This window comes from Ochlerotatus camptorhynchus, unplaced genomic scaffold (genome assembly GCF_037179485.1).
Source record: "Ochlerotatus camptorhynchus isolate MF236.1 unplaced genomic scaffold, CSIRO-AGI_Acam_v1.1 ptg000624l, whole genome shotgun sequence".
NCBI classification, from domain to species: domain Eukaryota; kingdom Metazoa; phylum Arthropoda; class Insecta; order Diptera; family Culicidae; genus Ochlerotatus; species Ochlerotatus camptorhynchus.
The window spans coordinates 535,941-608,029 of NW_027041103.1; the positions used below are offsets into that span (position 1 = coordinate 535,941).

The following is a 72,089-nucleotide window of genomic DNA, read 5'->3' on the forward strand; positions in this document are numbered from 1 at the left end:
TTGTATCGTTAAAGATCTAAAATTTATTTTTCTATGTTTAAGAACTAAACAATAAATTTTAATGTACTCAAAATTCAACAGTGAAAATCATTGTAATTTCATTGTTTTATTATAATTTTTTTTTTGGGAACTGAACTTGATTTTATCTTTTATAAAACATAAACTTATGTTTTACTAAAATATTACTAATTAACTAAACTTATGTTCAACTATTACTTAATCTGAACTAATCAAATTTTTAATTCTCAATTTTGATTTAACTTTGACTTAATTTTATCTTAACTAGAACTTCCAAGAAGTTACAAAAACTTCCAAGAACTGAAGTTTCCCGGATGTAAGACGAACATAACTACAACTTAGCTTTAACTAAACATTAACTCAAATTTACCTTAACTTAAACTAAACTTAAATCTATGTTTCGAAAGCAAAAAAAAATATCAAATTTAAAAATTTATAAATTTTAAAAATTAAACAACTTAGTAGGACTTCTAGTGAAAGTTTCAAGGAATGTTCTTAAGTAGTTCCAAATTAAATGCTTTTTGAATCTCAAATTCAACTTCACTGTAATTTCGCAATTTTTACTTACTTAATTACACAATTTTACTTACTTTCGTGAGTAAAATGTTGTATGAAAAAAAAAGAAAGTGAGTAAACTTGACTCAGCCTGTGAGTCACTTTTTACGCCTGTGTACCCTCGGTATTGCTAGATAAATTTTGTTAATTTTTCTCTACATAAATATTAATTAAATTTTATGAATTCAATGTCACCGAGCTTATCTTCAAGTCACCGGACAGCGTTAGTTTAGGTTGCACCATCTCGACGGTGGACCTAACGAATCTGGATCATTAACTCAGTCCAACAAGGTACAAATAGGACAAATAAGCATTAACTTCTCCAGAGGATCATCACCCATCGTATCAAACGTATCCTGCACTCTCATTGGTGGAAAAATGACAGCACAGCGAACAAAAAAATCGATTAGTTGTTAATCGAATAATTACAAAAATGGGACATCTCTGATTTTGGTGTGTTTGTTTTGATGAAAGAGAGAGCAAAATTTCATCTCTACCGAGGGGGCAGCAAAACCATAAAATTACTTTGCATACGGTGGGTATTCATTGGATGAAACGTGAAAGAGGACACTAAAATAGAAAGTTTTTCTTCCAGCTGTTTCATCTTAGTATTCTTCTTTGACGACGTATTCTTCTGGTCGTTGTGGAGCAGTTCGTGATGCTTTAACCCACACCCGTTCTTCCCACATAGTTTGGCTTGACATCCTCCATTGTGCTGGTGCAGGCATCTCCGACAGAGGCCGAGGTCTCGTACTGTGGCCCAGCGTGAATCAAGAGTGAACTCTATGAAGCTCTTGCATTTGGCGATCCACTTACAGATCCCCTTGCATACGGGGCAGCTATCGTGAACTGCTTTTACGTTGGATGTTGCTGCGGTGCGATGGTCCGAGGTAGGTTCCTCAGAGTGTGCATGGACAAAGTAATTTGCTTTCTTGTTTCCACGAACTTCGCTTCGTACAGGTTTGTAATCGGAGGCGATATTGGGAATGATCACTGCACTGGTAGCTTCCGCTAGAGAATACAGCCAGTTGCTAAACGACGGAAGGTTGACCGTCGGAAGCGATCGCCTATATTGTGCCCAATTCACCTTGATAGATGGCGGCAGTTTGTTGACGAGTTGATGGAGAAAGGTCACATTGTAGAGGTACTCCTCGAGCCCGCACGCGTCCACTGTCGCACAGAAGTTTTCTACGTTGACGGCGAAGTCAACGAGTGTTTCCAGTTTATCCTCTCTTAGCGCTGGTAGGGAGTTGATCTTTATGATCATCGAGTTGATAATCACCTCAGGCTGCCCGAACAGCAACTTCAGCGTCGACATAACTCCATGGACATTAGAAGGATGCATTAGCCGACATTTTACCTCCTCATATGCTCGTCCCTTCAAACTGCGCTGCAAACGAACTATATTTTCCTCATCGGTGAACCCACAAATTGCTGTAGTGCTGTCGAAGGTAGAGAGGAAGAGAAGCCATTCCTCAGGATTCCCAGAAAACATGGGTAGATCCTTTGAGATAGCTTGTCTTGCAGCTAGTTGCTTTCGAGTAAGCGGACACGGATCGAAATCTTCCTCGTCGCGATCGTGAGGACGACTGAATCTTATAGGAAAAAAATCTGGATAATTCTGCGGAGGATTATGTACTAGAGTTGACGCTGGCGTTGGAGAATCCGGATTGGGATCGAAGCTTGGATGCAAACGAACCGGTTCTGGTTGCGGGTGTCTTTGAGCAGGAACTGATCGTGGATCCCTCGAAGTTGGAACTGGAACTGGTCGTGGTGATTCTCGACGTCGAGGATCAGGATTCGGATCTGGATTTAATTGTGGAAGCCTACGATTCGGAAAAGAAATCGGGAACAGTTGAGGATAATTCGAAATCTGAACAGGCCTCGACGATTCAGGCAATGGAACCGGACGTAGAGGAATGAGATTAAGAACTGGTATTGGATGTTCTGGACTCGGTTGCTGTTGTGGAGATTTCAGAACCGACACAGGCCTCTGCGATTTTGGAATCGGGTCCGGATGCTTTACCGGAAGTGATCTCATTGACGCTGATAGTGGGAATGGTTCTGGAGGGCCTGGCTCCGAATCTCCAGAGAACGTAGAATTATTACTGCTTCGGTTGCTGCCGCTTTGCGATGCTATTGGATGTCCATGTTTGGTTTTGATTGAATGGCCCTTAAGATCGAATTGATTCTCCTCTTCTGGATCCTGTACTGGATCTGAAGGTTCATCCTGTTGTTGCTCTTCCACCCAGTCCTTCATGCGACTTGAAGACACGCTGGAACCCGAGCTATTTTCATTCAAAGCTTCTTCCAGCAGCTGATATTTTTGCTCCAGATACTCCTTTTCCTTCCTTGCTTCTTCCGCTACTAATGCTCGTTGCAGTTCCGCTTCACGCAGCTCAATAGCCCTCAAGTTTTCCAGCTTCTGAAGTTTCAGCTTCGCAATGGCTTGTGAGGAGCGGCTTGATGCGATTGGATTGATGTTGTTTTCAATACGTTCCTCGACGAATTCTTCTTCTTGCCAAACTTCCCACTGTACTGTTGTGACGAATGGAATTAGATCGGTGACAACTTGCACGTTACTGCTATCAGCTGCTGAGGGCAGAGGAAGCTGGTACTGCTACATTCACTGATTGGCTCTTCCAGGATCGGTGATGTTCTTGCTGTTGCTTTGGTAGTGTTGATGGTAGGTCCCTGCTGACACCTGGCTTCAATGATCGCTGCATATTACCACTACTTTCTTGAGGACAGACTGCACCACAAGTTGAACTTGTTGCCTGGACACCTTTTGCGGTTTCGCATTTGGTACAGCTCCAGGGATAATTCTCAACTTGGTGCGTGACTCCAACACACTGGAAGTGATGCTATTTTAGACAATTTTCGCATCTCACCACCTCATCCGTATCTTCTCCTTGGCATACCTGACATGTATGACCGGGATGGGACTCCTCCGGATCTTTCGGATCTTTTGCCAACGACTCGGGAAATTCCGAAATAATAATTCCGGAAATAAAACGACCGGTACTGGGGTGTTACTATCCGGTTGATTATTATTTTCCTGTTAGTATCATTGATTTTAACATGTTGTGATGTTTACATTTGCTTCAGACAAAATGGTCCGTGTTTGTACCTTATGTTATAAATGTTTAGTGTTCAAGTGTGGGGTTTGCTCATCATATTTTCAATCATGCATGAACTTACGTTTAGTCCTTTTTTATGAGTTTCGTGTTCGTCAGCATAGACAGTTCTAGCTCTGGTCCTAATCGTCTACTGTCGACTGTCTGGCAAATTTGTTCGTGCAATAAACAACATTTGCCCGTACTATTCAACCGTACTATAATATATTAAGTTAGGCGTATTTTACATACATTAAGAGGGTTTAACTTACACTCTTTGCAATTTGTAGGCTTAGTTTTAGCTTGAGCTTGAGCTTGAGCTTGAGCTTGATTGACCGCCCACGGTTGCTACTCTGTTACTGCCAGATCAGCTGTAATTACACAGAGAACCAATAGACGATGCTTGGGACTAGTAATCATCCTCAATGTGTAAAAACTGGTGATCTTAAATTAGGCAATACCAGCGCCGGCCGCGCCCGAACACAGGTCAAGAAAGGAATGGGAAGGATTGTGTTGACATGACACTCGCTTTGATGGAAGCCGAGAACACCTCTGCACTTCCACGAGGAATCACTGGGATGTTGGATAAGAGGGTTGGGTTTGCAGCAGGGTTCGTTTTGGTAAACGATAAGCTGAATTGATGTCCTAACGATCATATAACGCGAAGGAGCTTGGGACTAAACCCACGGTCTTCTGCTCAGTAAGCAAAAACGTTTGCCACTAGGCAGATGAGCACCTTTTTAATCACCGAGTTGCTGTTATTACCATGTAGTCATATTAACAAATAAAACGATTGACGAATCTTGAATGTGGATGGGCCTGAGATTAGACTCATGATGTTCTGCTCAGTAAGCAAAAACGGTTGCTCTAAGGCCACCGAGCCCCTCATATCACATAATACCGTTGCTCAAATTTGTGTATCCATTCAAACCCGGAACCAACGACAACAACGAGTTTCGCAAAATACACGATACACAAGTGATTTTAATAAATCTCTTTGATATGTAAGGACCTGGGACCGCGTTTTTCTGCTCAGTAAGCAGGCCACTGTAACCGACGATCTTTCAAATCCGAAAACTAAAAACTACGAAAAAGTACTTAGGCCTTCATTAAGTTCCACTTTCACGCGACGTTCAATGACTATCCAGGATTACATCTGAAAAATCCAAATCTGGCCAACGCCCACCTAAACCTGTTCTAATCCACCTGAAATGACTAACGAATGGAAGAATTTGACTACCCAGCCATGCAATAGTCTCATTCCATGCCTTATGGCAACTTGATGATTCTAGTGCGCTCATCTTTTGGCACCACCCAGGGGAGACTTGGTCCTGTACCCAATGCTTAACTTATCTCCATTCCACTCAGCTACTCGCAATTTCTTGTGATATAGTGGGCGGAATATTATTATATGAGACAATTCAATGCAGACGTCTATCCAAATTTGGCAGATCGACAGGTAATCAGTGAGTTACCACGATAGTTGCTATTCAACAACTCGACAACGTCCCATCGTCAACGCCTGCTATGATAATTTCCCATTGCAGACGCCAACGAAATGACGTCATCGAGCTATCGATCAACTACCCTGGTTATCGCCTGGTACCTTATAGCACGATGCTAGGAGGCGAACCGGAAGAATCGATGAGCTACCTCTCCCCTTGTAGGCTTAGTTTTAGCACAGACAAACAGACATCATACTCGCAAGTTGTTCATCGAACAGGCATTTAACGGTAAATTTAAAAGTATCGTAGCTGGTAGTACCGCCATCCGTGGTGCGCATAGTCAATTCCCTTGCGTTTGACGTTTACACACTACCGCCATCTGTTCAGCGTACTTCCCACCACAGTATACTCAACAGATGGAGGTAATGTTTTAGCGACAATGTTTTACAGTGAGAAATATTCAATGTGTTATGTCTGTTTGTCTGTGGTTTTAGGTTAGGAATCACGGGGAATTCACTGTGTAGGCATTAATCACTAAGTAAATAAAGTTATTTTAAGTATAATTCAATCTCAATCCATGTATGTTTTAACTAATAAATTCAATAGTATCAATAATCAACTAGTAGCTCTTTTATTTTAATTGTTTGAACTTGAAAACTGTTATTGAAAACTACTTTTTCTCTACCTTGTTTGTTTACTCTGTTTATCTTTAGTTTTCTACCCAGTCACCACTACTGGCATAAAGATGTTCAGACCGGTGCGCATTGGGTTGGTTGCACGATGGTCGAAACCGAGCTGCAGTCGATCAACAGTAGCCGGCGTGGACTCGCCAACCTCGTCGCCAACAGCCAGTCCATGCCGGGCGGACAAGGCGAAAAGGTACCACAGGGAGCTATGACGAACCACGGGTGAGTAGGTCCCATCATAGTCCACCCCCTCTCGCTGCGTGAAGCCTTTTACGACTAGGCGCGCTTTGTGTCTGTCCACGTTGCCATTTGCGTCGTGCTTGGTCTTAAAGTTCCATTTGCATTTGATCCGCTTCCGACCAGCAGGCAGTTTGGTCGAATATCTCTCTATGAGTTGAAGCAAGCCTCTAAATAATGGAATGATCGTTTCAACGTCTTCGCTGCCAGGATTGGATTTCGCCGTTGTGAGGAAGATACGTGAATGTACGTACGCTACGGAAAAACGGGACCGGTATACCTGTTGCTGTACGTTGATGACGTATTAATAATCGCCAAGGATGGCCGGGAAATCGAAACTGTCAAACGGATGCTGCAGCAAGAGTTTAAGATGCAAGATTTTGGGGAAGTGCACATGTTCCTCGGTCTTCGCATATAACGTGACACGGTGCCCGTTCCTTTGAATCTCAGTCAGCAGGGATACGTTGAAGCAGTAATGAAGCGATTCGGGTTGGAAGCGTGTAAACCGGCGTCTACTCCGATGGAAACTGGTCTGCAACTGAAGAAGGGAAGTGAAAGCAGCCATTTGGATAAGCCCTACAGAGAATTGATTGGTTGCTTAACGTACTTAATGTCAACCTCACGTCCCGATCTGAGTGCTGCTATATCGTATTTTAGCCAGTTCCACTGTAACCCTACCGAAGAACACTGGGTTTACACCAAGCGGATTCTTCGTTATTTGAGCGGCACACCGTCACGTGGTTTGGTGTACAGGAGAAGTGAAGTTATCGATCGGCAGATTCTACGATTCGCTGATGCAAATTGGGCAACGGAGGTGAACGATCGTCGTTCTGTGTCTGGGTACTGTTTCCGGATTTACGACGCTACAACTTCGTGGACTACCAGAAAGCAGCGAACGATTGCTCTGTCATCGACCGAGGCCGAATTCTCGGCACTTGCGGACTTTTGGATATGCAAGCTGTTCGATGAGTTGAATATACGTGACCAGAAGCCTGTTGAGATCTACGAGGATAATCAATCGGCTATTGCCATAGCCGAATCCGAGGCACCTTCGAAGAAGCTGAAGCACACAGCAGTGAAGTTGAAATTCATTCAAGAATGCGTTGAAGAGCAAAAAGTGAGTGTAAAGTACATCCCAACAGGGGATCAGCCAGCGGACATGCTCACAAAAGGCTTGTTACCGATTACCTTCAAGAAGCATTGCATTAATTTGGGAATACTAGAGTGATTAGCTTAAAGAGGGGTTTTGGGTATTATCTCGAATAATCTAACCATTTTGTATTTTGTGTGTATGCCAAACTAAAATACTCTTGAACATTGAATAAAGGCCATTCTGTAGTTGAACGTCAAGTAAGCTGATCGTTGTTTTCTATTTCTCTCACCGATTTCGTTTTGAGGAATACGTCCACATCTTCCGAGGCTTATAATTTTGGAGGAAGACGATGTAATATCTGCTTCCTCCAAGAGATTTCAACTCCGGCAAATGTCGGTGTGCACCTCATCGAGCATTTCTGCTGCACAAGAACCTTCCTTACTAAAGGGATGCCGACAATGTTTACCCATTGAACATACCTTGCAGCCTCCCGCGTCTGTGCTGTTGATTGTTATTCCATCTACACGAAACAAAAATCAATTATTTAATTCATGTGTTTCACTTATACATTTTTGCCAAAGCATCAGCCTTATACATTCAATAAAACAAACCACATAGGTCCTATTAGAATGCATAAAAGATATGTGTGACCGCTTATACATTTTATTTGACACATGATCTTTATTAACTTTTTGCAAGGCGTCTGCTTATTAGTTGACTTATACATTTTATGAATAATCAGCAATGGAAATTTGCCAAAAGGTATAAGGAGATTTCTATCCGTGTACCAATCGGTTGGGTAGCTTTCGAACGCTCTTTAGGTTCAAATGTCCCAGTCGTTGGTGCCAAACCGTCACACTGGTTGCTGGAAAGCAAGCCAAAGCATTATTTGTGTCCTGCTGCTCAAGCGGAAGCAATCCGTTTTCGTGCCTGCCTGTGGCCACTGTTTTCCCGTCGCTGTTCACAATTTTACATCCAGCGTTGGTAAACACAACCGTATATCCCTTGCGGACGATCTGGTTCACGGAGAGAAGATTCACCGAAAGATCCGGGATCAGTTGGACATCGTGAACCGGAATATTGTTCTCCTGACAAGCCGGGTTCAACGTGGCCGAGTCACTTGCCGTTACCTTCATCCCGTTTCCATTAGCAGCGACAACGGACCCGGTCGATGGCTGCAAATTTTCCAGAAACTTCGGGTTATTCGTCATGTGCACACTTGCACCTGAATCGATGAACCACTCTGATGCCTTCGTGGATAAAAAGGTTGACAGCACCGCGCAGGAAGCATCCTGCAATCACGAGCAATGTGTCCAAACTTGTGGCACTTTCGGCATTTTGATCCTTTGGGGGGATCACTCTTATGCTCGTTCTGCTGCTTGTATTTCCCGCTGCGTCCAGCTGCTCTCATCCGTCGACTAGCAGCCAGTGCCGCATCTTCTGGCGAAAATTTTACCTCCTGCAGCAGCTTTGTTTTTATTGCGTCCCCGGTAATCGGCCTTCCCGAGTTCTCCAGAGCCATGATCATCGGGCGATATTCGTCTGGGAGACCAGCCAGCAGCAACGTTCCTATCCATTCATCGGAGACCGGCAAATTTATCCTGTTCAGTTGATGAGCAGTGATCACATTTCGGTTGACGTAATTGTCCATTCATGAGCACCCGCATAAGCGTGAACCATAAATTTACCTTACCTAAAATGGTTAAAATTGTTTATAATCCCTGCTAAACTTCAACTGAAATGGTTATGGAACTTTACATGAACGTTTAATGATAAAGTTTTATTATAGTTTTTTGGAAGCGGTTGTTAAGAACCATTACCATTCAAAATTCTTGTTTTCTCCATACATTTTCGGAAAGAAAACTATACTAAAACCTTTTAACTTATGGTTTGAGAACATATAATGGTAATGGTTATGGTAACCAGTAAGGTCCATGGTTTTGTAACATCGATCAACTTTATGTGGAATATATCGCGAATTGGTTGCATGTAAATTACTGATTACCAATTCACGATATATTTCACGTAAAGTTGAGTGATAATACAAAACCATTAATGGACCTTACTGACTACCATAACCATAACCATTAATGTTCTCAAACCATAAGTAAAAATGTTCTAATATAGTTCTCTTTCCGAAAATGTATGGAGAAAACAAGAATTTGGAATGGTAATGGTTCTTAACAACCCATTATTTGTAAGGTCCGCTTCCAAAAAACCATAATACATAAGGTTAAAACTTTATCACACAAACGTTCATGTAAAGTTCCATAACCATTTCAGTTGAAGTTTAGCAGGGATTATAAACAATTTATAACCATTATCGGTAAGGTCATGTGATGGTTCGCGTTTATGCGGGCAAGCAGACAGCTCTGTTTTTACCAACTTGTGCACCAATCCGACTCATCGCGTTAGGCCTGTGTCGTCGAATGGACTTCCCTAATAAAAATTGTATGGTTAATTTGCTTAACGACGTGTTCTGGGTATCATCCAAACCATTTGTGGAATAGTTCAATGATTTGGGTTATCGTTCATTTATGGTTATTTTTTATTAGGGTTTCCAGTTTGGCCCAAACTTCCTTCGCCGATTTCGCTTCCTTCACGTGGACATAGTTAACGGGGTCGAGAAGCAAAATGAGTTTTGCTCTCGCACGGCGATTGCAAGCAGCGTCAACAGCTTCGTCGGTTCCGTCCAAATATGTCTGCACTGCAAACTTCCACGTGGGTCAGTTATCACGTCCGGTGAGCCGCTCGATTCCCGGAAGGCTAGAGATGTTGTGGACTACTGATCCAGCGCCACTACCCGATACTCCAGGTGAGTTTGCGAATCCGCTTCCAGGTATTGTACCATAGAAAAAAAAACTTTTTCGCACTACGAATAAACTTCCGTGAATAGGCCCATAACCTATTAAAGAGAGAACACGCGCAGACACGTCCGTATTGCAAATCGTTTATTTTAGAATTGAAGGGAAAAGTACAGTACAGGCAGAGAATAAATAGTTCTACACGGTGAGCGTGAACTACACAGAAGTTGGATAAATTCTACTCTATCACAGATATAAAGAACAGATAAAGCAAAGCTTCCCTAATAAAAAATAACCATAAACGAACGATAACCTAAATCATTGAACTATTCCACAAATGGTTTGGATGATACCCAGAACACGTCGTTAAGCAAATTAACCATACAATTTTTATTAGGGTTACACTACTATCTCAACAGTTTTGATTCGCTTTGAAAATTTGACAGATAAAATGAGGGGTTCGTGGATTTTCCTGTTTCGAGAGGTGCATCGATTAGCTTGGGACCGAAGAGAGTACCAGAGCTGATCCAAAAAGTTGAGCACGTTTCTTCGGAACCTACTAGTCTTAGAGTTACCTCTATGGTTGAACATTGTACACAACGAAAGGCTACCCACAAGCAGCGAACTGCAGCCCACATTAGCGTCCATTCACCGAAGAAGGGAGAAGGAAGACTCACAGCTACTGATCGGGATCCATCCTCGTGAGTCTCTGTGGGTCATCTATGCCAAACGCGTCACCCTCGTTCCAAACAACATGCAGCTCGCCAGCCTTATCCGTGTTGAACACCATAATAGCTCAGCATTACTCAACCATTACGAAAAAACGGTCCTTTTTAGGATCACCATAAATTATTGTTGTTTAAGAGTTAATTTTCATTGAACGTTCGCTCGCCTTACTGCCAGCCCCAAAGCTCTTTGATAATGTATCCAGCAAACAAACATTTGCCGCCAAATGCGTAACAGTATTGAAGTGGTGCATACAAATTCTCGCATTGACCGAATACCACATGACCATGTCAATTAACGAGACACTTCGTAAGGTTTTCTCCAGGACGCTAGAAAAAGCAAAAAATCTCGAATTTATATTATCGATCGCGATTGAAAAAAATTGAGCAAGATATTCCTCCAATCAATATTCGCCTTTTATTTATTTTTTACTGAATAAACCAAAAATTCCGTGCGTTTTGTGCACTAAATGCGTAATTTTGTCATCAAAAAACGATGATAAGAAAAGTGCCAACAAACAATTTGAGTTGATCAACAGCTTAATAAGCTATTTTTTAGTTGAAGAAGCTTGGTTTTGCCTGAATAAGCTCTTATTCAACATTTAATGTTTGTTGGGTGGTTTTCCTAAAACTGTCGCCGAATATTGAGTATGCCAGACGGTACTGATTTTTATGCCTTTTGTTGCAAATTTTAAGCTATTTGCTATTTGCTATTTGCCGAAATTTGAAAACTTTGCCGAATTCTCTTAATAGAAGGAGCTTAAAATTTGTATCAAAAAGTATAAACGTAGGTACCGTCCGGTAGGCTCAGATTCTGTGAATGATGTGTTTTCCCTAATACATATTATATTTCCGCACCGCTATCATCTCCAAGAACATCGAGGAAAAAATTCCACAGCATTGTTCTAAACTAGCTTCCAAGCCAGCGGTCCTTTTCAGGACCACAAATGACTGATAAGAGCTTTTATTGTTTAATATAGAGTTAACTAAAGAGTAAGACCTTAAATCCCAGACATATCGTCCAGGAATGACTTGTACTACATGGCCATCGACTTCTTCTTCTTCTTCTTCTTCTTCTTCTTCGCATTTCAAGCTTATTGCATATCGCATATTAGCTTATTGCGTGCTCTCAACTTAGTGTTCTAGATGCACTTCCACAGTTATTAATTGAGAGCTTTCGATGCCTGTACCATTTTGCATTGGTATGATTGTGTGGCAAGTTCAATCATACTTCTATGCCCAGGGAAGTCGAGAAATTTTCCAACCCGAAAAATTCCTAGACCGGACCGGGAATTGAACCCAGCCACCTCCAGCATGGTCTTGCTTTGTAGCTGCGCCTTTACCGACTGAGCTAAGGGAGGCCCATCGACAGAGCACCTCAAAAACAGAACTATCAAATTGCTTCTGAATTTCAACCTATCGAAATTTTTCACCGATAACGAATTAAGAAATCAATTAAATATTTACTCTACTTTTGATGTGACATCATAACTACCTTTCGTAATCCTATGTCAAATCTACGGTCGTGTCTTGGATACAACCTCTAATTTTTTATATAATTATTGTACAAGGGAAGAAAACGATGATTTAAAAAAAAATCTAGTTTGGCTAAAATAGATTTACGCCTAGGAATGAATTGTATTTGTTGATTGCAATAGAGCATTTTACGGTCTCTGATCAGCTGATTCTTCACTTTATGAATAAACTTTGACAGGAGACAGTAACCTGTGAAAGCAGCATCAATAACATCCAGTTCTGTTAGATAAACTGGCTCCTGTCATGTAACATAGACTATAATTTTGATATTGTGAAATAGACAAGACAAAGAAGACACCAGAGCAATGTGTTGATTAGTATATTTTATGAAGGCAGACCTAAAGTTTTTCTTACAATTCGTTTTGCTATTTTATTGAATTCCTCTCTATTCTCGCGCCACATGATTGCTGCATCGACATTTGCTCCTGATTCGTCATTGGGTTCTGATGATGAAACAGACAGTGAAGGATCAACATTTTTAATTAATTCGTTTATAAGCTTACCAGCTAGCATACTGACGACACTAAGCAGAATTTTTTCCACGCTCTGTACTGGGCTCCAACGTTCAGCAGAAAGTTCATATCCTGAAAGGAAATAGTTTCCAGTAACTTTATTTTTTTTTTAATTTTATCATTTTTCTATCAATGCTACCTAATGGATCATCCCCAGGAGCGTGCAGTATAGAGATGCAAACTCTGCCGTCTGAAAAAACTAAAATCAAAGTTAAATTTTTAATAATGCGAGCCTTGTTAGTACGATCCATCAAGACTTACTATTTGGGTGGAACATTTCACAAGTGAATCGCATTTTTGGAGGACTCAAAGGATAGTCGGGGGGAAATACTAGCTTTGCTGTAAATACACCGCCTTCAAAACAAGTTCCTTCCGGACCACTGAAATAATACGATTGCGCTCAAATATACAGTATTATAATTAATTGATAGTAGAAATTATCTTACGTTATCAAAGCTTCCCATTCGAAGAAATTTTCTTCACTTACGGGTCCTGCTATAATACCTTCTGGTGGATTCAGTGTCAACTCTGCAAGAGAAAGTATGAAAACAGTATGCAATTTTGACCTTCATTTCGAAGTCAAGATAATTTGATAAATTCTTATGCTTACGGCGGTATTCTGCCATTAGGCGTCTCAGTGCTGACCCAGCCATTATAGAATAATCGATCTGAAACTATCTTTGACGGGAATATTATGAAAGTTTTCCAAATTTTGAACCTCTGAAAACTTTAATGTTGATCTGTTCAATATCTGTCAAAACCTGAATGTTTCTATTGCTTGCATTGGTGTAGAGTTTTTTGACGTATTGAGCCAATGAGGTACAGAGAGAGGTGGCGCAGATCGTGAAATAGGGTTGATTAGTAAATCAAAAAATCAACGTAAACGCAAGTAGTGACGTCACTACTTGCGTGTACTTGCGTGTATCGTACAGTGGTTGTGTGAGTGATTGCTTCACCTCGGTAATTCAGCTCATTGGTATTGAGCCTCGCGATACGTATTGAGCTTTCTGACGTTTATACACGCACACTTCGTAATCCCATTTTCTCGAGTCGGTGTATTTATAATGAGCATAATGAGTCACGCCTACACGGTAACCAGCGTAAACACATAAATGAGTAAAAAAATACACATTTTTCATATTTATATGCAGCTGTAAAAAAATGTGTATATTTGGAGATCCTAAAATGTGTAAAAAATAACAGTACCAGTCAAAAAATGTGTATTTTTATACTCATTAATGGGTAAAAAAAAACTTCAAACTTTGCTGCATCCTGCTTTGTTTACGCATGCCATTTGCTAAATAGTGAAGAACAACAGGAAAGTGGAGGAACTACGGTCCAAACTGGACAGTGCGCAACGATGGACATGCTAGAGGGTAGGTGATTTATACTTTTTTCATAGTTTTTACTTTTAGTTTAGTTTATATACTTCATATACTGATTTTTGTTTTTCTTCCCTTGATTTGTTTTCCGTGCTGAGCACCAATGCTACCGACGCTAAGGAGGAAGCTCCCATACCTGGACCCTACCTATCGACCCGTCAACTCATGAACCGGGGACCAATGACTTCACTTCCCTTCCGAAGGAAGGCGTGATCCTCGGCGTGATCAGAGATGTTATGCCTCAGAACATCCCGGCAGCGTCAACTGGGATTAAACCCCTTTCCTGCTGGGGTGAGAGGTAATCACGTGCCGCTACTTATTTTTGTTGATGGCATTTCTTTTTTTAATAAAATATTTTTGTATTCGGCAGTCTTTATTTTACCATTGACACAAACAAGAAAATTCTGATGTTAATAAAAAACCTAGTAAAAAACCATAATCTAGAAATGATTATTTTTTACACATTTTGCTGTAAAAACCGTCCTTGAAAAATGTGTAAAAAATACACATCTTTTGACGTTTGCTGGGTTTACACATAAATGTGTAAACGCAGTTTACACATTTTATGAGTAGGCCCCTTTTTTCACGAAATGTGTGAAATTTTACACATTAATGTGTTTACGCTGGTTACCGTGTAGAGTCGGTGTATAATACACCGACTCTAGTCACGCCAAGAGTGAAGCCAAGTCTACCTATAGTCCATTTTATGAAATGACAGGAGCTGGTTTGCCTGCCAGAATTTGATGATATTGATATTGCTTCTCACAGCCGTTAGGTAACCGCCTCCTTTCAAAGTTCATTCATGAGTTGAACCAGAAACGTCTCATAAAATCAATGCCAACATGAATGTCTCCTCTACCAGCTAGCATTGCTATTTTGGATAGGTAAGATTTCATTCACGAGAAATTGACGGCTAAAGTCATTGTTTACAAAAACAATTACGCCCCTTTGAAATGTTGGCACTGAAATGCTCTATTGAGCTATCAAACCGGCTACATAATTATCGTGCAAAGTAAACAAGCATTACGATGCTATGCAAGGTCCACGAAAGGTATTGCAAATCAATATAAAATATAATCGAAGAAATGGTCATATAGGGTTACGGTATGTAATGTGGGTCTAGTCCTTTCATTCGGCCTATCACGCAAATAAATAATTAATTAAGGAATATTACACAAAAAATAAGGAAAATATTGATCACTGATGATTGATAAATGTGTACCACACACAAATCAATTTATATCACAACATTTCAATACATTTTCAGCTCTCGTAAGTAATAAAACTGGTTGAGAATATCACTCTGTTCGGAGTTTTTAGCCGCCATGACTTCTAAGGTTAAGATGGGAAGGTTGCACTGACGATCATCAAATGGCCTGATTATGGCATTTATTGAATGGAATTACCTGATAATACACACTAGACGTAAAACTCACAGTTACTGTTTGAATATTTTATGTTTATTTTAATTGTTTAACAACGTTTTCACAAGTAAATCATGGACCCAACTTTAGGGACACATTTCTTTTCTATGTTCCTAACTTTGGCCCATGAAATTCATTTGACAGCATATAGCAATAAGAGTAACGTCAACAATGTGGTTTGCATTTGGATGATAAGGAACGAACAGGAAGGGAGATTTTTTCTGCCAAATCTGTATAATGAACATCACAATGTTTTGATTTAGATATTCTGCGGTCGAAAGACGATAAGCGAAATTTTTAATTTTTAATTTTTAACTTGAGTGATTTAATGTAGTTTTCGTAAAATTTTCTCTAAGAAATGTTTTGAGGAATGAAGAGTATTAAGTTAACAGTGATAGTGATAAAAAAAAATACATAAGAAAACGTTACCAAGAGCGTTTTTTTTGAGAATCAAACAGGATAGGACGAAGTTGCATCCATAAATAGACCCAATTTGGGGACAATAGACCGATATTACATACATTTCCCTGGTGAGTTTTTGTCTTAAAAAAAGTAAGTTTTTCAACTTTTTGCGGTTCCTGATAGCAAACGACATGATAAGCATATCTAAGCATACCATTTAGCAGTAGAATATCGTTTGCAGGTAAATTAATTGATGAGTTATGATTAAAAACGTAATCTATGGCTGCATATTAGACCGAGGTTAGGGACGTATACCCTACACGTCATGTCATGCGATACGTTTTGTAATCATCAGTAATGACAATTTCTACTTTTTTTATTTAAGATAATTCGACAAAATCATTGATATAATGATTTACTACAGCCGTTAATTTTTTTCCTCGCTAAAAGTCATTTGAAGTTGATGCAGAAGTCCTCTGTTGCCAAGTTAAAAGAAAGAGAATCTTTCGAAACCGTGATGCGAGTTCATCTGTTTCTCTCTTGGCGTGACTCATTATACACCGCCCTAATAAAAAATAACCATAAACGAACGATAACCCAAATCATTGAACTATTCCACAAATGGTTTGGATGATACCCAGAACACGTCGTTAAGCAAATTAACCATACAATTTTTATTAGGGCGACAGCGCGAACAGCAGGCGCGTACACAGAAAAAAAAGTTGCTGCAACCAGGTCAACCCGCATAAACGCGAACCATCACATGCCCTTACCGATAATGGTTATAAATTGTTTATAATCCCTGCTAAACTTCAACTGAAATGGTTATGGAACTTTACATGAACGTTTGTGTGATATAGTTTTAACCTTATGTGTTATGGTTTTTTGGAAGCGGACCTTACAAATAATGGGTTGTTAAGAACCATTACCATTCCAAATTCTTGTTTTCTTTTTTGGAAAGAGAACTATATTAGAACATTTTTACTTATGGTTTGAGAACATTAATGGTTATGGTTATGGAAGTCAGTAAGGTCCATTAATGGTTTTGTATTATCACTCAACTTTACGTGAAATATATCGTGAATTGGTAATCAGTAATTTACAGGCAACCAATTCGCGATATATTCCACATAAAGTTGATCGATGTTACAAAACCATTCATGGACCTTACTGGTTACCATAACCATTACCATTAATGTTCTCAAACCATAAGTTAAAAGGTTTTAGTATAGTTTTCTTTCCGAAGATGTATGGAGAAAACAAGAATTTTGAATGGTAATGGTTCTTAACAACCCATTATTTGTAAGGTCCACTTCCAAAAAACTATAATACTTAAAGTTAAAACTTTATCATTAAACGTTCATGTAAAGTTCCATAACCATTTCAGGTGAAGTTTAGCAGGGATTATAAACAATTTATAACCATTATCGGTAAGGTCAATTTATGGTTCGCGCTTATGCGGGAATCCATCGGTTGTGTAATATAACGTTGTACCACAAACGAAGTGACAGACGACTTTCTCCGAAGAAATTAATTAAAATAATGTGGTTCTCTGTAATAGAATTTTAGTCCACCTTCCGCCCCTCACCGCCAGGTTCGCTAGTATTTTTGCTTTGAATTAATTCAAGTTGGTTTTGTGTGCAATGATCTGGCAACCCTCGTTCTTGCTCGCGTTGACGTGGTGCTGTTTTCTCACTCATCGAAGGAAATTTTGATTAGAGTGAGAAAGTAAGAAACAATCAGCGCGGGAACCGTGTGCGTTACTGTAGGTGCGGCAGAAGGAATGTTGACAACTCTTTCGTTCTCACGGTGTTCTTACGCATGATCCAACGTTACGTCACACTAGATTATGCAAAGAACGTCGTGATAATGAAAGTGCTAACTTGTTTCCTTCTGCCTCACCACAGCACTTGCGATTCTCCGTCGGTTTCAGGTGCATTCTTTGTGTCATAGAGATTGCTGACGTTTATCTTACGCACACTACGTCACACTACGTATACGCAAAATGTTTTCATCGGGATCATACTTTAGCAATCTCCACCAGTCCAAACACTAGAAGTTTTGGAAGGTTCTCCCTCAGTACCTGAAAGCAGCAGAAATCCGGAACATCTCACTTTTGAGCATCAACGTCAACCCGGTTTTGAATCGCATTCCCACTTGAGGTGGCACCGTTGGCAGTAATCCACTGCGCCGTGGGAAAGACCTGACTAGTGCTGGAAAATTCACCGTCCAAGGAACGTCACCATTAAAATTAAATCAACCTAATTTTCTTCGCTGTAACGTACTCCGGATCAGACGCTGGTGGACCGTTTTCGTGGGACGGTTTTCGACCCGAAAAGCTACAATTTGAACAGTTTTTCAAAAGAATTCTGCCAGGCGTCTTGGGACGCACGATCTCCTGTCCCACCGAGGCATCCGTTAGCGTGTCCGTGTCGGAACGGATGAACTCTTTGGTCGACTGCAATTCTACCATCGATTTTCGGCACTGCTTTTTGGTTAAATTCACACGATAGTTGAAATCGAACACGGTCGACGATCCGGCGGAGGATGCTTCGTCTTCATTGTCCGAAGAAGTCAACAATTTGATACGACCGGTTTGGCTCGAAGCAATTTTTCGACGGAAGTTCCTCGTGGCAGTGGAATCTTCTTGATCGTTCCTCCAGACTGATTTCTTCGCCATTCGAAGAAACGAACGAGGAAGAACTAGACGAAGACGTGGACAGCCGTCGCTTCGACGTTGGTTTCTTTCGTTTAGAAACCAGATCGGAATCATTGTCGTCACTGTCTTTTGTGGTTCGTCTTTTCTGAGATTTGCGTTTGGTCGTCGATGCAACTGACTCTTCAGAATCTGAATCATCCGATTTAATATGACGGCTGCCACGAGATCAGCCCCTAGAACTCCCCTCTCTGCTACTGGCTTCCGCACGTCAAGCTGCTTCCGCTCTTCGGGAAGCCTCGGCTAGCTTCAAACAATCGGAAGACAAAAGGTGCAAACATTGTTCTTCGAGGGAACCTCCATGCACTGATCGTAGCGGCAAGTCGAACCGCACGTTGCACACAGGATCATATCCCAACGCTTGCAATCGTAATCTCGCCCATACCGACAGCGACACGGTTCAGCGTCACACTCCGAAGGGCGTTCCAACTGATCGTTGAATGCATTCGGTTCAGGCTCCCACGAGGCATCCCTGGAACAAATAAAATAAAATATTCAGTATTCAAATACCCACCTCTGCTTCACTTACTTTTCCGGAATATAAATGCCACGCTGCTGCATCTGCTGACTAAAGTCGTCCTTGTTGTTGCACAAAGGGCACTTGAAAAAGTACCCCGCCGATTGGGCAAACTGTGCCATGCAGCTCCGATGGAACCAGACATTCTGACAGCACGAATCGATTCCAGCTTCCTGTACGGTCCCATCTCATCGTAGCAAATCCCACAGGCTTCGGTCCCGAGTTATTTCACCTTACCCACCAGCGCTACGTGCTTATTGCACCACGACTAGAACGTATCCACGTAATGCGACGGGCAATCATTCTGCATCCCACAAAGCGTCTGAAATGAACGGAAGCACTTCTTCGTGCAACACAAAACGTATATATACGTGACATAATATATGCATCAACCCTTGCAGATGTACCACTTTTGTCCTCGCATACGAGCTTCCTCATTTCTGATGTCCTCCTCCATGAATCCGAAGATTCCCTCCTCGTCTTCAGGTAACAAGGTACACGTAGCAGGTATAATGACTAGTTTTGCCACGTATAGTAGACCAGTCCAGAATAGTGCATCGTACCGCAATCATGCTCAAACGCTTGACATACAGCATCTCTAGCCGTAATAAATTTAAAAAAATCGGTTTCATCCGATCCTCCTTCATTCTCACCTCCAGCACGTCGATCGCCTCTTTGATTCGATGGATCTCGGCATGATTTGGAGTAAATTTTCCTCCTTTAGATCGCCCTCGTCGAGAGCTTCCGGTTCCGCTACGGAGTAACGAATGCATACCGAGGATGGCCGCAAAAAAATTATAATAAAATAACGAAATTACAATGAATTTTACGGTTGAATTTTGGGCACATTAAAAATTTATTATTAAATTATTGGAAAGGAGAAATAATAAATTTCGTTTTCAACGATACAATTATCAATGAAAATTAATTTGATGAGATCAAATTTGTTCGACAAAAATCAATTTTTTTATTGTTAAGATGCTTAGCTTAACAAGCCCTCTTTTTTATTGTACATTTCTCATATACCATGATTTTCGTTGTGATTTTATGGTAGGGGTAAGAGGGGCATAGTGAACAAGTGGGGCATAGTGAGCATCCCATGCCTCAGCTTGGTCTTCCGGCCGTTCGGAACAAATTGGTTGGTGGTAGGCTTATACATTTTATGAATAATCAGCAATGGAAATTTGCCAAAATGTATAAGGGGATTTTTATCAGTGCTGGCATCGGTAGCATTGGTGCTCAGTACGGAAAACCAGATCGACGAAAAACAAATCAAAGGAAAAAAAAGAAAAGAAATGAGATTAACAGAACTTTATCTGTACAAGTTCAGAAAAAGTTTCATATTTTTGAATTTCCTGCAGAGTTTTAAACTTTTTTCGAATAGTCCGCAATTGAAAAACCCAGTAAAACATTACTGACTGGATTAATGTGTATATGTTATGTGCAGCTTATCTGCTGTAATATTCAACAACTTTTTTTTTACTGTTTCCCTAATAAAAAACTACCATACATGAACGAAAACCCAAATAATAAAACTATTCAACAAATGGTTTGGATGATACCCCGAACACAATTTTATTAGGGTTGGTTTTCAATTTCAGATTGAATTCCAATTTCCCATTTGCATCGACGTAAAAGCTTGCCGCAGCTTTTTAACCGAGCTTGTGCTGCATAGGTGGAAAAGATTACTCCGTTGAAAACTTCATCTGCATGATAACTGGAAAGTTTGATAACTGGTACTTGTCGATGACGATGATCTCGTCTAATCAACCAATTCGACCGGGACATCCACTACCCGCACCCGTACCGGAAAATGTTTTGAATGATGAATAAGAAGAGGCTGAGCAGTCGAGGCAGCAAGAGACAAAAGCGTGACATCAAATCCTATGTCCCGATCGATTCGTACAGAAGTTTCAATGCGCCGCCTGTTCGGAAAGGATTCCCCGTGACATGAGCGAGCGTCACTACGCGAAACAGCCATCCAGTGATCGATCTGTATGACGAAACTACTGCCACGGCGATTGTAATCCGCTCCATGAAAGTGCAGCGGCAAGTGACGATCTACTGCGACAAATGCAACGTGCCTAAGAAATCGGCTTTCAGATTAGTATTCTACCGGTTGGTTTGGCAAACACGCCCAGTACTCGCACTGTCTGGTTCTGCAGAATAATAAGAAGAAGCTGGAGTAGACAGCAGCTTGGGTGGATCCTTCCAGTTCCGCTACGGAGGAGTGAATGTATACCAGCATACCGAGTATGGCCGGGTTCTGTTTGGCGTCCAACAACGATGTCTATGTCTTCTCGGTCGCGAATGACTGTGACTTAGGCTTCTAGCACGGACTGAAGAAATCTGTAGCAACAATTGCAACAAGCGCGAGTCATTGACAGCTCAACATCGTTTACTTGTAAGCAAATGTTAACCCGATGTGTTCATCCCTAATCATTTTGGCCTATGGTCTTTCATTATACAAAAGAAGCGATATAATGACATGCTGTTTGACAACAGGCTCTCCCTTTCAATTTTCGTTAGAGAAAAAGAGATAACAGGCGGTACCCCCTAGTTAAATCTAGTACATATGAGTAGATAGTGTTGCCGTGAGGTACACTCGAAAATTGTAAATGTAAGTGCGTCAAATCAAATTTCGAGCCGCTCCGTCTGTCACTTCGTTTGTGGTTGTACGATGTACATCGATTTTGCGAACAAAATTACATCCATTGATGTAATATTGTATCTGCTTTTTGCTATTACATCATTATTTCATACATCAGCTTGAATTACATTGATCGATATTACATTTTTTTTTTTGCTGTGTAGGCAACATACACACCAAAATCTCAAATATTTTTCGGTACTTTTTTTGCTGGATACGTTCTGTAAAATATCATTTTCACCAAAAGTTTTGTAAAACATATGATTTTACCAATTCTCCGCAATCAAAACTGCTGAATTTCCGTAAATTGCATAAATTTACCGAAAACTGTAAATGAAAATTACTGACTGTAACGGGTTGTAAGTCAGCGATACTGTAAAAAGTGTGGCAAATGTACTGTAAAAATAATCTTTTACAAAAGCAAACCGTAGTAAAGTAACAGATTTTTGTAAACATTACCGAACCGGATTGTAAATTTCATATTGTCAATCTCAATATTTGCCACCATTTAAAAGTTGAATTTTCTTCGGTTCTCCGGTGTGAAAAGTGAGTAATTTACTATTTTTGGCTATTTACAATCCGTTAAACCTATGCCGAAAGGTTAATTTTTCAGTGAACTTCTATACCAATTGCTTTCAGTCACCATGGATTGGCGGCCCAGTTTCCTTATCAAACGCAAAAAACCAATTTTTGTATGGTTTGTTACGGAGTCAGAAACATCGTCCTTCTCTGTTGAATATTATTTTTGTACGAACGTACGATGATAATATACAAAAAATTACGTTTAATAAGTCAAACGAATCGTTTGTTTTGTAATCATTTCAATTTTAAGAAAACACATCACACTTAGAAATTATCGCCGACTTCGGTAATTTTTACCGAAATCCGAACAGCTGAGCTGTTCGGTAAAATGTATGCAATTCAATTCAATTGCTTTTCAGCATCTTTGAAACTAAATCTCCACTAAAATGACAAGATTTGATCATTTAAACAAGGTTGAACATATTTTGAAACTATTTTCAAATTCAATTGCCTTTAAAATGAAGGTCAAAGTTTTACCGAGCGTTCAGCTGTTCTGATTTCGGTAATATTTACCGAACACGGAACAAAATCTTAGTGTGATGGAAGCAATAATCAATAAATCAATAAAAATCACAATTTTGGTACATTCAGGAAAATAATGAATTACAGTTATTTCGGTAAAAATGATACCGAACGCCATTGTGAACTTTACCAATCATTCTGAAAAATTTGCAATCCATTTCAGTAAATTTCGACAGCTCAAGAGTGAAGAAAATTTACTGAACGGATTGTAAATAATAAAATTACCGAATAGATTACCGAATGTTCAGCAAAATTACAGTATACTGTAAAAAAATCTTAGTTCATCTACTAAAAAAATTCTTTGATGATCTTGCTGGCCACCACCATCAAAATCCGCTCCTTGTTCTAAAAAATTCGGCATTATTTGTTAGCTGATCTCAGTGCAAATAATCGGTCGCACTTCTGTCCCAGAAAATAGTCATTAATTTCCACGAATTCTTCATCGTCTGCGAACCAATGTGCTGTCCTCCGATGGAACGGGATTCAACTGACTACGCCTCCCTTGTAAACGGAGTCCCAGAGTGATGGTTCCGTAGTCGTATTACACTCGATTTGCCATGAGCCTGCAACTGGCAAAATTTGCTGCTGGGGGAACGTCCAGTACCGTTTTTATCATGAAAAGTCGAAGTCGAAATCGATCAGAGCTATCGAAAACGAAAATCTAGGCAAAAATGAAAGCTGCAGTAAACATAAACAACAACGGTGAAACTTCATTGAGTGTATGCGTTAAAGTTACACTGTTATATTTTTTTTACTTTGAAGCTGTCCGCTTGACAGTTAATATCATTAATATTTATACTAAAAATTATAATAATTACCAATTTGAGCTATTTTTACACCAAATATTACTGCAGATCAAGTTGTACTTCCCCTAGAATAAAGCTGAGTTTAGACTAGGCAAGTCAAATGATCAACTCAGTTGAATTCAACTGACTTGAACTTGAATTGAACGTGTAAACCATGTCATTCAACTGAATTGATCAACTCACTTGAATTGAAAAAAGTTGAACCAGGCCCAACTTTTCAAGCCAATTGAATTCAACTGAGTTGATCACTTGACTTGCCTAATCTAAACCCAGCTTAAAGGAATGAATCAAGTGGCTGCAGAGGTAGATAAGGATTCGTTTCGTAAATTGGAAAGGTAAGAGAAATGAAGTATTTAAAAATAAAAGCACCTTATTCAATCCTATAAAAAAAAAACAATAGGACTATCTAGGAAATGTTGATGTGGGATGTTACAGCGTTTTCTGAAGGACATTGGGATCCCTGTGCTCACTCATATTGCCATGATAATGCCATGCAACATTTTTAGACATAGCTGAAGAGCGTCGGTCACCAGCCTCGTCGTTGCATTTAGAGAAGCCACATAAGACACCGAAAACATTGTTTTAGTTTTTAATAAAATTGTTTCTTCTATCGTTTTAATTTTTCACATTTTATCAATATAAAATGAATTAATTACTCATTTCGCAAAACGCTTCATTTTATAAGAACTGAGTAACATTTACTCAGATATGCTTTTTTTTTTTTTTTTTTTTTTTTTTTTTTTTTTTTTTTTTTTTTTTTTTTTACCGCAAATCAGAACTGAGTACAAGTTACTCTTATTCATTCCTAGTTGAACACTCAGTCGGTTAACAACGTCCCGGTCTCAGTCACGCGGCATCTAGTTTTTTTCGGAGTTTTTTCCGCCCGAGCGGTTTTTTTACCCCCCCATTGGGTGCCCCAAGTGACCAGTGTGCAACAGAGGAAGTGGAATTCCATGGGCCGAGCCCCTTGGAGTTGCCATCCAGCTTTAATCCACCCCGGTAATCCATCCGGTCGTCAAGCCATTTTTTCATCATCGTGCCGACCCACCAACACCAATCATCACCACCAGCAGCAGCAAACGGACCATCTAGCTGCAACGGCTGATAGGTTGTTTACAACCGGCATAAGTATTAGACAATACATTTTGCAAGTCCATTGCCTCCCTATTGTAGTTAAATTTTGCCTCGTGGCGCGTGACTCTGTCTCTCACCCCTGGTAGGGGAGTATGGGTCATAGTGAGACAACTTTTTGCAAGTAGATATAAGTTTTTTTGTTTTTTTTTTGTTTCGATTTTTTTTTTTCTTTTTGATTTGTTCGTACGTCGGGCAAAAAATTTAATTACTAGTAATTAAAATTAATTAATTAGTGAAGGTTTTAATTTTTTTTCCTTCTTAAGTGGTTGCGCACCGCTTTTGCGCAACACTTATGGCATCTTCCGATGCCTACGTTACGCGAACCAGATACTATGAACCGTCTTCGAAAGGACCATGGGTTGTCTTTTTTCGGCCCAAAAATAAACCTTTGAAAACTCTCGACATAACGAGAGATTTGCTGCGTAAGTATCCGGGAATCTTGGTACACAAAGAAAGATTCAACAAACTGCGTGTAGAAGCACCGACTTATGATGTGGCAAATAAAATTGCTGATCACGAGCTTTTTAGTGTTGAGTATAACATCTACATCCCTTCTCGAGATGTGGAGATAGAAGGCGTGGTCTCCGACGCGAGTCTGACTGTCGAGGACTTGAAACATGCCTCGGGAACTTTTAAAAACTCGACATTTGCTACCGCGCTAGTGAAGATACTGGATGTAAGGCAACTGCATTCAGCATCTTTGCTAGACGGTAAAAAAGTTTATAAACATTCAGACTCGTTCCGGGTGACTTTCGCAGGTTCAGTTCTCCCAAACTTTGTTAAAATTGATGGTGCTTTTTTTCCGGTGCGGTTGTTTGTACAGAGGGTATATAATTGTACCAACTGCAAAAGGCTGGGACACTCGGCCAGCCATTGCGGCAACAAAACTCGTTGTGGCAAATGTGGTGAAAACCACAAAGAGGATTCTTGCCACAAAGAATCAGTAAAATGCGCTTACTGTGGCGAGAATCCTCACCCCTTGCAGGAGTGCCCGATGTACAAACAGCACTCCGATAAAGTGCAGCGTTCAATCTCTGGACGCTCCAAGCAGACATATGCTCAAATGTTGAAGGCTGCATCAGCCGTCCAAGATGCAAACCAATTTTCGGTTTTGTCAGTTGAAGAATCGGACTCTGACTCATCCGATGAAGGTGATTCTACGGTGGTACACGCACCTTCAAAAATGGACGGTTCCTCAAAAAGAAAATGCCCCTCCCCGAAAGTGCGCCGTAAGAAAACTAAAGTCACCTCCAGACGATTGCCAAATTCCCAGGGTAATGGGGATGAAAAAACAAAACCGAAGGCTCCTGTTGATCCAATCCCTGGATGCAGCAAGAATTTTCCGCCATTGCCCAACAAAGATAAAAAAAATAAAAAAGCTGCTCCTCAAACTTCTCAAAAGAAATCCAAGTCCGAACGAGGTTTGCTAGCTTTTTCGGACATTGTGGAATTCATATTAAACATGTTCAACATACAAGACCCTCTAAGAAGCTTAGTTTCTGCCTTGCTTCCAACATTAGAATCATATCTTAAGCAATTGACTGTTTCATGGCCCCTCCTTGCATCAATCATATCTTTCGATGGATAATTCGTCGAACGAGGTCGAAGATATGATCACTGTGCTACAGTGGAACTGCCGTAGTCTAGTGCCTAAACTAGACTCGTTCAAATTTTTACTTCACAATTCTGACTGTGATATATTTGCTCTCTGTGAAACATGGCTTTCTTCCGATAAAGAACTCAACTTCCACGATTTTAACATTATACGCCTGGATAGAGACGATTCTTATGGAGGAGTACTTTTAGGGATCAAAAAGTGCTACCCTTTCTACAAAATTTCCCTTCCTGCTCTATCCGGCGTCGAAATCGTTGCTTGCCAAATAAATGTGAAGAACAAAGATCTTTGCATAGCTTCAGTATACGTTCCACCAAGAACCTCCATTAGCCGTAGTCAACTCTGGAATCTAGTTTCGATTCTTCCATCCCCAGTATTAATTCTGGGTGATATGAACTCCCATGGTACTGGGTGGGGCGATCTATATGACGACAATAGAGCGGCTATTTTTTACGATTTATGTGACGATTTCAATTTGACTATTTTGAACACTGGTGAAGCGACACGTATAGCAAAACCTCCGGCTCGAGAAAGCCGACTCGACCTATCTTTGTGTTCAAGATCGCTATCGTTGGATTGTCAGTGGAAGGTTATCAATGATCCCCATGGTAGCGATCATTTGCCAATCATCATTTCAATAAAGTGTGGCCCTCACTCTGCAGAACCATCTCGGGTTCCATTTGATCTTACAAGGAACATCGACTGGCAGAAATATGCAACGGCGGTGACAATCGGTGTCGAATCAATAGATGCGCTTCCACCATTGGAAGAATATCGATTCCTAGCCGATTTGATTTACAAAAGCTCAATGGAAGCACAAAAAAGAAAAGTTCCAAGTGCACCCTTTAAAAGGAGACCAGCCACACCTGGTTGGGACGAAGAATGCACAAAATTGTATGTAGAAAAATCTGATGCTTTCAAAGCTTTTCGTAGACACAAAACCTCCACATACTTCGAGGAATATTCAAAGCTTGAGACAAAGCTGAAACAATTAATCAAAGCAAAAAAACGCGGTTATTGGCGCAATTTCGTCGAGGGACTCTCACGAGAAACCTCAATGAACACCTTGTGGAGGGTGGCTCGCAACATGCGTAACCGCTCATCTTTCAATGAGAGTGAAGAATACTCCAACCGATGGATATTCGATTTCGCTAAAAAGGTCTGTCCGGACTCAGTTCCAGCACAAAATATTCTTCGAGAAGCGTCTCCTAGCGGCGGCTCTCTGGATAGACCATTCTCAATGCTGGATTTCTCTATGGCTCTTCTTTCATCGAACAACTCCTCACCGGGAAGCGATATGATTAAATTCAATCTTCTGAAAAATCTCCCAGATATCGCTAAAAGACGCTTGCTAGATTTATTCAATTCCTTGCTAGAAAACAACATTGTACCGCCTGAATGGAGACAGGTCAAAGTAATAGCCATTAAAAAACCTGGCAAATCAGCGTCTGACCATAACTCATACCGTCCGATTGCTATGCTTTCGTGCATTAGGAAATTGTTGGAGAAAATGATCCTTCGGAGACTCGATCACTGGGTCGAATCAAATAACTTGCTATCAAATACACAATTTGGGTTCCGCAAGAGCAAAGGAACAAACGATTGTCTAGCGCTGCTTTCCACAGATATTCAACTAGCCTTTGCGCACAAGGAGCAATTGGCTTCAGTATTCTTGGACATTAAGGGGGCTTTTGATTCAGTTTCCATTGAAATTTTGTCAGACAATCTGCACAGATGTGGACTTTCCGGAATTTTAAATAATTTCTTGTACAATTTGTTGTCAGAAAAGCAAATGAACTTTTCCCTTGGACAACTGACAACTTCCAGAATTAGCTACATGGGCCTGCCCCAAGGCTCATGTCTCAGCCCTCTTCTTTATAACTTTTATGTCAAAGATATCGACAACTGTTTGGCAGAACAATGCACGCTAAGACAACTTGCAGATGACGGTGTGGTTTCCGTAAGAGGTCCACATGCCGTGGACTTGCAAGGACCATTGCAAAGTTCCTTAGATAACTTGTCTTCTTGGGCTAGGAATCTAGGGATCGAATTCTCGCCGCAGAAAACTGAACTGGTAGTGTTTACTCGAAAGCGGTACCCAGCCCAAATGCATCTTAATCTTTTGGGCAGAAACATTACTCAATCATTGTCTTTCAAGTACCTTGGGGTCTGGTTTGATTCAAAGTGCACTTGGAATGCCCATATTACGTATTTGAAGCAAAAATGTCAGCAGAGGATCAACTTTCTCCGTTCAATTTGCGGCACATGGTGGGGTGCTCATCCGGGAGACCTCATAACGCTTTATAAAACAACTATTCTCTCTGTTCTAGAGTACGGCTCTTTCTGCTTTCTCTCGGCAAGAAAAAGTCACCTAATAAAATTGGAACGAATTCAATATCGTTGTCTGCGTATTGCTCTAGGCTGTATGCACTCAACGCATAACATGAGTCTCGAGGTTCTGGCAGGAGTAACACCCCTCCAGAACCGTTTCTGGGAGCTCTCTCTCAGAATACTAATCAAATGCGGAGTGACGAACACACTTATAATTGCTAATTTTGAAGAAATTCTTGGGCTGAACACACAATCTCGATTTATGAGAATCTACCACCACTACATATCATCAGATATGTGTCTTCCTTGTTATACTCCAGACCGTGTTCACTTCACCAATCACAGTTCCTCAATTGAATATGATCTGACCATGAAACAAGCAACTCATGGGATTTCCGATCAACTTCGACCTATTATTATTCCGCGTATTTTTACTGAAAAGTACCAACAAGTCAATTGCATGAAAAGATATTTTACAGACGGGTCCCGTCTCAATGGATCCACTGGCTTCGGTGTCTTCAATGAAAACTCTAGCGCCTTCCGCAAACTTCAGGAACCTTGTTCCGTTTTTGTTGCTGAGCTGGCAGCAATCAACTTCGCATTGGGGATGATTTCCAACATGCCCGCAGACCATTACTTCATCTTCTCGGATAGTCTCAGTTCCATTGAGGCTATTCGGTCGATGAAACCAAGTAGGCACTCATCTTATTTCCTTTCAAAGGTAAGGGAGCAGATGTGTGTGCTGGTCGAAAGATCATATATGATTACCTTTGTATGGGTCCCCTCACATTGCTCAATCCCAGGCAATGAGAAGGCGGACTCTCTCGCAAAGGTGGGCGCGCAGGAAGGCGAATTGTATGACAGGCAAATTTCACACGATGAATTTTACCATTTAGTGCGTCAGAGTACCTTTTCGAGTTGGCAAACCGATTGGGACACTGGAAATCTTGGACGGTGGTTACATTCAATTATTCCTAATGTTTCTTCGAGAGCGTGGTTTAAAGGCTTGGGCTTAAGTCGTGACTTCATTCGCGTGATGAGTAGACTTATGTCCAACCACTACTCGCTAGATGCTCATCTCAATAGAATAAACCTCGTGGACAGCAACATCTGTCGGTGTGGAAACGGTTACGAAGACATCGAACACGCAGTTTGGCAATGTACGGATAATGACGCCGCCAGAGAGCGACTTTTGAATACCCTCGAGGCCCAAGGAAGACAACCCTATGTTCCTATCAGAGACGTGTTGGCAACCCGTGATCTCTGCTATATGCAGTCCGTTTATGTTTTTCTTCAAATGTCTAGTATAAGAATTTAATTCCTTTTGTCTTTTGTCTCTCTTTATTATTTTTTGGTTGTCTTGTCCCCCCGTCTCGATGAGTCTCATCGTCGCCCACTGGTCACCCACCATAGCCGGTCGAACTCCGGACGAAGCTAGAACAGCACTACCGTTCATACTGGCGACAACGCTCTGATGAGACAACGAAACCCTACCCCAAGCTCCTCCCCTGATCCTATCCTTCGAAAATGTACCCTTCTAACCTCGAGTAAGCCGCGAGTAATCGGCCCAACTCCTACTAGACATAGAATTAAGTGAATCTTGTTACACACAGTGAACAATGAATTATCGGCTCCGTAAAGCTAACGCGATTGAGCCTTCCAAATAAACGAACTAGATAAAAAAAAAAAAAAAGTTACTCTTATTTTGACAAATGCTAGCATTACTCAAAAGTGAGTAACTATAGGTTACCTCACTTTAGAGTAGTTCCACTTTTACCGAAAGAGAGCAGATTTTTACTCACTTTTCAGTAAAATTGAAGGAGCGTGAATAGCATTCAAGAGCAAATTTTCATTATGTCGTAAGTAACATTCGCACCAATCCGAGAAAAATAAAGTTTTGTTTTGATGACCGAAAAGTTATTCCTATTTCAAATTAAACACATATAATCTCATAGTGATAGCAATGTTTAACATATTTACCAGGGTTTTAATCATACAAATGCAAATCGCTAGCTTTCATGCTAAAAAATACTGGTTTTTGAGTCAAAAGTTATTATACGTCGTTTGGTGGCCCCTATTGTTACTTAAGTCAAAGTGTATTTACCAGGATATTCGGGACATTCATCATTTTAGGACCACCGAAATCATCTTAGCATCAAACAGTTCGATTTATTCACTTTAATAATAAGAAAGCGAAACGACGAACGTACACTTTTCACGGGTTTCCCAGTGCTGTTACTTAAGTCAAACGGCATCTCCATAGAAATCGGGTGACTTAAGTAACATCGAAAAATATTCTGATCGGAAGGTGATTACGTCAAAAAGCAATTTGACTGGTAAAAAATTTTAAAAATGGGATGTGATCCTATATTCGGACAGTATATAGTGTAATAGCAGGAGAATCGATTGACACTGATAGCTCGACTTTGTTTACCTTTGTTACTTTCGACGTAATGAAAATTTGCTATTGATATAGTAGTTTCCATTTAACACCAGCAAAAAATTACCTACTATTATTACCTAAGTATATTCTACCCAAAATTAAGATTAATTCAAGTAAATTTCAGAATATGCAATTTTCTCAAGAGTAACTTATTGGGCTGAACTACATCGTTGAGTCGAATCGCTCGTTCCTTTTTTGACAACAATAACAAGTGCAAGTCAGAGGCTGAAGTCAATATTAAGTAAAAAGAAGTTAAATTTTGGGTATTATTTTTTCTCCGTGAAGGTGACTACACGGAACTTAAGTTTGCCCTACACTCATAAAATAAATCACATAACCAGTGGAAAATATCCATGTGAATTTCACATAACTTTCATGTGATCCCATAATTGGAAATTGCACCACTAAATCACATGAACGTTATGTGTCCAATGAAATCTATATGATTTCTCATATAGAATTTCTAATGCTATGTGATATTAAGGTAAGAATCATTGTTTTTGTTTTTGGAAAAATACTATGTGCGTTCCTAATAGAAACTAAGTGAAAACTTTTTTCAGTGTACAGTACTGTAGGACTTTACACGGAACCATATCCCACACACACGGACAGAAAATTGTGTGCATTTCAAAAGCAAGTTTTCATTATGTCGTAAGTAACATTCGCACCGATCCGAGAAAAATAAAGTTTTGTTTTGATGACCGAAAAGTTATTCCTATTTCCAATTAAACACATATAATCTCATAGTGATGGCAATGTTTAACATATTTAGCCGGGTTTTAATCATACAAAGGCAAATCGCTAGCTTTCATGCTAAGAAATACTGGTTTTTGAGTCAAAAGTTATTAAACGTCGTTTGGTGGCCCCTATTGTTACTTAAGTCAAAGTGTATTTACCAGGATATTCGGGAGAATTATCAATTACGTCTCCTTACGTGCAGCTCATTCATCATTTTAGGACCACCAAAATCATCTTAGCAACAAACGGCTCGATTTATTCACTTTAATAATGAGAAAGCGAAACGACGAAAGTACACTTTTCACGGGTTTCTCAGTGCTGTTACTTAAGGCAAACGGCATCTCCATAGAAATCGGGTGACTTAAGTAACATCGAAAACTATTTTGATCGGAAGGTGATTACGTCAAAAAGCAATTTGACTGGTAAATAAATTTAAAAATGGGATGTGATCCTATATTCAGACAGTATTATAGTGTAATAGCAGGAGCATCGATTGACACTGATAGCTCGACTTTGTTTACCTTTGTTACATTCGACGTAATGAAAATTTGCTCTTGATTTAACCAAAACAAAAAACTTTAGTTGTATTTAAACAAACAATTCCGGTTGAAATTATATTGCATTTTGTTGTTTCAATAATACTTATTCATTTAAATTCAAAATAGGATTCTTTTTGTTTTAATAAGCCACTTTTCAACTGCAACTATTGTAAAAATAACAATATTCTAATAACAATAGTTAATTTTAATTTATCATTTATTTGCTGTGTCCATTCCCCGGGCCATGAATGCAAAAATAACTACCAACCATTCCCTCGTTTTCACCCGGACAAAAATGTAAACAATAACAAAACTGTTCTCGTTTGATTCAGCTCTTTTCCGCATTCCACGTAAGTATTGTTTTTAATTGTGAATTTAGGGAAATAAGTGCAAAATTTCCGAAAATCTTGAGACTTGAGGTAAGTACACAGCAAAAAAAAAATATAATATCGATCAATGTAATTCAAGCTGATGTATAAAATAATGATGTAATAGCAAAAAACAGATACAATATTACATCAATGGATGTAATTTTGTTCGCATAATCGATGTACATCGTACAACGTTATATTACACAACCGATGGATTGACCTGGTTGCAGCATTTTTGATGTAATATCCAACAATTTTTTTTTCTGTGTAAGTATGCTGCAGTTCGAGGTGCAGTTGCTAAATATAATCAATTTTATCTGTTTTTTCCTTGATTTTTTTTTTCTGTCGATCTGGTTTTCCGTACTGAGTACCAATGCTCCCGACGCCAGGAAGGCAGCTCCCACACCTGGGACCCTACATATCGACTAATGAACCGAGGACCAACTACTTCGAAGGAAGGCGTGATCAGTGAAAAAGAAAACAAAACATAAAAAAATTGGCCATATTATTTTTGAATCAATAAACATATTTTTTATTTCAACTGCGTGAATTGTCAGACTTAGCGGCGCCGGTGGTGTAGTGGTAAGCGTGATTACCTCTCATCATTATAGAATAACCCTTAAATTTGCTCCCATTGTAAAATTTGATATACAGGAATACCTCGATACAATGTAACTGTCACTTTTGACTTCCATCTTCAATATCTCCCTAATAACAAATTAAATCATACAAATTAATATTAACAATAATATGCGGGATTATCTCATCTGTCCGATGATGTTATTACTTTGCTCGTTAGAATGATCGTTTACGAAAAATCAGCAATTGAAGTCAAAAGTGAAAGTTACGTTATAACTTAAGTCAGCTCCGAAAAAATCCCTGAGGACAACCATCTTGTCCCGTAAATGCCAATCAAGGATCAACTAAGATTCTGGCCACCTCCACGTACCACCCGGAACATGTCTAGAGATTTTATAAACAATATAAATTTATAAACATTATGGACCGTGGAAAATCACCAACATCCTACCTCCTCCCCTCATCATTCTCCACGTGGTATATGAACAAGGGTAAAACAAAGTAGACGGATTTCTTTCAAAGTGAATACGTTGGTTAGTTTTAATAATTGAGTTTATTTCCTGGTATTGATACTGATGAGAAGTGTTGTGACTGTTGCCTATTGAAATTCACAAAACCGCTATGATATTGCCTCCTCAAGCACTGTTTTAAAAAGAGAAATGAAGAAAGGAAACAATTAATACCTTACAAAAATAAAAAGAGAATTCATTCATCAGAGAGAGAGAGCGAGAATCTAATAAGCCTAAACACACAGTGAACAGACGTTGAGGCTCGAACTAAATTGCTGTAAAAACTTGTATAAAGATTCCTATTCGACTTAATCGCCACCAACGCCGACTTCCGCACTTAAAAACCCTCTTTGACAACATGATGGCGCTGGCGTTGCACAACTTACACTAGACACTAAGTGCCGGTAGCACCGAGTGGTAATTTTCAACCGAAAATTTATCGATACTAGCGCCAAATTTTTCGAAAGAGGATAATTTATAGAGGAAACCAGAAGATGCTAGCGCTACGTAACAGCGACGTTCCCACTTATCTTTACACAAGTTTCTGGTGGATGTTGGACGTCTGTTCTCTGTGCTAAACGTTAACACATGCTAGAATGTATACGGCTTTTCAATAGAAACTAAGCGCCCCGTAACGTGGGTAGATCACCTTTTAGTGGTACGTTACGGGATGTAAGATCTACCACCGATTCCTAGTCCTGACTACTTCAAACTAGGGGAACATGATTTTTCAGTAATCAAAGGAACACATCTTAGTCCTTGTTACTTTTTATGCCTTGTTGATAGTGATAAGTCCTCGGGTTGCCTGGACCGAGGATGATCTTGAAACAAGGAAAAATGAGTTAGTTAGTCTTCACCTATGTGATTCCTAATCTTTTATTCGTTGTTCCCTAGTTTGCAGTGGTTAAGACTAGGGTTCTAATGCATGGTCACTATCCGTGTCATTGTTTGTTTTTGTTACTAACTAATCCAGTTTTGATTGACAAAGGGGCGCGCCTTTGGAGGGTGTTCCAACACTCCGAAGGGTATAAATAGCGGGACCTTTCAATTAGAATCGATTCCTTGCGATGAAGGCAAGAATGACAACTGCATGAAAAACGAAAACTTCATCATTTCTCAATAGTGATGGAGTAATACGACATGCACTAAACTACCCGAGCAAAGTCCAGCATCAAAATGACAGCAAATTGAAATCAAGTTTTGATATCAACATCAAACTGAAATCATTATTTGATTTCAGTTTACGCAATGGACAAATTTGATACCAAATTTTGTTTTCATTTTGCTGTACATATGCTCTTCAAAAATATGTTGTTGCGGGTTTGTTTTCATTGCCTTAGCATAACATCAAATTGAATACTTGTTTTGTTATCAACCGGAAAAATTGATAACAAATTTAATTTTCAGTTTGCTTTCACTGATAGCAGAAATAGTTTTCAATGTGATGTCACAGGAAGATTTGTTTGCTCTCAATTTTGATATTTTAACCTTTTTTTTTTGCGTTTATTTATAAGGCCCCCTCGCCTATTAGGCATTGCTTGGGCCGATGAGCATTATTAACAATTTGAACCCTTCCCGCTTTTATTTTTCAAATAAAACGTATTATTCCCTATTTATCTGTTTGCTGACCAGTCTTCTGGGTGCACTGATCAGCACGAACTTTCTTTTTTTCGTTCTCCTTGTGTTTCGACAGCCGGCGTTTGTTGATATTTTCAATTTGATCCTTTGTTGCGTTTGATGAGCTGGTGCTAGAATTTTCGTCGTTGCTTTCAACGTTTGAAGTGTGATGATCCTCGGTGTTTCGCTGTTGTTCTTCTGCTGAGAACCCGGTGAAAGCAGGAGATGATTGACCCGATGTCGTTGGCTGCTTTTGTTCGATATCAATCGACGGGAAATCAGCGAGACTGAATACCCCCTCGGTTGGTGGAGCTGCTGGAGCGGTGCTATTGTTCGATGTGGCTACATCCAAACATTTCTGTTTGGGATGTGCTGCTCGACCACAATGGCGGCACGTTTTTGGTTGCTTGTCGTACGTTACCAACGTTGTTTCGTTGTCGACCGTGATGTATGATGGAATGGTGCTTTCGAGTCGCATTCGCAAAACTCGAACACCGCTCAGGAATCCTGGGAAGTAGTGCTTCCATTTCTCTTGTCGACTGGAAATCACTGTCCCGTACTTTGTCATGTGGTTTATAATAGTGGCTTGTGGCCATGCCAGAGGAAGGTCATGCACTCGAACGGTCACTGCTTCACAATCCACATATATCGGGATTTTGAACTCACTCTTCGCACAGAGAATCGCGTGTTTATAGTTGTGCGCCTTTTCATAGCGCAAGGCCACTTCATTGTCTATCATCTCAATAAAAACACAATTTCGGACGTTATGAAACTGAATGCATCTAACGTCCGAATATTGAAGCCTTATATTGTTCTCGAAGAATTTTTGCACTTTTCCCGCATTGGGACGAACTGGAAGGACACTGAAGTCAACAACAAGTGTGTTTTTACGAACTACACTCATTTTCGCTACAATATTTCACCAAGTTAAGCAGAGCAGAAAGAGCACACGTCCGATGAATACGAGTAATGGCTGTCGAATGAATGTTACTGATATTTTAACCGTAAAAACGGTCAAAACGACAGCAACTTGAGCAATCATTATCAGCGAAATCACAACATCAAATTTAGATTTCAATTTGATCTCAGATTTTGCTCGGGTAAGGACACGGGATATACTACAATAGATCAAATTACTGGTTGCAGTAGTGTTATGTCCCAAACAGAGGAAATTTCAGTGCTAACATTTGAAAACGGCACAAAAGCCATTTGTAAACAAATGGTTTGTGGGCCCTTTACTCACTACTTGAAGTACACCCACGCGACACAACAGCAACATCGGGTAGGGGAAATTTTCCCCTTCCTGACGATGCTGTTGGTTTGCGTGGGCGTTCTTCGGGTAGCGAGTAAAGGGCCCACAAACCGTTTGTTTACAAATGGCTTTTGCGCCGTTTTCAAATGTTAGTAATTTCAAACAGAATATGTATCGATACTAGCGCCAAATCGGTCGAAAGTGGAAATTTTTTAGAGGAAATCAGGAGATGCTAGCGCCACGTAACGGCGGCGTTCCCACTTATCTTTACACAAGTTTCTGGTGCAAGTTGGACGTCTGTTCTCTGTGCTAGTAGGCTCAAACTGCCCCACTAATTTCAGATACATTAAATTGATGAATTGCAACTTTGCGATCGCTCTCCACCTACATTTCGAAGCGATAACTATGAAAATGATGATGTTTGGATAATTTCGACAGTGAGCATGCATAAGGGCCTATACGCGATGATCGATTCTCTTCGTCGATTTTCTCTTTTGTTAATAACTCGCTAGATTTAACATTTCTCGGTGCGTTTGCTGTTGCTTTTGATAGCCAATACAACCTGTTACTACTCTACATTGAACAAATTCTAGAAAATTGTTCCGCTTAGCTGTAGCAATGCAAAGAGAAAATCGATGAAGAGAATCGATCATCGCGTATTCGCCCTTATGCATGCTCACTGTCGATTTTCTTTTAATACGTCTTTTTAATGCACCACCAACGTAGAGTGCGCCACGCGAGTACGAGGAAACGTCAACCAAACCGTTTGTTTACATCAGAATAACTATTTTTCACAACGCAAATTAAAGCATTTTTAATTCAATATCTTGCCAATTTCCATCAGTAATTGTCTTATTGTACGATTTTCCACAGATCTGAACTGATTTGTACCTTAACTTCACACACAAGAAATCCGGAAGATCATAACCACTAAGGCACTTTTCTAATTTTCCATTTTTCTCAACAAAAATATTCCTGAACACCAGCAGGCTCTTTGCAAAAACGTTACAGGATTAAATTTTTCAACTGTAAATCAAGTTTTGGAGCATCTCTAATAAATCAATTTATCAGGAAAAGTAAAAAAGTGTTCCGTTTCCTGTCTCACGGTAGAAATTTCTGCTCACAACACACTTTTTGACGTTTTCCTATTCACACCTGCGTCTGCGTAGGATATCGCACCTAAAGAGCCTGAATTTATACAGAGGCTTTTCAGGCTCTTTAATCGCACCCATTCAACACACATGGGCCGGGACCAACGGCTTTACTTCCCTTCGGAAGGAAGACGTGACCAGAGATTTTTATGCCTCAGAAAAATCCCACCGACCTAGGCTGGGGAACTTCTTTAGCTAAATTAAACTGAATTTATTGAAAATTTCATTTGCTCATGGTGTTGTGTACATGATTTATAGTGACCCCCTCTCACGTAAATGACAACTCGACAGTGAGCATGCATAAGGGCCTATACGCGATGATCGATTCTCTTCGTCGATTTTCTCTTTTGTTAATAACTCGCTAGATTTAACGTTTCTCGGTGCGTTTGATGTTGCTTTTGATAGCCAATACAACCTGTTAATACTCTGCATTGAACAAATTCTAGAAAATTGTTTCGCTTAGCTGTAGCAATGCAAAGAGAAAATCGATGAAGAGAATCGATCATCGCGTATTGGCCCTTATGCATGCTCACTGTCGAACTGTTCTTTAAAGTACGACTATACAAAATTTAATTGGACAAATTGCAATAAAAACCATAAATCTAAGTTGTGGAAATGCTACCTCGCAAACGGGTCTTGTAATTTCAAATTTAACAACACGTAGGAACAGCTTAACGTATAATTTCTACATACATACGTGCTGGAATCAATACTCAAGAGTCAGAAATATTCATCTTTAGAACACTTATTCCTTGGTTCATACCGAAAAAAAGCGAAAAAGACTCCAAGATACATCGTCGAAGCGCACTTTTTTTTTATTATTATTATTATTATTTTATTAAAGAGATTTGTTGAAACGCACTTTTGAGGAGTCCAGTTTCAACTGCAAAATTCAATAATAATTTTGGGAGATTTTTTTTCTTCTTCTTTTAAAAATGAGTAGTTCTTTAGATCTTTGGCATCAAAAGAAACCTAGAAAATAAATCAGATCTAGCGTTCAGAATTATAACGGCCTAACTGCGATGATCGATTCTCTCCATCGATGATTTTCTTTTTTGTTAATAACTCAACTAGATTAACATTTCTCGATACGTTTGATGTTGCTTTTGCTAGCTAATACAACCTTTCACTAGACTGTATTGGGATAATTTCAGTTAAAATTGGTTCACTAAACTGTGATAATGCGAAGAGAAAATCGATGATCGCAGTTAGGCCCTTGATTCTGAACGCTAGAGACATAAAAAACATTCGGTGAAAGGGGATATTCCGCTACAATCAAACTGAATGAATAAAGAATGATTTTCCTTGGATACTGCCTAAGCGTCATCTGCACGGTGTGATGTAGAACTAAAATAATCATGTCAAAAGATAGGTCTTATCCATCTGTACAAGTTTGATGCTGAGGACACCAAACCTCTCTTCCCTTCGAGAATGGATGAGCGCCAACATGTATGCAACAAATTATACTTACATAGTTCTGATGAATGCTTGTGAATTTTAATCTGTTGTTGGATTAAACTTGTGTTGATCTCATAATTTGTTTTTTTTTTTCGGCTAAATTAAACATTCTATTTCCATCTCCATTCACACTTTAACACCCGATGTAGACTTATTAGGCAGAAACTACCGGCGACGACAGATTCGAGGTTGCTGAAGCCTGATCATTTACATGTTTCTCAACCTGAAACGTACCAAAATATAGTTTTTAAAGTCTGGAACCAAGACATGCTTTTTTAAACCGTCTTACTATTTTCTTCACGTAGGTTAATTGCCTGGACTCGGGCGATCCATTCACATTATCTACTTTGTAGGGGGGCGTTATGGTTACATCTTGAAACACAACTATATTAGGTCCAGCCCACGAAACCTAGAATGATAAACATTCAATAAGGGGTCGTCCATTAATTATGTCATACATTTTGGGGGGGTTTGAAAACTGTGACGAGCCATACAAAAAAATAAAGGTTCATACAAAAAATGTGACAAAGGAGGAGAGAGGGGGGGGGTTGAAAATGGGCCAAATTTGCGTGACATAATTAATGGACCATCCCTAACTCATGTAGATAATCCGAAAAAAAAAATAGTTACCTGGTTAATGGTTCTCGCAATTGCAAGAAAAAGATTCTGTCCTTCCTGACTGACCCCAGCAGCCAACGCGGACACCAATCGTTTTTTCTGTTCCACCTGATTCCGGACTCGTGTGCTTAACTGGAATGAATGACGAAATTGATAGTTCGATTTTCATGCGCAAACACGACTAATAAACCAAAGCGATACTTACGCGTTGCAGGTTCAGCGACTGCGGTGGGTCGGGTAGCGAATTCACTTCTTTCTTTACCTGGACATCACTGCAGAGCGCCAAATTAAGAATGTAGACATCATTAAGCTTCGAAGAGTTGCTGGCTGATGAACATTCTTAATGATTGACAAGTTTTGGTTAAGGAAAATTGTGGAATTGAAGATAAATGCAAAGCAATGTAAGCTTTCGATTCTTCCGAAACACTTATTCAGATGTTTAGCGGGATTGCAGGATGCAGGATTAGGGAAAACAAAACAGAACAATGTTAGAAATTTTCGGTAACATTGAATGTACATCATTGAAAAGGATACTTAAAATTAACATTTTTGTTTGCTGGTCAAATGCTAACACCTCGCCTTCGATATTTTGATTGTAACATGTAGTACAGGCCACGGTGCTTCCAATAGAAAAACAATCCTGAACCAAACCAGCCATTTTAACTCCGAAAAACTGCACTTTTCTTCACTGATCTCACTGCGAGTTTCTCTGCCATCCAGCCAGTGACAGCAATGCAAATTACACACTATTTTGAATCAGCCCACACGGTGTTTCGTAGAAACCCATTAATGGGTAAAAAATAACCAATTATCCCGCATTTAAGATACTATACACGGTTAGAAAAAAGTCCCCAAAATAAAGTTCATTTCACTCATCTCGGCACTATACACGGATAGAAATCTCCTTATACCTTTTGGCAAATTTCTATTGCTGAGTATTCATAAAATGTATAAGTCAACTAATAAGCAGACGCCTTGCAAAAAGTTAATGAAGCTCATGTGTCAAATGAAATGTATAAGCGGTTACACATACCTTTTATGCATTCTTGTAGGACCTATGTGGTTTGTCTTATGGAATGTATAAGGCTGATGCTTTGGCAAAAATGTATAAGTGAGACACATGAATAAAATAATTGATTTTCGTTTCGTGTAGTACAGGAACCCAAAAGTAGGCAAAGCGGGTCAAAGTAATTTTCATTTACTTGTGTGCAGTTCGTATGGAATTTTCCACTAGCTTTTTAATCAAAAGTAAGTTAGTTGTACCCAACAGTAGGTAAATATTATCATACCCAACGTTGGGTTCCCACACTTTAGTCCCCTGTTGGGTGGTTTTGCTCCTTCTTTTTTGACAACATTAGAAGGAGAAAATGAGACAAACTAGTCAAAAGTAGGTAAAATTGAACTGGCCGTTGGGTACATTTTTCTTACCGTGTAGATTCCATGCGGAGGCACAAAAAGTTGTTTTGGCAACCATGAATAATAAATGATCTCTTACTGGCATCCGCGAAAAAAGTTCATGCCATCATACACGCTTAGTTCAGGTAACCCATAAATAGGTAATTGATTAACCCATATTTGGGTTTCTGATACATTACCTATAATATGGGTCAATTATACTAAGAAAAATCCGTATAATTCACTTACATTGTGATTAAAGCGACTTTATCCTAAATATGGGTTATTGCACTTTACTCATATTTGGATGAAAAAATAATCATTTTCCAATCCGTCCAACATTCAGTTCGTGAGTGATCAGTTTATGTATCGAGTAGATCCGAGTTTCCGTTGTCTTCTTTCGGGATTTCCCCTTGAAATCCATCAATAAAAATTCAATTCGAAGTCAGTGTAGTGCACCGGGGGAACTGAAACGTGAAGTATTTAATCTAATACTAAGTAAAATTTCTGCCGTGCATTATGTTTTGTTAGACGGAGGAGGAAACTATGGGAAAAATTCAACCTCGCTGCGCTACTCCGTGTCGTCATCTGTCGTAGGTATTTTTTCTTGTTGCTGCTGCCCTGATCCGTTGCCTACAAAACTCCGTAACCCAGCTCAGATTCTCTTGACTGGTAAGTAGTTTTGGAAATTGCTTGACCGGTATAGTTGATTTTTTCTCTTTATTTTTGCCGCATGCTCTCCGACTTAGAGCTTCCCAACCGGCGCGTCCACCTTCTCAAATTTTATCCACTCAAACCTAGACCCTTCGATATGTGTAGCAGACAGCCAGGAAATTCAGCATAATTTATTTTAATAAGCTATTCATTATTCTTCGTTTTTCTTTTTTCTAATATTTCCTTCTACAATTTTAGAATTTGGAAATATTTACAAATGAGGTTACCCGTTACAGTTTCAAATCGAGAGTAAATTCGTTAGTCAAGTTTTTGAAAGGAATGGAAGATGAAGATGAGGAGATCACCAGTATTGTGGAAAGCCAAGATTGAGGCTGTGTTCCGTTTGGAAAATTTTCACTTATGTCGTTTTCGTTTTTACTACACTACACCGGTGTAGTGTAAGCAGCAATAAGTGCAAATCATTGACAGTTCATCATCAATTGTTTGTAAACAAAGGTGCAACCGATAGCTACACCCTAAATTTTTTCGGTGTTCGGCAGTGTAGCACCGGTGTAGCTACACCGCAAAAACGAAAACGACATTAGATTTGACACTTCGAAAATAAATTAAGATGTTCGAAAATCCCTCTGTTGTTGATCGGCCGATTTTCAAGAAAGCGTCTGTCAAAATTTATTCCTTGTCTGTCAGAAATAAGTCTGCTGGAATAGCAGGTTTATTTGAAAATTTTCCATCTGTCAAATTTAAGTATTGTCGGTCGCGTTTGGCACCGGAAAACCCCACACCCGACTTTCGATTTTACTCTCGTTCTGTACAACAACAAAGCGTCGGACATTTGTTTATTTGTTATGGTTGCATCAACAGACTAGAAATCAAGAGCAATTTTTCATTATGTCGTAAGTAACATTCGCACCAATCCGAGAAAAATAAAGTTTTGTTTTGATGACCGAAAAGTTATTCCTATTTTCAATTAAACTCATATAATCTCATAGTAATAGCAATGTTTAATATATTTAGCAGGGTTTTAATCATACAAATACAAATCGCTAGCTTTCATGCTAAAAAATACTGGTTTTTAAGTCAATAGTTATTATACGTCGTTTGGTGGCCCCTATTGTTACTTAAGTCAAAGTGTATTTACCAGGATATTCGGGAGGATTATCAATTACGTCTCCTTACGTGCAGTCCATTCATCATTTTAGGACCACCGAAATCATCTTAGCAACAAACTGTTCGATTTATTCACTTTAATAACGAGAAAGTGAAACGACGAACATACACTTTTCACGGGTTTCTCAGCGCTGTTACTTAAGACAAACGGCATCTCCATAGAAATCAGGTGACTTAAGTAACATCGAAAACTTTTTTGATCGGAAGGTGATTACGTCAAAAAGCAATTTGACTGGTAAATAAATTTAAAAATGGGATGTGATCCTATATTCGGACAGTATATAGTGTAATAGCAGGAGCATCGATTGACACTGATAGCTCGACTTTGTTTACCTTTGTTACTTTCGACGTAATGAAAATTTGCTCTTGAAATAGTCCCAATGATGTGTTGTAAAAAAGTACAGATTATACAGACGACATACATATACTACAGTTACTACAGTTACAAACGAAAATAACTTGGAAAGCATTGTCAAGTTACTAAAAATTTATAAGTCTTAAATTTTACACTTAGCTGTTGGGTATCAAGCGCCTTCGGTCAGCAAAAAAGGCAGAGAATCTTCGGCGAAGCATATTCCGTGTCAAGTGGAAATCGAACATCGACGCTACTCGGTTGAACACTAGCTGCAAGCCGTAAATAGCGCTCCCTATGCTATAATTAGTTCGAAGAAGTGGAAGTCTCAGCATAAGACTGTTGCGTAGTGATCGAGGTTGAACATTAATGTTCACTTGTTGCAGAATTGCTTCGCAGTCAATTCTTCCTTGCAGAGTATCGGCGACGGTTAAGGCTCTGAAAACATCTCTTCGGATACGTAAGGGCTCGATATTGATCAATTGGCAGCGATTCTCGTAGCTTGGAAGACGAAGTGGGTATCTCCAAGGCAGCTTACGGAGCGCGAAGCGAAGAAAACGTCGTTGAACAGATTCAATTCGCTCGGCCCCATTATTGTAGTTCGGGCTCCAGACAGCAGAGCAGTATTCCAACGTAGATCGTACGAGAGAGCAATAGAGCGATTTCAAGCAGTAAATGTCCGTGAAGTTCTTAGTAATCTTGAAGACAAATCCAAGCGTTCTGGACGCTTTGTCGACGACATACGATATATGGTGTGAGTATGTCAGCTTTGAGTCTAGAAAAACGCCTAAGTCTTTCACGCAGTGCACCCATTCGATAGTCGTGCCTAGTAGTTTGTAGTTGAAAATAATCGGTTGTTTCTTGCGTGAGAAAGTAATAACTGTACACTTAGCTGGGTTGACCACCAGTCGGTTTAGACTACACCAGTCAGCAAAGATGTCAATCTGATTTTGGAGAGAACGGCAGTCGGCGAGTGAGCGGATGCGCAGAAAAACTTTCAGATCGTCTGCAAACGATAATCGTGGCTCTGTGATAACATGGTGAACGTCGTCGAAGTAGAGGAGAAATACCAATGGTCCCAGATGGCTGCCCTGAGGTATACCGGACTTTGCGCAGAAGCATTATGGTGTGCATTATGGCGCATCATTGTACAAATACAGCGCACTATGTCCGACGTTATGTTTTATGCACAGATTGAGAGTAAAATCGATTGGCGCGTGTCGAAATTTCCGGTTTTCTACTGTATCAATAATAAAAATTCACCATCATTCACACAGCCTGAGTATTTGAATTAAATAAAAGTTGAAGCATTTAATTTTAATTTTTTTTAATCACAAATTAAATTCATTCGCCCAAAAATGTGTTAAAATCACCCAAAATAAATTACCCATAAATAGGTTAACATTACCTACACGCTAAGATGCACATACCTTAAAGTCGGTAAAGAATACCTTAATATCGGTAGAAATTACCGATAATCGAAGAAAGTGCACATACCTCATGTATTACCAATAATTACCGTTAAAAATTACCTAATTTATAGTAAAAAATAGCCTATTTAAAGTAAAAAGTAACGATTTTTATCGGTAAAAAATACCGTTAACTTTTTACCGATAATTTTAAGTAATCTTAGCTAAGAGTGGTTATTCGTATATTGTATGTACTCAAATATGGGTAAATCGACTTTACTCATAATATGGGTATGTGTACTTTTTTTGCGATTATGGGTATTCTAAACCCATATTTGGGTGCACTGAACTAAGCGTGTAGATTGTTTTTTTTTTAATTCTTTATTAAAGAGATTTTCAGCCTTAGGCGTTCATCTCTAACTAAGCGTGTAGAGCTCTTCGTTGTGTAGTTTTTTGTTTCGTGCGCAAAATTTCAAAATGAAGTGCAAAGCAAATCAAATCGAGGAATGGTTTGCTTTATCTTTAGTTCTTCCGCCACGAAATAACTCGGAATGTGGAAAGCGTTTTGTGCTCAAAATATTACAATACTTTTCCCTCAAACAAAACCATGATGACGTCATGCTCGTTTGGCTACACTAACTGACAGTTATGGTGGTAAGCTCCAACCGGTATTATCCTCGGATTAAATCCCGATCAAGAATGTCCGGCTGGTTTGATGTCGACATCAGAGTTAATCAACATAATTCTGAGCAAACATTTTTCAGATCATACAAACAGGGACGGTATTAAAAGTTAATCCGAGTTGGAGCTTACCGCCATTAGTGTGGCTACATTATACACGGTTAGAAAAAAGTACCCAAAATTAAGTTATTTTCACTCATCTCGGCACTATTGACGAGTGCACGGATGGATTTGAGTTCACTCACTCGACAAAAAGTGACACAACAGCGGGGCCCTGTTTACTATAAATGAACACATATGTGTTCATTATTAGTAAACAGGGCCCCGCTGTTGTGTCACTTTTTGTCGAGTGAGTGAACTCAAATCCATCCTTGCACTCGTCTATTAGGTTTTGCACCGTCGGGGTTAACCTCAATCTGATGACAGTTCAGTGGTACTGTTTACGTGGACTTAGTCGATTTTTTCTTGGGTGGATTTTCTCGATAATTTTTCAGACTGCAGTGAGATGTAAACAGCATTTCTGTAATGTTCACGAGCAACATCCTTGCAACGCGCTGTTCCTCGACAATTTTCAAGTTAAAATTCAAAAAAATTAGAATTTTTTTTTCGAAAAAACGACTAAGTGCTTGTAAACAGTACCACTGAACTGTCAAAAAGGTTCAGCCGATTAACACTGAGTTCATTTATGACGTCACGCTGCAGTACCTAATTAGGTTCTGCAGCGTGACGTCACAAATGAACTCAGTGTTAAACGGCTGAACCTTTTTGACAGTTCAGTGGTACTGTTTACAAGCACTTAGTCGTTTTTTCGAAAAAAAAAATTCTAAAATTTCCGAATTTTAACTTGAAAATTGTCGAGGAACAGCGCATTGCAAGGATGTTGCTCGTGAACATTGCAGAAATGTGATTTACATCTCACTGCAGTCTGAAAAATTATCGAGAAAATCCACCCAAGAAAAAATTGGCTAAGTCCACGTAAACAGTACCACTAAACTGTCATCAGATTGAGGTTAACCCGCATAAACGCGAACCATCACATGACCTTACCGATAATGGTTATAAATTGTTTATAATCCCTGCTAAACTTCAACTGAAATGGTTATGGAACTTTACATGAACGTTTGTGTGATAAAGTTTTAACCTTATGTATTATGGTTTTTTGGAAGCGGACCTTACAAATAATGGGTTGTTAAGAACCATTACCATTCCAAATTCTTGTTTTCTCCATACATTTTCGCAAAGAGAACTATATTAGAACGTTTTTACTTATGGTTTGAGAACATTAATGGTTATGGTTATGGTAGTCAGTAAGGTCCATTAATGGTTTTGTATTATCGCTCAACTTTACGTGAAATATATCGTGAATTGGTAATCAGTAATTTACAGGCAACCAATTCGCGATATATTCCACATAAAGTTGATCGATGTTACAAAACCATTCATGGACCTTACTGGTTACCATAACCATTACCATTAATGTTCTCAAACCATAAGTTAAAAGGTTTTAGTATAGTTTTCTTTCCGAAAATGTATGGAGAAAACAAGAATTTTGAATGGTAATGGTTCTTAACAACCCATTATTTGTAAGGTCCACTTCCAAAAAACTATAATACTTAAGGTTAAAACTTTATCATTAAACGTTCATGTAAAGTTCCATAACCATTTCAGTTGAAGTTTAGCAGGGATTATAAACAATTTATAACCATTTTAGGTAAGGTCAATTTATGGTTCGTGCTTATGCGGGAACCCCGACGGTGCAAAACCTAATTGCGTCATGTGTTCATTTTTAGTAAACACGGCACCGCTCATAAGTAAAATTTTTTCGTGAGTTCATTCCGTGCATTAGGTTTTGCACCGTCGCGACGGTGAACACATGACGCAATTAGGTTTTGCACCGTCGGGGTTAACCTCAATCTGATGACAGTTCAGTGGTACTGTCTACGTGGACTTAGTCGATTTTTTCTTCGGTAGATTTTCTGGATATTTTTTCAGATTGCAGTGAGATGTAAACCACACTTTTGCATTGTCCACGAGCAACATCCTTTCACCACGCATTTCCTCGATAATTTTCAAGTTAAAATTCGGAAATTTTAAAATATATTTTTTTCGAAAAAACGACTAAGGCTCTGAACCATTTGGTGGATTATTTTAACTTTTGGTTAAAATTTGACAGATGGAAAGTTATCGATTAACCCTGCTATCCGAGCGTGGTTATTTCTGACAGACAAGAAGTTAAATTTTGACGACCGTAGCTCGAAAACCGGTCGATCGACAGCACGGGGATTTTCGAACATAGAAAATAACTTTCGAAATGTCACTTTTAACCACGAGTTAAATTTAACTCAGCAAATGGTTCACAGCCTAAGGCTGTGTTCCATTTGGTGAATTTTTACTTAAATTTGACAGATGGAAAATTTTCAAATAAACCTGCTATTCCTGCAGACTTATTTCTGACAGACAAGGAATAAATTTTGACAGACGCTTTCTCGAAAATCGGCCGATCAACAACAGAGGGATTTTCGAACATCTTAATTTATTTTCGAAGTGTCAAATATAAGTGAAAATTTTCCAAATGGAACACAGCCTAAGTGTCTGTAAACAGTACCACTGAACTGTCAAAAAGGTTCAGCCGATTAACACTGAGTTCATTTGTGACGTCACGCTGCAGTACCTAATGCTCGCGTAACTTTTGAAAAGGTCCTATCAACTTTTATAAACAACTTGATAGGCCCTTTTCTCGCGAACCGAAGAACACTCACGCAAATCAGACCACTATCGGGAAGGGGAGAATTTACCCTACCCGATGGTGTTGTTGGTTTGCATGGGCGTACTTCGGTTCGCGGGAAAAATGCCTAACAAGTTTTGTGTACATAAGTTGATAGGCCATTTTAAAATGTTACGCGAGTATTATTCATGTGCTCATTTTTAGTAAACACGGCACCGCTCAAACGTCAAATTTGTTCATGCAGTTCATTCCGTGCATTAGGTTTTGCACCGTCGGGGTTAACCTCAATCTGATGACAGTTTAGTGGTACCAACCGGTGAACACTCGTGTTTATTTCAGTTACCATGGAGACGTAATTTGTGATTAGCCCCGGTCCCTTTCAAATTGTATCATTATTTATGAACGGCCTTATATTTGAAATGACGTTTCACATTCATCTAGTGATGTCCGATTTTCATTCGAATAATCGTTTAATCGATTAACGAACCGAAAAGTAAACTATTTATAATCGGTTAGATCATGCCGATATAAGCATTAACATCTCCACAGGATCATCACCGATCGTTTCAAACATGTGCTGCACTCTCATTGGTGGAAAAATGGCAGCACAGCGAACAAAAAATAATCGATTAGTTGTTAATCGAGTAATTAAAAAATGGGACATCTCTGATTTTGGTGTGATTGTTTTGATAAAAATGAGCGCAAAATTTCATCTCTTCCGAGGGGGCAGCAAAACCACAAAATTACCTTGAATACGGGGGGTTCTCATTGGATGAAAGGGACCGTGAAAGAAGACACTAAAATAGAAAGTTTTTCTTCCGACAGTTTCATCTTAGTATTCATCTTTGGTGGTACTGTTTACGTGGACTTAGCCGATTTTTTCTTGAGTGGATTTTCTCGATAATTTTTCAGACTGCAGTGAGATGTAAACCACATTTCTGCAATGTTCACGAGCAACATCCTTGCAATGCGCTGCTCCTCGACAATTTTCAAGTTAAAATTAGGAAATTTTAGATTTTTTTTTTTTTCGAAAAAACGACTAAGTGCTTGTAAACAGTACCACTGAACTGTCATCAGATTGAGGTTAACCCCGACGGTGCAAAACCTACACGGTAAGAAAAAAGTACCCAACGGCCAGTTCACTTTTACCTACTTTTGACTAGTTTGTCTCCTTTTCTCCTACTAATGTTGTCAAAAACGAAGGAGCAAAACCACCCAACAGGGGTAGTAAAGTGTGGGAACCCAACGTTGGGTATAATCATATTTACCTACTGCCCGCATAAACGCGAACCATCACATGACCTTACCGATAATGGTTATAAATTGTTTATAATCCCTGCTAAACTTCAACTGAAATGGTTATGGAACCTTACATGAACGTTTGTGTGATAAAGTTTTAACCTTATGTGTTATGGTTTTTTGGAAGCGGACCTTACAAATAATGGGTTGTTAAGAACCATTACCATTCCAAATTCTTGTTTTCTCCATACATTTTCGGAAAGAGAACTATATTAGAACGTTTTTACTTATGGTTTGAGAACATTAATGGTTATGGTTATGGTAGTCAGTAAGGTCCATTAATGGTTTTGTATTATCACTCAACTTTACGTGAAATATATCGTGAATTGGTAATCAGTAATTTACAGGCAACCAATTCGCGATATATTCCACATAAAGTTGATCGATGTTACAAAACCATTCATGAACCTTACTGGTTACCATAACCATTACCATTAATGTTCTTAAACCATAAGTTAAAAGGTTTTAGTAAAGTTTTCTTTCCGAAAATGTATGGAGAAAACAAGAATTTGGAATGGTAATGGTTCTTAACAACCCATTATTTGTAAGGTCCACTTCCAAAAAACTATAATACTTAAGGTTAAAACTTTATCATTAAACGTTCATGTAAAGTTCCATAACCATTTCAGTTGAAGTTTAGCAGGGATTATAAAAAATTTATAACCATTATCGGTAAGGTCAATTTATGGTTCGCGCTTATGCGGGTGTTGGGTACAACTAACTTACTTTTGATTAAGGCTCTGAACCATTTGGTGGATTATTTTAACTTTTGGTTAAAATTTGACAGATGAAAAGTTATCGATTAACCCTGCTATCCGAGCGTGGTTACTTCTGACAGACAAGAAGTTAAATTTTGACGACCGTGGCTCGGAAACCGGTCGATCGACAGCACGGGGATTTTCGAACATAAGAAATAACTTTCGAAATGTCACTTTTAACCACGAGTTAAATTTAACTCGGCAAATGGTTCACAGCCTAAAAAGCCAGTGGAAAATTCCATACGAACTGCACACAAGTAAATGAAAATTACTTTGACCCACTTTACCTACTTTTGGGTTCCTGCACTATCGTGCCGAGATGAGTGAAAAGAACTTAATTTTGGGTACTTTTTTCTAACCGTGTAATTGGTCTGCAGGTTCTGCAGCGTGACGTCACAAATGAACTCAGTGTTAAACGGCTGAACCTTTTTGACAGTTCAGTGGTACTATGTTCTGCAGCGTGACGTCACAAATGAACTCAGTGTTAAACGGCTGAACCTTTTTGACAGTTCAGTGGTACTGTTTACAAGCACTTAGTCGTTTTTTCGAAAAAAAATTTCTAAAGTTTCTAAATTTTAACTTGAAAATTGTCGAGGAACAGCGCGTTGAAAGGATGTTGCTCGTGGACATTGCAGAAGTGTGGTTTACATCTCACTGCAGTCTGAAAAATTATCGAGAAAATCCACCCAAGAAAAAATCGACTAAGTCCACGTAAACAGTACCACCACAGACAAACAGACATAACACTCTCAAGTTGTTCATCGAATAAGCATTTAACGGTCAATTTAAAAGTATCGTAGTTGGTAGTACCGCCACCTGCGGCGCGCATAGTCATTTTCCTTGCATTTGACGTTTACACACTACCGCCATCTGTTCAGCGTACTACCCACCACAGTGTGCTCAACAGATGGCGCTAATGTTTCAGCGACGATGTTTTACAGTGAGAAATATTCAATCTGTTATGTCTGTTTGTCTGTGGTACCACTAAAGTGTCATCAGATTGAGGTTAACCCCGACGGTGCAAAACCTAACTGTTTACAAGCACTTAGGCTCTGAACCATTTGGTGGATTATTTTAACTTTTGGTTAAAATTTGACAGATGGAAAGTTATCGATTAACCTAGAGTCGGTGTATAATGAGTCACGCCAAGAGTGAAGCCAAGTCTACCTATTGAACTGTCAAACCGGCTACCTATCGTGCAAAGTAAACAAACATAACGATGCTATGCAAGGTCCACGAAAGGTATTGCAATAAAATATAAAATAAAATCGAAGAAATGATCATAAACACGCAGTGAGCATTAAATTGTCATGGGGTACGTTTGGTAATGATGAGTAATGGAAATTTCTATTATTTTTTGATAAAATAATTTGACATAATCACTGATATAATGATTAACTACAGACGCTATTTTTTGTTCTCGCTAGAAGTCATTTGAAATTGATGTAGAAGTCCTCTGTTGCCAAGTGAAAAGAAAGGAAATATTTCGAAAACCGTGATGCGAGTTCAACTGTTTTTCTCTTGGCGTGACTCATTATACACCGACTCTAGATTAACCCTGCTATCCGAGCGTGGTTATTTCTGACAGACAAGAAGTTAAATTTTGACGATCGTGGCTCGAAAACCGGTCAATCGATAGCACGGGGATTTTCGAACATAAGAAATAACTTTCGAAATGTCACTTTTAACTACGAGTTAAATTTAACCCGGCAAATGGTTCACAGCCTTAGTCGTTTTTTCGAAAAAAAAAATCTAAAATTTCTGAATTTTAACTTGAAAATTGTCGAGAAACAGCGCATTGCAAGGATGTTGCTCGTGAACATTGCAGAAATGTGGTTTACATCTTACTGCAGTCTGAAAAATTATCGAGAAAATCCACCCGAGAAAAAATCGGCTAAGTCCAGCGTGACGTCACAAATGAACTCAGTGTTAAACGGCTAAACCTTTTTGACAGTTCAGTGGTACCACAGACAAACAGACATAACACATTGAATATTTCTCACTGTAAAACATCGTCGCTAAAACATTGACGCCATCTGTTGAATACACTGTGATGGGTAGTACGCTGAACAGATGGCGGTAGTGTGCAAACGTCAAACGCAAGGGAATTGACTATGCGCGCCACAGGTGGCGGTGCTACCAACTACGTTACTTTTAAATGGACCGTTTAATGCTTGTTCGATGAACAACTTGCGAGTGTTATGTCTGTTTGTCTGTGGTGGTCTAGGGGAAGTACAACTTGATCTGAAGTAATATTTGATGTAAAAATTTCTCAAATTGGTAGATATTATAATTTTTAGTATAAATATTAATGATATTAACTGTCAAGCGGAAAGCTTCAAAGTAAAAAAAAAATAACAGTGTAACTTAAACGCATACACTCAATGACGTTGCACCGTTGTTGTTTATGTTTACTGCAGCCTGCAGCTTTCTGTTTGTCATAATTTTTGCCTAGATTTTCGTTTTCGATAGCTCTGATCGATTTCGACTTCGGCTTTTCATGATAAAAACGGTACTAGACGTTCCCCCAGCAACAAATCTCTCCAAGTTGCATTCTCATGGAAAATCGAGCGTAATACGACCACGGGACCATCACTCTGGGCTTCCGTTAACAGGGGCGGCGTTGTCAATCGATTCCTGTTCAATAGGAGAACAGCACATTGGTTCACAGACGATGAAGAATTCGTGGAAATTAATTCCTGGGAATGGAAGTGCGGCCGATTATGTGCACTGAGAACAGCTACCAAAAATGCCGAATTTATGAGAACAAGGAGCGGATTTTGGTGGCGGCGGTGGCCAGCAAGATCACAAAGGAATGACTTGCCTCTCGTGTGAAATGCATTTTTGATTAAACGAATGTCAAATGTACACTTAAAACAAAAATAGTCAAAAACAAACAAAAAACAACTGTCATACTAAGTATAAGATTTGCAAATATCACACATATTAAAATATTTAATATTTCCACCATCGGTATTGATACTGATACTTGGAGCTGTCCTTCCCCTAGGTGGTGGTACTGTTTACAAGCACTTAGGCTGTGAACCATTTGCTGAGTTAAATTTAACTCGTGGTTAAAAGTGACATTTCGAAAGTTATTTTCTATGTTCGAAAATCCCCGTGCTGTCGATCGACCGGTTTTCGAGCTACGGTCGTCAAAATTTAACTTCTTGTCTGTCAGAAATAACCACGCTCGGATAGCAGGGTTAATCGATAACTTTCCATCTGTCAAATTTTAACCAAAAGTTAAAATAATCCACCAAATGGTTCAGAGCCTTAGTCGTTTTTTCGAAAAAAAATTTCTAAAGTTTCTGAATTTTAACTTGAAAATTGTCGAGGAAGAGCGCGTTGCAAGGATGTTGCTCGTGAACATTGCAGAAATGCTATGTACATCTCACTGCAGTCAGAAAAATTATCGAGAAAATCCACCCAAGAAACAATCGACTAAGGCTCTGAACCATTTGGTGGATTATTTTAACTTTTGGTTAAAATTTGACAGATGAAAAGTTATCGATTAACCCTGCTATCCGAGCATGGTTATTTCTGACAGACAAGAAGTTAAATTTTGACAACCATGGCTCGAAAACCGGTCGATCGACAGCACGGGGATTTTCGAACATAAGAAATAACTTTCGAAATGTCACTTTTAACCACGAGTTAAATTTAACTCGGCAAATGGTTCACAGCCTAAGTCCACGTAAACAGTACCACTGAACTGTCGTCAGATTGAGGTTAACCCCGAGGGTGCAAAACCTAATTGTCACCTCTTCCTCTTAGGTTTACACGTTCAATTTGCTTTCAAGTCAGTTGAATTCAACTGACTTGAACGCGAATTGAACGTGTAAACCATGCCATTCAACTGACTTGATCAACTCACTTGAATTGAAAAAGTTGAACCAGGCTCAACTTTTCAAGCCAATTAATCATGTTTTGTTGTTTTTGACATCATCCACGTCCAGAGGGCCATTCACTTTCGAATGTATGGGAATGGTAGGAAACCATTTGGAAATGCATAAAAATTTTCAGTTTTTATTCATTATCGTCTTTATGAGCAGTTTTAAATGCACAAAAATTAAACGAGTACATTACTATGGTGATAAGGTAAACACTCGTTTATTTGTTTCCTTCTGTGGAAGCATGTTTAGTCACCACTCGTGGATTTTCTGATATTCTCCATACTGCAAAAATGATTTTCTTACCACTGAAGGGGCGACATCTCTCGGATCTTCAGTATAGCTACTACTCAAATCATATAATTAATTGAATTCAGCTGAGTTGATCATTTGACTTGCCCAGTCTAAACCCAGCATTACAGTCGATGCACGATGTGGACGCCAAATAAGCACACAGAGCATTTCATTCGGCGGCGCTTGTATAAAATCCACATGAGCTTGCGGCGGCAGCATGCTCACCGGAACCGGAAATATACATCGTGTCTGCGGCGGGGTTGTATGTTAATTTAAATGTGATTTTTTTAATAAGGAGCACAATATTGCCTTTCCAGATATTACCCCCTGTGATCTTATTTACAAATTCTCATGTTATTTTATATGTCGCATGATGGGGTGATAGAATTTTGGGCCATTTGGTGGTGTCGGGCATGCGTATTCTGAACGTATTCCAGCCATTTTTAAACGGATGATCAAGTAAAAAGTTAGGTAAACTGATTTTTTTTCTATAATTTGTACCGATCATTAAATAATATTCGGCAAAAAAACGAGGTTCATGACAGTTCAATAATATTTGTGTTTGGTCTACAACAGATGTTTTTTTTTTTTTTATTATTATTCTTGCTTATTTTTCGTCGGTGTCTGGTCCGCACGTAGGCACACGTATACTCCACACATTGATTCTAGATATCGAACCCATCAATACATGGAAGTGAACCTAGACCCACTGGGGTGATAAAGCAGTCACACGTACCACTTAACCACCGGCCTCAGCAGAAAACGTTTACGCTTCTCAACAAGTTGATGATGGTGTCTTAATCCCGATTAAGATTTTTCAAATACACTTAAACTACTAAGTGCACAAGTAGAAATTGTGTCGATGTTCGATGTTATTTTCTTCTAAGTCACTGCAAACAGTACTACCACCCCGATCTGGTGTATTGCATCAATATACTTGAACTTTGTATGTTCACCTTTAATGTTGTGACTAGACTGCCCGGATTTAGTTTAATTGGCATGCATTCAAATTAGTTAATGTTTACCAACGCGCGATTTAAAATACATCGGCACGGGCAACAAACAGCTGATCAAAAGGCTTGGAAGATTCTATCAGATTCACATTGCATCAGTATATTAACAGACTTAGCGAGTGAAACATGGCTATCAGAAAGAGGAGTGCACTGAGGAAAGCGCTTAAAATGAAAGATTGCATAAGATTTAAGGTAGCATTATTTAATGTCCTGCACGTGAAATACTTCTTGTGTGATAAACGTTGTTACATCTTAATCTTCTTCTCCGGCGGAGGTTTCATATCATTGCGGGATTCTTCCTTGATTACTTGCATAAGCATGCCTGAACCGGCCTCGTTTGGATTATTTGATGCATGTTCTACGGGTTCCTGTTTAATGCTCACCCCATCTTGTCCATCCGTATTGTTGGAATTAGTATTGCCATTTTGATTCTGATGAGATTGATTTTGTGTCTGGTGAAATTGAGGAAGTGGGAGTGGAAATTTTCGCAGCAAATCACCTAGGAGCATATCGACTCTCTGTCGTTGAAACAATGAACTTGGTTCTTCTTTGGCTGGTGTTTCCTTGCTTTTTTCTGTCTTGTTTTTCTCAGCAACTAAAATGGATATCAAAAGTTTCACTGTTAAAAAGGTAGTTAATTATATTATATTGGTGGTGTAAATGCTTATCAATCAATGTACACATATACCAGAGATTCTCTTTCTTTTTTACTGAATGCAGTGCTTCATAATTTCGATAATTCTAGGAAGGGATTAATAAACATGTATTTGTAATCAACATAAAAGTGCAACTATATTAGCAATCTTTTAATATTCTCAGTTATTCAAATACAAAATGTCTACTCATTTTGCTAAATTAAATTAAGATTTCACAAGAACAATAGCAGAAAATGTTCATGTTTACAAAATAAACTATTAAGGGGCTGTTCATAAACTACGTAGACAGTTTTTTGGGATTCTTGGCGCCTCCCTCCCCCTACCCCTGCGTAGACAATTGTCCTTACTAAATTTTTAAAATTTGTATGGGCCATGGATAACTGTCAACCCCTTAAACTGTCTACGTAGTTTACGAACAGCCCCTCATATGATATAGGTACTTGCGACAACAAAAAAGAACACCGTATATTATCATTACATTTCATCAACATCTGTATTTAAACCAGTTCGCAAAACATTCAGATTCAATATCTCTTTTCATATGAATATGAACAGACATCCGCCTCATCATTCACTGCCTGGTTACCTGTTCGTTAGTGACTGAATGTTGGCTCTTTCATTGCCTCGTCCATTGCCGTTTGGTACATACGGTCTGGATAAAGCAATGAATTGAATAAAGCAGTGTTTTCACACTGAACCTAAGCAGTCAATAATGTTACGCTCTGTTTTAAACAACCATACATGTTAATTAATGTTTAAGGAATATTTCTGAATAATTTTATGCTTTAATTTTCAACAAGAAAAAATCTTAAGTATATATTTTTTTTATTTTTGAAGTCAAGATTTAACAAATAAACCTTAAAATAAGCATAATCAAACAACACGATTTCATGCTTTGATTTTAATTTGTATATCCGCATCCGCTGGAAGTATCTTCAAAAATAATTCTAATATAATTTAATATCCGCGTCCGCATCCGTAACGAATATTTACATCCGCATCGTTTTCTTATCATGCGCATGTTTTGAAAAATATTGTAGTTCATGTTCTGACAAAATGTAAATGCTGACCAGTAACAACCATTGTATCAATAGCTAAGACATATATATGATCCGACAGGAAGGAACGCATTTTTGTTTAAACGTTTGGAGTTGGCACAAATATTGATCACTTGTCTACAACATTTCGAATAGAAACGGTACAGTCAAAGAACTTATTTAATTACATGGATCATTGTATTGCCGCGGATACAGTTGTATGACAAACTATGAACATGAGCATTATTTGTATAATAAATCATGAGCACATCCCTGGTCATACTTGTCTATTTTCTGTATTATTATAGTGCTCTATACAAATAATGCTTATGCTCATAGTTTGTCGTCCAAGTGTATCCGCGGTATATCATAATCATTATATGCATCATTGTATCATTTTTTTCCTCTGATCGGAACATAAATCCACTGCGACCAGTTATTTGATCTATTGTGGTATACCCCGTGTCCTTAGTTTAGTGCATGTCGTATTACTCCATCACAATTGAGAAATGATGAAGTATTCGGTTTTGATACAGTTGTCATTCTTGCGTTTATCACAAGGATCCGACTCTAATATTAAGGTACCGCTCTTTATACCCTTTGGAGTGTTGGAACACCCTCCAAAAGCGCACCCCTTTGTTAGTCAAAAACGGATTCCTTTGCAACAAAATCAAGCAATAACACCGATAATAACCATGCATTGGAATCCTAGTCTAACCACTTCAAACTACAGAACAGCAAATAAAAGGTTAGGAATAACGTGGATGAAAAATAAATACCTATCTAATTTGTTTCCTTGTTTCTAGTTCTAGTCCATCCACTATCAACAAGGCTAGTTCCCCTAGTTTGAAGTAGTTTGGACTAGGCTTCGATGGTAGAACACAACATTAAAAGGTTCTCTAACAGGCGTTACTGGGTATCATAATCAGAAGCCGCTATCAACAGAAATCTGAGAACGAAAGTGGAGCTCGGCAACACATGGCTAAGTAGCGGCGCAAACGAAATCTGCAAGCAAGAGCTACATTGTAACCCAGCAGGACATAACAGTAGAGGTAGACTCAGAGGTCATGGCGGCGGAGCCTCAACAAAGAAATCAAAAAAGTCGACAGGAATTTGACCTGGGCTGAAATTAAACCAGAAGGAAGTGAGTAAGATTGTATCAAAAAATTGCCCGTACACCTGGTATGGGCATTGTTTTTGAGCAATGGGGAAAGCGGGGCAATATCGTCAATGGGGCAATGTGGCCACCTGTTCCAAAACCAGCTTATTGAACATAGCTTTACAAGCAAAGTAATATCACCAGCGGACAGATGAGATAATCCCCAATTTATTGGTCATATTAATTTGTATGATTCAATTATTATTAGCGCGATATTCACGATGGAAAATCAAAATTGACAGTTGCGTTATATCGAGGAATACCTGTATTTTAGTCTAAACAATTTTTTTTCTAGTACGTATATTCGAAAAATGTTAGACTAGTCCAAAATGTAAAAAATGTTATAAGATTTCTGAATCAGAACATAAGGTCTATCAGTATTTTCTTATAACTTATCGTTAATATTCCTTCAGCAGCTATATAAATGGTCATTGTTTTCTTACATGACATGATGTTTTTCTAGTTTTCAACAAAGGTTAAAGATATTTTTTTTATTATTGCTTGCTTAAATTCTACCCCTTTTTATGATAAATTTTGCCTCTATGAGCCTCTATTTTAAATCAACACACAGACGTTCCTAGGCTATGGTGCCCATTTGGTCACTGTTGTTTTTGTGTTGATCCAAATAGTTTTGATAATATAATTGCGCATTCTTGTTTTTTTTTTAACGGTTGATTTTTGTCCCAGTCTTGTCTTCTGTCGTCACTTATTTTGTCATTTTGTCTTGTGTATTGTGTCAACTTGTGTCTATTGTCCTTCCCTATCTGTTTTTAAACTTGTTCTGTTACTCTGTCATGACTAATTTCATTGATATATAAAAATATTAATATCAATTACAGGATAATATTGTTATTTCTCGATTACTTTTTCAAAGGGTAGGTGCAGCTCCTGCAAACAATGCATCCGATCGTCGATCCGGCGCTATCGGCAGCTCGCACACGCTCACGAAAACCACCAGCAGGTAGAGGGAAATTTCCCCTATCTGATGATAGTGCCAGTATGCGTGGGCGAGCCACCAGCTACGCCAAATAGACGACCAAACGCACCGCCTACAAAAGCCGATACACTCCCTTAAAAAAGGTGTCGAGATTTCTACTAATTAATGAATTATTGACAATTACCTCTCATGATCCTTGGCTCCACTATGATTTTAACTTACCACTTTTGGTTTATCAAATACCTCTCCGAGTATATAACGCCCCGACGCCTTGTTGGTTTCTGGTCTCATTTGCATTGGTCCTGAATTTGTTTGATATCCTGTTCGAAGTAATTCTTTGAGTTTCAGCTTGTACGTGTCTCACGTCATATGATTCGCCATTCATAAAGATAATGGGTTTTTTTTTTTTTTTTTGTTAATTACTTTATTTGTACAGGCTCAATTGAATAAACTTTACAGAGCCAAGTTATCATTTTCTTTATACATTATAAATGTCTTAAATCTAAAATTAAAGGATTTGAACCGATTACTCGCGGTCTTCTCGAGGTTAATGGATGACAATTGTTTGGATCGGGAGAGGGAAAAGGAGATATGGAATATGATTTATGATTCAAAAATTTCACTATTTCTAAAACATATACTTAATCCTATCGACGTTATATCAACTCTGTAATAATACAATTATTACAGAAACAAATCTACAAAAAAAAAGAAAAAAAAAACACACGCACATACAAAATACAAACTAAACACAAGGTTAATCAAACTTACAATCTATGGTTAATATTCTTCAAGAAAACATATATGAGTTGCATAAACTCCAGATCGCGTCTAGCCAAAATATCCCGAACTGGAACATTAGGTTGTCTACCTCGAGCCCGAAGGGAATCGTACAACTCGGATCTGACTCCACGGTGCTCAGCACATGACCAAATAATGTGATCTGCGTCCTGGTAACCTTGTCCACATTCACAGAGATTACTGTCCCCCAGCCCAACACGGAACAAGTGAGCGCTTAGTGAATAGTGATTGGACATGAGGCGAGACATCACACGAATGAAATCTCGACCCACCTCCAAACCTTTGAACCAAGGACACTTCGACACCTTAGGGATAATTGAATACAACCATCGTCCCAAACTCCCTTCACTCCATTTATTTTGCCAGCTGGCGAGTGACTGTTGACGATAAATGAAGAAAAATTCGTCGTAGGCGATTTGTCGATCGTAAATATCGCCTTGCATAGCGCCCAGCTTAGCAAGTGAGTCCGCCTTCTCATTGCCCGCAATCGAGCAATGAGATGGGACCCATGCTAAGGTGATGACAAAAGATCTTAAAGGTAAAGCACTTAGAAGCTCTCGTATTTTCATGAGAAAATACGAGGAGTGCTTTACCGGCCTCATGGAGCGAATAGCCTCGACAGAACTGAGACTATCCGTAAAAATAAAATAATGATCTGGTGCAAGTGAGGCGATCGTTTCTAGCGTATAATGTATTGCCGCCAGTTCAGCAACATATACGGAACAAGGAGCATGAAGCATTCGAGAGGCGCTATGAAATTCGTTATAAATACCAAAACCTGCGGACGCCTCTATTAGTGATCCATCTGTGAAGAACGATCTTGCGGAATCAACTTGGCCAAACTTTGCAGCGATTGACGGAGCAATCATGGAACGATGATGCTCTGGGATTCCGCGAATCTCTTGCGTCATGGATAAATCAAAATGAACAGAATTGACGAAGTCGGAGAAGCAAACACGATAGGGATTATGCTGCGAAGGGCTGACATCCTGTGTTATGTACACGTAGTACAATGACATAAAACGAGTTTGAGGGTTCAGCTCAAGAAGCTTTTCAAAGTTTGCAATCACCAGTGGGTTCATAATTTCACAACGGGTGAGGAGCCTGAGGGATAATTCCGAAAACCGATCAGAGAGTGGCAACATGCCCGCTAACACTTCGAGACTCATCGTATGAGTCGAGTGCATGCATCCTAACGCGATACGAAGACAGCGATACTGGATCCGTTCCAGTTTGATTATGTGCGTTTTAGCCGCCGACTGGAAGCAAAAACTACCGTATTCTAAAACCGATAAAATCGTTGTCCGGTACAACGTTAGAAGATCTTGCGGATGGGCTCCCCACCACGTTCCGGTAATTGTTCGGAGAAAATTGATTCTTTGTTGGCATTTTCGTCTCAGATACTCAATGTGGGATCTCCAGGTGCATTTTGAATCGAACCAGACCCCAAGATATTTGAAGGACATAGAATGAGTGATCGGCTTACCCAAAAGTTGAAGCTTTGGTTGTGCTGGGCTATGCTTCCTAGAAAATACGACCAACTCAGTTTTCTCCGTGGAGAATTCGATACCTAGCTGAATAGCCCAAGTAGACAAATTGTCTAAGGTATCCTGTAAGGGATAGTTTTTCCCCGTGTTGTTTGTACGCCGGGCACGATGAGAGACCATGAGGAGTTCCCTTACAGTACATGCATGTTGGTGCAGTGACTGTGCAGGCGCCATCCTCGTGCTTCTCTCCGCATTTGGAACAGCGTGCCTTGCTGCCACAGTGAGAGGCCGTATGTAAAAACTGTTTGCAGTTTTGGCAGTTCATGACCCGAGGAACAAACAAACGCACAGGTAGCCGAAGTTTTCCCAACTCGATGTAGTGAGGAAGGGCTGAACCAGAAAAGGTCACCCGAAACGAATCTGTGGGGGTAAAGCTCTTTTTACCCTCGCTGAAAGATACTGAGTTCAGCTTCTGGACTTCCAGTATCTCAACCGTGGGAAGCAAGGGGTTCTTGAAACGGCCAACCGCTTGCTTCGCCAAGATCTCGGGGGGTCAGACTAGCTTCGGTGACCACACCTTCGATCTCCACATTACGAGCTGGGATGTACACTCTATACTCGAGTGTAAAAAGCTGGGAGGCAGCAATCTCGTTAGCTTGTTTCAGGTTAGAGACAACAACGCGAAGTTTATTGTACCTCACCTTCGAGATTTCGGTCACGGCCGAGAACCGCTTCGTCAGATCATGAGTAATTTGCATTACATTCAAAGGTTTCTTTTTGGGCTGAAAGTAAACAACCCATGGGCCGGTCGAGTCTTCTGGGTAGGCTCGCGATCGGGGGCTTATCTGTCCCTGTCCATTACCAGACTGAGATGACGAACCAGGGATGGCATCAACGACAGACGTTTTCGACCCTTCTTGCTATCGTGTGGCAAAGTGGTGTCATCTTCTGACAAAACGTCCATTTCGTCTTCCGACAAAATGTCCATTTTGCCGTACTAGTGGGAGCGAAAAACGCTCTACCACTGCAACGATAATCAAAATTACTCTGACACAATACACGAAAAAAAATACTAACACAGAAACACAAACTTAAAAATTAACTGATGGGAGAAAGAAAGAAACAAGAACAAAAACTTATCTGATAATCCTATACTACTACCACCGAGCGTTTACACAGCAGCAGCGGAGCGACGCGCAGCTTGGATGATCTTCGTTCCGCGTGTGCGGGCGGTCTTCGTTGGTGTGTGCTTGTATGAAGCTCGGCACTCAGCTGAACACACGATGATGGATGAGCGGTTTAAATGTGGAGGCAGATGCTGACACTCGATAACGATGATCCGTGTGCAGGTATGCGTTACCACGCACCGATGGTGCGCAAAATGGTTGGCGAATTGGCAATCGCAAAAACAATTTTCCTTCCGATGATGCCGAAAACACACTTTCTTCTCAGAAAAAACTCACTTTTTGATAAATTTATCGGGAATTATGCCAGGAATCACTAAGCGAGAAAAAACTGATTATTTACGTCAGATAATAGCGAGAAAACTTCCAAATTAACGGAGCGCGAAACAAGTCGACCGTACTTCTTGCTAGGACGCAGTGCGATGAAAGATAATGGGTTAAAAGGGAGTTAAACATACATAAAGGTAGATTAGTATTAGTTGTACTTGATCCAAACATTAGAAAGAAGCATATATGACTTAGTAGATAAATAAAACTAATATATAACTAAAAGTGCAATGAATAAGTGTTAGTTCCGGGATCATTTTAGTGTTAGTTATGTTAGTTTTGATCCGTATTCAGCCCTGCCGGCCCCTCCAGCACTATTTGCAGCAATTGTGATAAGATTATGCGACACTGCTACTAGTACTATGTTAGATGTATGACTTGTCAATTTTCGTAACGCAATGTCTTTCAATAAATCACTCAATCAATTTGATGTTTGAAAATTTGCTCAAAAGGGTTTTGTTGACACATCATACCTTACCGAAAACTAAAGCACAACAATCCTAATTCTTATTTCAAATCTATCAACATATTTAACACATCTTTCCTAAAACTTCACTTGTTCGTAAGCGCCTGGTTGAAGATATGACTGAGCCCACACCTAAAGCTATTTTGTGATTATATGGTTACTTTGGTACTCACATGAAATGTTGTGCAAGTACCACAAGTTCAACAACGCCCAACTATGGACAGCTCAATGTTAATACCATTTACTCTTTGATTCAGCGTACACCAACATGATAATCTTCTAAGAAACACCTAAGAATGTATAGAGAATAGAGATAAAGCTGAAAAATACAGTTTTAACTGATGGTACTTTATAAACATCAAACTGTCCAATATTGGACCCTGCCAACACACGGCGCCTGCACGGTAATGTCAATAGAAATTTGCCAAAAGGTATAGGGGAATTTCAATCCGTGTATAAGAGAGGAGTAACCGGCTGATTTTGAGCCAAACGAACTGCCAAATCCAGAGCCAATCGAGCAGTGCCTACACACTTAATCTAGCTCGGTAAAATCTTCAACAGCCGATTCACGGAGAATAAATTATAGCAGACGCAATTATTTTTCCGGTCAAAATAACTATATTGTTCAATTGTTTTAGAGATAACCCGAAACTATAGTTGATTTGACTATATATAGAGGGCAACAACTAAAGTCCATAGTTGGCTCCTCGGTTAGCTCAACTATATTTTTCAGTAGATGAACAAACATCAAACTTCAAAATACAACTATGCTTTAGTTGATTCAAGAAAACTATTGTTAGGAAAGCAACATTTTACAATGTTTATTAAACAAACTGCTCTTCATTATCGACATATTAAGGAAGTTTGTGTTGCTTCTCTATCGATCTCAAAAACACAAATGCAAAATCATAAAAAGTGAACAAGAAGATTCAACTTAGATTTGAACCGTGCTCATCTGCGTGAGAGAGCCAGCTATCTTATCGCCTACTCTACGCATCACAAGTTAAAGGTATGTGGATTTATGATGATCACTTGAAACCAAATTAAATAAATAAATTACATTTGACGGTTGTTATAATTGATCAAAGTTATAGTTGAATTGAGTATAAGATTGACGGTCAAATTCATGTTGGAATAACTATAGGTTTCTTTCAAACAACAATATTTTCCATGTTAAAGTAACTATTAGGATTGTTATCTTAACTTAACGAATTTGTTCTCCGTGTTACCTTGGCATTTACTTTTGTTGATATATCTGCAAAATATCTGTTTGTTAGCTGATATCTCAGCAAATATGTATTTGTTAGCTGAGTTTCGGCAATTGTTTTACTGAATCTCAGCAAAATAAATTGTAGAACTACTCGGCTGTTGGAATCTCGGCGAAAAAATTTAAGTGTGTATGCCGGCGCCAGTGGTGTAGTGGTAAACGAGACTGCTCTCTCACCCCAATGGGTTTGGGTTCAATCCCAGCAGAGGTCGGTGGGATTTTTTTGAGGCATAAAAATCTCTGGTCACGTCTTCCTTCGGAAGGGAAGTAAAGCCGTTGGTCCTGGCTCATGTGTGTTGAATGGATGCGATATATCCTACGGAGGTGTGGAAGCTGCCTTCCTGCACATTTGATTGCCGTTAATAGATGGCAATCGATGTCCGTCGGTGATTGGCACTAGATTGCAGAACAGAGACCGCCGTTAAATAAAGGAATGAAGAAGAAGGAGAGCAGCGCCTAGGTTGATTGCATTGTCAGTGTTACTAGAAATCACCAATGCCTAGGATGCAAAGACAGTTTGTCCTAATCCTACTAGTTCTAGCAACTGAAAAGGATCCACTTCATTTCATGCTGAACATTGCATTAGGTCCTAAGTAACATTGATGGATTCTCTTCGTCGACTTTCTCTTTCGTTAATAACTTGAGCACATAACCGTTTCCTGATGTGTTTGTCGTATTAGATGCTAGATAAAAGCTTCTTTTTTGTGCTGAAACTGGGAAAGTCGACGAAGAGAATCTGTCAATGTTACTTAGGACCTAATGCAATGTTCAGCTTGATTTATTATAGTTCCGGAGACGAACCAGCCCAGGGCTGAAAGTCCCTTTAATGCTCTATTTATAAAACAATATTAGCTTTACACGTTGATACTTTGAACGATGATTTGGCGAAAACATGGCGGGCATGACATTTTAACGTACAGACTGACAGTTGCTTGTGGGTTGTTCCCACAGAAGTATAGAATTATAGAAGCTTTATAGACGCGAATTGAATTCTGCAAGTATCATCAACTTCAAAACTTCATCAACTAAAATAAAGAGAAGGTAAATGAAGAACAGCATGATATATTAAGTCTGCCTGTAGCCCATGCGCAGCTTTCCCCATATTAGATAAGACCAACAACCCAGTTTACTTCCCAGCAGATATTTGTAGCTCCATAGCCCAACCCAAACAATGGCACTAGCTCTACGCTTCGGACCGGTCTGCATTTATCTCGAAGCGATTAAGAGCATTAGCAGCTGCTGAATCCCGAAATCAGTTCCGAACCATCATAATGATTTTTGTCCACAGGAGGCACAAAGGGCATAGTGTATTTAACAGCTATAGTGCCGAGATTTGCTCAGCCGAGCTCGGTAGCAAAAACTAAGTGTGTAGGTCCTCCCGAGGGTCCTCCCAGGTTGTCGGTTTCCAAAACATCTGAGCACTCACCGGTAGCAGACAAAAGCTGCCTGCTTCTGTCATTATAGATAATGCATACACACAGGACCGCACGTATTATATAGTGGACAGCACAGCGGTCGTTGCGGGGGTTGAAGATGTCCGTTATTGTTCCTGCAAATGGTGCAAACCGGAACCGGGCAGAAGGGATATTCCTGTCAACACCCACGGAATCACATTTCTATATTCTGTTTTTGCGCCTTCCTCGCTGCACTCGTCCACGTGCTGTATAGAGGGGGATTCCGGAATAGAATGCAGCAGCAAATGGGACCGAATGAAGTGCCAGTGTTCGGAGGGCATTATTTGAAATTAGTTATGCCACCACCGGCTGCTATACCTATAGGTCAAGGTCAAGCTCCTGAAATCGGTGTAGTCGGTGTAATCCTATTTCAGGACATTTAGTTTTAACGATAGTCAAACTATTGTCTTTATTCAACACACATTGATTTCTTCGTGCTTCATACAATTTTAGATTCGGCCTATAAGGAGTCGCCATGTGATTAATATGTATGTCATGGGGACCCATGATATCTTTTCTTTGTTAGTATGGAGTTTTTTTTAATGTTCGTACCTATCCAACACACACACATTGTATGCAATTGGCTCCACGGATCATACCAAATTGTACGTCAAAGAATGAATATGATTCAAAGAAGGAAAATTTCTTGCGACAAGTTCGACAGCTTGTTCTTTAACGTTTTGAAGAATAAATATCTAACTAATTTATCAAAGCGATATCTCATCGTAGTAAAATTGAAGAATGAGCCGTGATACAAGGAAAGGAAAATTATATCTGTTTGATAAAACCAATTAGATGTATGGCCCGTAAAGACTCGTTTTTTAATTTGATTACGATTAGGTAGGGTATACGTCCCTAACCTCGGTCTAATATGCAGCCATAGATTACGTTTTTAATCATAACTCATCAATTAATTTACCTGCAAACGATATTCTACTGCTAAATGGTATGCTTAGATATGCTTATCATGTCGTTTGCTATCAGGAACCGCAAAAAGTTGAAAAACTTACTTTTTTTAAGACAAAAACTCACCAGGGAAATGTATGTAATATCGGTCTATTGTCCCCAAATTGGGTCTATTTATGGATGCAACTTCGTCCTATCCTGTTTGATTCTCAAAAAAAAACGCTCTTGGTAACGTTTTCTTATGTATTTTTTTTATCACTATCACTGTTAACTTAATACTCTTCATTCCTCAAAACATTTCTTAGAGAAAATTTTACGAAAACTACATTAAATCACTCAAGTTAAAAATTAAAAATTAAAAATTTCGCTTATCGTCTTTCGACCGCAGAATATCTAAATCAAAACATTGTGATGTTCATTATACAGATTTGGCAGAAAAAATCTCCCTTCCTGTTCGTTCCTTATCATCCAAATGCAAACCACATTGTTGACGTTACTCTTATTGCTATATGCTGTCAAATGAATTTCATGGGCCAAAGTTAGGAACATAGAAAAGAAATGTGTCCCTAAAGTTGGGTCCATGATTTACTTGTGAAAACGTTGTTAAACAATTAAAATAAACATAAAATATTCAAACAGTAACTGTGAGTTTTACGTCTAGTGTGTATTATCAGGTAATTCCATTCAATAAATGCCATAATCAGGCCATTTGATGATCGTCAGTGCAACCTTCCCATCTTAACCTTAGAAGTCATGGCGGCTAAAAACTCCGAACAGAGTGATATTCTCAACCAGTTTTATTACTTACGAGAGCTGAAAATGTATTGAAATGTTGTGATATAAATTGATTTGTGTGTGGTACACATTTATCAATCATCAGTGATCAATATTTTCCTTATTTTTTGTGTAATATTCCTTAATTAATTATTTATTTGCGTGATAGGCCGAATGAAAGGACTAGACCCACATTACATACCGTAACCCTATCACTTTGAAAAATAGTTAGATATTTCTTCTTCAAAACGGTAAAGAACGAGCCTTTAACGTGTTGAAGAATAAATAACTAATTGGTTTTTAGCGGCGCCGGTGGTGTGGTGGCAAACTTATAAGCCGATTTTTTTTTATAGTTACTTTAACGCTCTACGGTCATTTGTGACTCATCCGGGGGTGAGATTTGAACTCGTGACTTTGGCGTGAGAGGTATGGATCCTAACCACTACGCCGGGGTCGCCCTCTGGCCGAATCTAAAATTGTATGGCACACCAAAAAAACAATGTTTATTGAATAAAGACAATAGTTGGACTTTCGTTAAAACTACATGTAAAGGTCAAAGGTGGGTGAACCAGTAATGGAGGAACTAAGCAAATGTATTTATTAAAAAATTAATAAACGATGTACATACAATTTGTATGCGTAAATCTATAGCTTTCAATCCCTATTCAACTAGAAAAACATTACATCATAATTAAAATGTATAAATTTTTCGAAAACTTGTCCTCCATTAATAGGAACACTGTTTCAGTAGTAGTGGTGAGGGCTGTCTTGCATCAACTTAGAGAGAGCGGAGTCAGTGATGACAAATATTGTATTACTATTTTCGTCGCACTCTAAAAAGCGCATGACAAATTCCGTATGAAGACAGTCCTCTTTCATTAACGTCGTGAAAAAACTATCTCAGTACGTTCTCTCTCTTTCTTAGATCTGTCGGTTACTCGGAGAGAATTAAAATGTGCACGTTTTAGTCAGCCGTTCCGTATTGTTTGACAAAAAGCAATACATTATGTTAAAAAAAAACATAAAAGTGGTACAAACCGGATTCGAACTACCAACGTATCTTTACCACTGGTCTATCTACGCTTATTACAATGAGTAGGCTAAAGGAAAACAAGAAGCGCTCATAGTGTGGTAACTAGTCTGCACATCACATCTTACATGCACGTTCGACGGTATTTGCTTTTTTTTTGTCCATGCATGATAGAAAAAAAGAGAAGTGAAGATAAAAGATGCGATAGTCCCGTTTGCTTGGGACCTTCCTTCTCCAACATCGCATCTAGTGAAGGTAATTTGTCGTTAGGTTTCCCATAGTCTCACCAGTTTCTCACGTTTGCACATTTTGGGTTTTAATTTATTTTGCCCAACCCCAAACGATGACGTTCAGGCTATTGAGTCGTGCCAAACATTAAATTAAGCGATAATATTTAAAATTGATGGCCACCTCGTAGCCACTAAGTATATGTAGCACAATAAAGCAATTTTTTTTCGAGAGTTTACCAACTGCAGTCTTAATAGGTTAGTATCTAGGTTGGGCTCTCCATATAATACACAATACTAACAACGACTCGAGCTATGGTGCTCACTAGGTCACTGTAGCTTTTCAGCTTGTATTGCGATTACATAATCAGACATCACTTATCAAGAAAAATATCAATAATATTGAAAGTAATCCGAATTTGATTCCTACCCAACGACAGCGCCGCGCATAAAAAAATCGAATTTATTAAAACCGCATAAATTTCGAAATCCACATAAAAAATGTATTTATGAGTGAATTAATTATATGATTTGAATAGTAGCTATACTGAAGATCCGAGAGATGTCGCCCCTTCATTGGTAGGAAAATATTTTTTGCAGTATGGAGAATATCAGAAAATCCACGACTTGTGACTAAACATGCTTTCACAGAAGGAAACAAATTAACGCGTTTTTATCTTATCACCATAGTAATGTACTCGTGCAATTTTTGTGCATCTAAAACTGCTCATAAAGACGATAATGAATAAAAACTGAAAATTTTCATAGATTTCCAAATGGTTTCCTACCATTCCCATACATTCGAAAGTGACTGGCCCTCTGGATGTGGAAGATGTCAAAAACAACAAAACATTATTGATTAAGACACCCACACAAACTCAGTAAATTACAAAAAAGTCTAAATAAACCGCAAAAAAAAACCTCGTAAGAACAGAATCCAAATACAATACAGAAAAAAAGATAAGTGATGATTTGAATAACTCTACACAAAAAGAAAAATAATAATGAACTAGGCCTACGTAAATTTCAAAAAGATCAGATAAGAAAAAATAAATATAGATACAAAATAAATTTCAAACTCCACGTTGAAATTTGTTAATTTGTGTGCTGAAATTAAGTTGCAAGTGTTCATAAAGTTATCATGATGATATATGTTGTTTTGCCTGCACCGTTCGAAAAATTCATATAAATTTCTGCGAGATATAGCGCACTAGATTTGGCATAAGTTTACGCGATATTTCGTGTAAATTTAAGCACAATATCGCATAAATTAGCAATATTGTATGCAAGCAGGTAAACGATTTCACTGTTTATGCCAAGTGTAGCTCAAAATTAAACGAAGGGAGATTTTTTTTTTTTCTTTGGTTTGTTTTTTCCGTCGATCTTGTTTTCCGTGCTGAGCACCAATGCTACCGACGTGCCAGGAAGGCAGCTCCCACACCTGGACTCACCTATCGACCCATCAACTCATGAACCGGGGACCAACGGCTTTACTTCCCATCCGAAGGAAGGCGTGATCAAAGATGTTATGCCTCAGAACATCCCGGCGGCGCCGACTGGGATTGAGCCCAGGCCTGCTGGGGTGAGAGGTAAAAGGGAGATTTTACGCGATAGTTAAAATTCAGATTTTTTTCTGTGTGTTTGCCTTGAGTGGCTCGAATGAACTTGAATCTAACCTCCAAAATATACAACGCAGATTCAGTTACAATGTTCGGTGTTGGCAGTCCGGTTTTACGAGTTCGGATGCTACACTTTCGGCGTGGAGTTCTATTGAACTACACGTTGCCGTTAAACAGCAAGTTTTCCGCTTGCAAAAGTGCTCGGCTGCTGGTCTCTCGCCGGTGTCGGAGATTGCGAGCAAAATGAAAGATGCCTCGCTGGATACGCCCGATACTGGACGGGTGGCAGTTGGTGACCGCGAACTGTTCCTGGGGAAAGCACTACACGGAAACCTCCTCCATGACCATGACTATGCAAGAAAATTTGTGTTCGTTAAAGGAAGTATTACGACAAAGGTGCATCACGAAATGAGATGCAAAGCTTAGAGAAAATCAAAATTACGGAACCCATGGATTGGAGGATCAAATTAACATCGTGAGACCAGTCCAAATACATTTTACAATTAATAAAAAACAGAAACTAAATACGTGCCAGGTTTGAAAAGAATATATTCGAACCTGGAAGCGTGTATGTAAGACCAATATCCATTTGATAACGGTGATGCATACATGCGGAGCTTATTGTAAGTGAAAGTAACCTCGGAATGGGCGTGACTCTCCAGACATTCTGAGCTGGGTTGCTGGCCGAATCGGGTTCTGGGGTTTCCAATCTTAAGGTAGTTTGACTTGTGGGCAATCTTGTAATATTCATTTAAGAATAATGCCATTCAGCAACTACAACTAGAAATACGTAGGTGGGGTACTCTGGGAATTTTTTTTTTCACCGTTGTAAACGCTATGGCTACGAGACTATGTTATACATAAAAAAAATACAGCAATATTCGCATGAAAGCCATAAAAAATACGGAAATCAAAAATTAGGCCACAATTCAAACCTGGATGCAGTTTTCGCTGATGGCGAACAATCCGAGGGGCGAAATTAACTTCACGATACTAAACAACAAAAGTTAGTTA

The 72,089-nt window shown here is 39.2% G+C and overlaps 4 protein-coding genes across 4 annotated transcripts in view; 1 reads left to right on the forward strand and 3 right to left on the reverse strand.

The window, feature by feature from the left end:
- Nucleotides 1–12,519: 12,519 nt before the first annotated feature.
- On the reverse strand, nucleotides 12,520–13,478 carry Ubc7 (ubiquitin conjugating enzyme 7). Its single transcript, XM_065237486.1, has 6 exons — nucleotides 13,338–13,478; nucleotides 13,174–13,255; nucleotides 12,989–13,107; nucleotides 12,867–12,926; nucleotides 12,719–12,799; nucleotides 12,520–12,658 (listed from the first exon to the last, which is right to left on the reverse strand). The coding sequence occupies exons 1-6, from the start codon at nucleotides 13,378–13,380 to the stop codon at nucleotides 12,540–12,542; spliced, it is 504 nt and encodes a 167-aa protein (XP_065093558.1). The 5' UTR covers nucleotides 13,381–13,478; the 3' UTR covers nucleotides 12,520–12,539.
- A 20,534-nt stretch (nucleotides 13,479–34,012) lies between these two features.
- LOC135714176 (LSM12 homolog A-like) lies at nucleotides 34,013–40,813 on the reverse strand. Its single transcript, XM_065237483.1, has 6 exons — nucleotides 40,618–40,813; nucleotides 40,289–40,422; nucleotides 40,096–40,215; nucleotides 39,755–39,874; nucleotides 39,479–39,688; nucleotides 34,013–34,120 (listed from the first exon to the last, which is right to left on the reverse strand). The coding sequence occupies exons 1-5, from the start codon at nucleotides 40,739–40,741 to the stop codon at nucleotides 39,620–39,622; spliced, it is 567 nt and encodes a 188-aa protein (XP_065093555.1). The 5' UTR covers nucleotides 40,742–40,813; the 3' UTR covers nucleotides 34,013–34,120; nucleotides 39,479–39,619.
- A 14,756-nt stretch (nucleotides 40,814–55,569) lies between these two features.
- Nucleotides 55,570–72,089, forward strand: part of LOC135714173 (uncharacterized) — a 46,974-nt gene continuing 30,454 nt past the window's right edge. Inside the window, exon 1 of the mRNA XM_065237479.1 lies at nucleotides 55,570–55,936. Within this exon, the coding sequence (XP_065093551.1) occupies nucleotides 55,871–55,936 (66 nt within the window). The 5' untranslated portion in view covers nucleotides 55,570–55,870. The remainder of the gene's footprint in view (nucleotides 55,937–72,089) is intronic.
- Nucleotides 55,986–72,089, reverse strand: part of LOC135714174 (mediator of RNA polymerase II transcription subunit 6-like) — a 19,482-nt gene continuing 3,378 nt past the window's right edge. The window contains exon 3 of the mRNA XM_065237480.1: nucleotides 55,986–56,339. Within this exon, the coding sequence (XP_065093552.1) occupies nucleotides 55,990–56,339 (350 nt within the window). The 3' untranslated portion in view covers nucleotides 55,986–55,989. The remainder of the gene's footprint in view (nucleotides 56,340–72,089) is intronic.

What these genes read in the sequence shown, in the direction of transcription:
- LOC135714176 (XM_065237483.1), bottom strand. Translation starts at nt 40,741, where the DNA reads ATGGCTGGTTTGGTTCAGGATTGTTTTTCTATTGGAAGCACCGTGGCC. An exon ending in AACAAAAATGTTAATTTTAA is followed by an intron (nt 40,423 to 40,617) that starts GTATCCTTTTCA and finishes TCAATCATTAAG; the next exon opens with AATGTTCATCAGCCAGCAAC. An exon ending in AGTCGCTGAACCTGCAACGC is followed by an intron (nt 40,216 to 40,288) that starts GTAAGTATCGCT and finishes CATTCATTCCAG; the next exon opens with TTAAGCACACGAGTCCGGAA.
- Ubc7 (XM_065237486.1), bottom strand. Translation starts at nt 13,380, where the DNA reads ATGGCTGGGTCAGCACTGAGACGCCTAATGGCAGAATACCGCC. An exon ending in TGAAATGTTCCACCCAAATA is followed by an intron (nt 12,927 to 12,988) that starts GTAAGTCTTGAT and finishes CTTTGATTTTAG; the next exon opens with TTTTTTCAGACGGCAGAGTT. An exon ending in TGTCGTCAGTATGCTAGCTG is followed by an intron (nt 12,659 to 12,718) that starts GTAAGCTTATAA and finishes TTTCATCATCAG; the next exon opens with AACCCAATGACGAATCAGGA.